We start from the raw sequence: 72,089 nt of genomic DNA on the forward strand, positions 1-72,089 counted from the left end.
ACTGGAAGTCACCCTCTAGCATAAAACACATAGTATATGTGTGTGTATCTCTGTGTGTGTGTGTGTGTATGTGTGTGTGTGTCTGTGATGTACATAGGCAGGTAGCTAGGTACACACACACATTAAGAAATACATAATGGAAGTAAGGAAAGGGAACTCATCCAGAGAGAATCAACAGGGGTGGTGGGTTCTAGAAGCCTACAGGGTACCAGAACCAGATGGGGGCCAGAACTGGGATGGAGGTACCACTGTTGCCCAGTGGGCCCTCTAGGCTGAATCTCCTGCAGGAGAGATGTGACCAAGGCCAGAGAGGGGCCGGGAATGTACCCTCAACAAACAGACCCCACAGCACAGGCGCTGAGGAGGAGACGACCTGAGCGAGAATGAGATAGCTATTTTATGGGACTTCCCGGGTGGCTCAGTGGTAAAGAATCTGCCTGCTAATGCAGGAGATGCAAGAGATATGAGTTCGATCCCTGGCTCGGGAAGATCCCCGGAGAAGGAAATGGCAACCCACTCCAGCATTCTTGCCTGGAAAATCCCATGGACAGAGGAGCCTGGTGGGCTACAATCCATGGGAGTCACTGTTTTATAAATTAAAACCATTTTGGATGTTTCAACCAAATAAGCTTCACTTATCTGTTAATGTTGACAGAATTTTTTTTCACTAAAATAGTATAAATGTCTTCAACATGTAAGGTTTCAAAGAGAAGCAAGCTAAACTGTTATAAACAGACACATCAGGTGAGGCCAGCTCAGGTGATGTGGACAATCACATGTCAATCAAGAATTAGGAGCAAATCTGTACGGATGTTTATTCATCTCTCCCCCAACTCAGAGCATCACCTCACTGTGCGAATACGTTATGGACTGGATGTTATTTATATCTTTCACCATCAACATTTTCAATAAATTTCCTCCTTTTTACAAAGAGTTCTAGATTTTATGAGGCAAAAGCAAATGTCATGAAAATATCTGACATGTTTGTCTTTCCTCATGTACAAAGTAGTTTAAAGCAAACATGTGTGTGGATTCAGAAGAGTAAAGTATGGAAGTGAAACTCAAGTGACCTGGTTGTGCTGCTCGCCAGACAGCCCGGGAGTTCAAGGTCAGGGCCTCTTCGGACGGGTGACTGTCTCTGTTGTCCACCAGTCACCCATCCGCGGCCACCTGCTGGTCAGGTGGGACTCTGGACCCCAGGGGCACCACCAGCCTGCTGCCTGCAGCTCCGAAGGTCAGAAAGTGTCCTCAGGAGGGACACCTATGACCAAGGTTTTTCCCGATATATTTGTCTGGATCCTCTGAATTCTGAGAGCAACTCTTGGCATCAGTGGTTAGAAGGGCTCAAGATGGTACAGACTGTTGAGTCTATAATAGAAACGGAGCTGTGCGCGCTGCCTTCTTCAGCTGAATCACAGTTTATCATACTTAGATCTTCTTAAGTGGTTTCAGTATTGACCGATTGATTTCAAACTCATTTTATGGAAATCTTGCTGTTTAATTAGATGGCTTTTCAGTGCCTGGCAGACCTGCTTTTCATTAATAACAAGTGCTGTCCTGGTCATCGGAGAGGCTGTTATAAGTTTTAAAAGCCTACTTCATATATAGTCGATCAAAAGCCGGAGACAGCCCATCCCAGGCTGCTGGATCTGCACGCGTGGCCGCCTCATCAATTAGGAGCAAATGGCCAAGAAAAGATGCGTTCTTAGCATCTGAGTAAATAATGGAGACGGATAAACGAAATTTACTAAATCAAGATGAAATACATTTCTGAGCCTGTGTCAGCCTCGCTCTCAATCGGAGAACAGGAATAAAATTGATCAACTGGCCACGGCGCGGGAGCAGAGGTCTCCATTGGAGGCGACTTATTCTTTAGTTAATGGCACGTTTTCAAACCACAGGACAAGGGCAACATTATCTCCACAGCATCACCCGAGTTACTTTTTGGTTCTTGACTGGTTCCTCTCCTCTCTCTCTTTCTTCTGACAATATGCTGAACGTCAGGGTGGAGTCAAATTCAAGGATTTCTTAAATATCCCCTGAGACATCTCAAACATAATCTTTGATTGACACAAAATAAAAAGATCTTGTCCTCATGTGATGCTTGGGTTCTGCACGTGTATCTCCTGAGGAGAGGTGACCACTCCCCGTACCCACTGGTACCTTGGCAAGGCAGCTGTGATCCCAAACACCTCGTAGCTCCAAAGCGTCACGTGCACTTCCCATTTCAGTAACGACAAAACACATTCTCCGTATCTCCTTAAACTGAGGTTTTGTGATGGCAAGGAAAAGAGTAAACCAAGGTGATCCTCTAAGCACCATGAGGCAGCCTGGGTGCAGGCTCGTGGGCTCCTGGTGTGGATTTCTGCAAGCGTTCATGGCCGGGCACCAGGCAAGGGCTCCACGGTGGTAATTTCCTCTGTGCCTGGTTCTGGGCACCACCAGCCCCACTCTGCAGATAAGGAAACCGTTTTCCTTGTGCTTTAGAAGCTGAGAACAAAGGTGCAGGAGACAGCTTCATGGCAGCAGCAACAAGAACATTCCCACAAACCAGAGCTTGGATGAGAGCTCTGGGCTGAAACTTCTGCTTTGGGAGAACCCAGAACGTAACGTGCAGAGTAGCTGTAAATAGAGTTTGTGTCCCCCAGTCACACACGTGAACTGGATGATCGTTGCTGATAAACTGACCACCCTGATGCCAAGGGGTAGCTGGGGATGAGCAAGAGGTCAAGGAGCCGTCCCAACAGGTGGCAGAAAGCCAAGAGTGACCAGAGGACATGGAGGGTGGTGAGGACCATCCTTTCCTCCCCTGCCCCCGGCCCTGATTCTCTCATGAAGGACGACCTCACACCAGAGCCATCCTGTGCTCACAGCTGGCGCCTCGGCCGCGCTGGCTGGGGCCTTGCAAACAGATTCTACTCAGGGCCTCAGGCACTCCAGGTGCCTCCTCAGGCACTCAGGACACCAGACGAGTGCCCGTCACCCCCCAGAGCCACACCCGGCAGAGCAGGAGACCAGGGCTCAGTCCTGCCCCGCCCCAGGAACCAGCAGGTACTGCAGCCTTGGACTCTGTTTGCACTCTCTGAGATTCACAAGGCTTTTGCCCGGGTTTCCATTCACTTTTTCTTCAGCTGGATTCCTCACATGAACCACAGAACGCAGAAAAGATTTGAGTAGCTGCTTCTCAAGTCCCGTAAGGAGCCGTTTTCCCTGTGCAGAACTCAGCTGCCATCGGGTGCAGGGAAGCCAAAATTCCTGTGGTGGCCCCTGAGAGTTCTGCTGAGGGCTGGAAACACGATGCCCGGCCAACCGGGCTGCTGACCAGAACCAGAGTCAGGGTCCGAGTTCCCGGAATGAGCTAGGGAGGCTGTGAGGGAGGATGTGGCCAGCTGTCAGCACATCTGTCTCTTTCCTAGGTCATCAGGAGCTTCACTGTCTCACTCCCCTCGCTTCACAGTGGACCCACTTCTCAGAGGAGAGCGCGGAGACTGGGGTCCTCCCGCTCGGTGTCTCCCGGCAGCAGGTGGTGCAGCTGGGACAGGGCCGTGGTGCCGCCTTGGCCGTTGGCTGTGCGCGAGGTTCGTGTAGGTGCCGCATCACCCTGTCAATTCTACCATCACAGCTCTTTCCAGGATGGTCCTCGCTTTCTAAGTTGGAGAGGAAGGGGGAGGGGAAGTGAGGTCCCCAAGGGTCCTGATGAAGAGGCCGCCACAGGAGCGCTGGCAAGTCCCGGCCCCGCATGTGTGTGGGGCGCTGCTCTGGAAGGAAGCGCGAACAGCAGGGGAGGGTGGAGGTTAAACACAACATCACGACGCCAGTGCAGAAATGACCTTCACAGTCCTGTTCCTCCATTGCTGGGCAGTGAGACCTTGCATAACCTACCGAGCGTCTGAAAGTCTTAGTTTCCCCGTCACAAGGATTGAAACAGCATCTCACTCATCAATCAAACGACGCTGCAGTTCAACCACCCCGATGCACTTTCCCTTCCTTCCCAATCTCTGTATCTCTCCCGCTAGCCATGGAGACACGGGATCCAACCCGCACTGGAGGGTCCTGTGGATGGATCTGCCTTTGCTGGGTTGATGGCATAACCTCATCGCTAAATAAGACCTTCTCAGCTGCTCTGAGGGTCTAACCCAAACTCTCAGCTGTTGACGACGTGTGAGATCACACAAGTGTGAGATGAGTTCACCCCTGACGTTAGGTGCAGAGTGAGAGCCTCGGCACACATCTTGGGATCCAAACACTTGTGCTGAAAACACCCGGCGTTCTAGGAGACAATGTACAAAACACAGTGCCTAAGACAGAGAATTTTCTTTACATGTTTCTGAAACAAAGACTACAGCTTTCCATATATGGTGATGCCTCTATTTAGAAAGGGCTTCCCTGGTGACTCAGTCGGCAAAGAGTCTGTCTGCAATGCAAGACACTTAGGTTTGATCCTGAGTGGGGAAGATCTCCTGGAGAAGGAAATGATAACCCACTCCAGTATTCTTGCCTGGAGAATCCCATGGACAGAGGAGCCTGGCGGGCTACAGTCCAGAGGGTCACAAGAGTCGGACACAACTTAGCGACTAAGCCTACTTAGAAAACAATTTAACCTTTAACAGCTCCACTCTGGGTATTGTTTTCATGCACCAAATATCAGAGAAGTAAGCCTAGGTGCCATTTTGTAATATTACATTCGGCTTCCAACAGGAAAAAGGCAAAAAGAAAGCGATTTCAACTTATCTGAACTTCATTAATCCAGACTTCAGATGGTCTTCTCAGAAGGTGACGATGTAGAAAGTGAGTGGAGAAACGTGCCCGGCTCTTCTGAGGTGGCCGAGGGATGCTCCCTGAGTTAACCTCAATTTGTCCAAGGGAGCTGGGAAAACCGGGAGATGCCAAGAGCCTGCTCTGCACCTTGAGCTGCTGCTGGCCACGCCTATGACACCTGGACTGCAGTGAGGGACAAAGCCCCCGTCGCCAGGTTGCCCTGCCATTTATTAAGCGTTTTAACCAGAAAGGAACATTAAAGGGGACTTCAGATTAGGAATGCAATTGAAAAACCTCTAAGAAAGGAAATATCTTATTAATTCATTAAGTCAAACTGCTTGTATCTACATGCGTATGACTGGAATTATGGTTCATTAACTTCATTTCTTTATATGAGTTAATTAGCTCAGAGGAGGCCAGAAATTAATTACCAGCTTATATAGTTTGTGCAGAATGGCATTCTGTTTATTTAGTTTCTCCTATTAACTTTTAATCTCTTCAAACAATAAAAGAGGTAATTAGTATTTTATAAACAAAAATGAATGCAACAAAGGCAAATAATTTCCCCAATACTGAAGCTCCTGAGAGGGCCCTGATAGTTGGGTGGTTGAAGTTAGAGACCTTCTCACTGTTAAGTACATGCAGAAGGAGAAGAGGCTTGTGGGGAGCCCTGGGGTGGGTACCCATCCCATCAGGAGAGAAGGGACCCTCAGAGCTGCATCCTGGAGCCCAAAGGGAACCTTGAGAGGGCTCCCGCTGGTTGAAAGAATCGCCCATGTTCTCAACTACGGTCGCTGTGTAAGCTCTCCACAGACATTCAGACACACTTACAGTGGACAAAAGGCACACAGATGAACTCTGCTAACATGTAGGATGCTCTTAACCCTGTATTTACTACATTGTCACTGATATTTAAAGTCACAGGCTGGCTTGTCTTATTACCTAGAATATATCTAGTTGCCTGAAATGTATTATAGAGTGCACAATATCCCTAAAATGCCAAAATGACCCCAAATTAAAGTTGTGAATTATACTGAAATTGATCTTTCCCATGATCTTTCCCAATGAGTAAGCATCATTGGCATTTCATAAGAACACGCATTTCATAAGAATCATAATTCCAGTCATATGCATGTAGATACAAAAACCAACCACAATGGAATTTTTGCTGAAATGTGTCCTCTGAATTTACAACTATTCTGTCATTTCAAAATTTCCAAGGGGATTTTCATGGTATGTATGTTGAGCCACTTTCTAGCAAGATATTTAACCAATGACAGGAGTTATTGAATCAGTGTATTTTGTTAGCATGCTGCTAAGTCACTTTAGTCGTGTCCGACTCTGTGCGACCCCATAGATGGGTTAGCATGACATTAATATTAATCAAATGGTCATTAAAAAAAATTGGATCCTTAAGAGCCTCAAACCAAGGGCTCCAATGCACTGTCACTGAACCTCCCCCTGGCAGGTGCTGCCTCCCTGGGAAGCTTCAAACTTGTATTAGTGGAAAATATCCTACAAGTTCTTGGAACACACATTATTTCCTCCGAAATAATAACCTGAACTGAAAAGGTCTACTGTGTTCGATTTCCCCTCCACTGAAAATGTGAACATTTTCTCCATCTCCGTAGATCAGCTTTGCTGGGTTGTACATATGTCTCCTCAATCCTGCCAGATAATGGAAGGAGGAAAAAAAATCAGTGTACCAAATCTTTTCAGTCTATAAATAATGTCAAAAAGAAAACTCTGACTCTATCCTTTTTCTTTTCCCTGGGAGGAACAAAAAATAAAATTGGGACTTAATAAAGGAAATTTGTAACTGAGATGTAAGGGTTTTCCCCTTTTATTGGTTGAAGAATCCCATAAGGAAAAGGTTTTCAAAGACAGTCAATGTATGCGCTGTATTCCAGAGCCAGTTGCATCAATACCTCTGGAGTGAAACACTGTATTTTTCACTGGATATGCAGGGAGCATTGCATTCTTCATTAGAAGGGTTTGAATCATCAGAATTGATTTTAACCTGTGACAAAATAGCCTTCTTCTGCCTAGCTCTGCCCTGCACCTTCCCCACTTTGTCTGCGATGCGACACCCTGCCATCTTCCCCTGATTAGCAGACAGGGTGGTACTTTATTGCCAGCATTAGCTTCCTAGCACAGATCCCAGGGCCTTGAGGAGGCAGAGGCGCTCCTGTCCGCTCACCGTCACCAGAATTCCCAACGGCCCGAGTGAGAGGAAGGACTTCTGAATGGGCCAGCCCCAAAGCCTTGGGGAGGCGGACCCAGAGGGCACATTGTGTAGCTTCCATAGCGCGATGCTTTCCTGCATTAAAACAACATGAGAACTTCACGAGTGTGTGTGTGTGTGTGTGTGTGTGAGAGAGAGAGAGAGAGAGAGGGTGTCTGGTTGTGTTTGTATAAGATCCAGTCCTTGTCCAGAGAAACAGCCAGCACCTCCCCATGTGGAATAAGAGAAGGTCCTGCCACACTTTGTCCGCAAGGTGCCTCCACCAACCATGGCCCCAGCGCAGACGAGCGTTAAAGGTGAAGTGGGATGCTCACAGGTGCCTTAGGGACGCCTGCTCACACTGTGTCATCGCTTTGCAGGTTAGGGCTCCACCTCTGCTGTTTTCATGCAAGATAGGGGAGCCCCTCTGGCCTGAAGCCTCCTTTTTCCCACTGTTGACAACTTTGGGACATAAAGCAACATCTTTCTTTGTTGAAAGTCCCACGTGTGTCCCCAGTTGTCCATGTCCTTCTCCTCTGCTCTTCTTTTGTGATTCATTTATTCCTCTGAAAAAATAACCATGTTTTCTCACTATTCCTGAAATTTATTCATCCTAAGGTGGCTCAGACAATAAAGAATCTGCCTGCAATGCAGAAGACCCAGGTTTGATCCCTGGCTCAGGAGGATCCCCTGGGGAAGGGAATGGCAACCCACTCCAGTGTTCTTGCCTGGAGAATCCGATGGACAGAGGAGCCTGGTGGGCTACAGTCTGTGGGATTGCAAAGAATCAGACACGACTGGCCACTAACACACACACAAGGTCAATGTGCCTACTAACTCATTTATCTGAGGGACCACATTTCTCCTTTTCTTGGTGGACGTTCGAGACAGACAGACATCTGACAGACATCTGACAGACATCACAGAATCAGAGATCAAAGAAAAATGAAAACGGAATTTCTCATAGAACCATCTTATGTTTGTGCAGATTTATTCCTCAGGAGAGGAGAATACTTAGTGAATAGTCATTCACTTATGGGTTACTCCACGTCATGCCATTTTCAAAGGTGAAAACAGTTTTAACTTAAAATCCTCAGTCCAGGGGAGGTGATGAAAAATAAGGCCATGTGAAAATAGGTGTATTTTAATTGGAATCCACCCGAGGCTCTGTAATTTGGGGATGAAGTCGTAAATAGATAATTTTACGTGATGATTTATGCTCTAGGATTTTTCCAAGTTCACAAATGCCCCTAGAGCATAGACTGTCTCCCAAGAAGAAAAGAGTTAAGGCCATGGGGTCAAGGGTAGACCTGTCACTAATTGTGACTCAAGTAAATGAAGGAGCAACTGACAGTGAGCAGGAGCAAAGAAAAAGCATCATATGGAGCACAGTTCACCTAGTTGTTTCCAAGGTCGCAGACCCCAATGTAGTGTTCTAAATGAGAGCGAACAAGACGGTGTACTTCATCACACAGACATGCTGGTCCGCAGTGGGTGTGAATGAGATGGTGTACTTCATTACACGGACATGCTGGTCCATGGTGGGTGTGAACGAGATGGTGTACTTCATCACACAGACACACTGGTCCATGGTGGGCGTGAATGAGACTGTGTACTTCATAACACACACACACTGGTCCATGGTGGGCATGAATGAGACTGTGTACTTCATTACATGGACATGCTGGTCCATGGTGGGTGTGAACGAGATGGTGTACTTCATCACACAGACACACTGATCCAAGGTGGGTGTGAATGAGACGGTGTACTTCATCACACAGACATGCTGGTCCATGGTGGGTATGAATGAGACTGTGTACCTCATTACACAGACACGCTGGTCCATGGTGGGTGTGAACAAGATGGTGTACTTCATTACATGGACATGCTGGTCCATGGTGGGTGTGAACGAGATGGCGTACTTCATTACACGGACATGCTTGTCTATGGTGGGTGTGAATGAGATGGTGTACTTCATCACACAGACGTGCTGGTCCATGGTGGGCATGAATGAGACTGTGTACTTCATTACACAGACACACTGGTCCATGGTGGGTGTGAACGAGATGGTGTACTTGGTCATAATGGGCACTTGGTCAGTGCAGTTCTGCCTTAATCTTCATGTGAGATAGACTGGCCCCTTTCTGACCTCTGATTTTCCCTTTCTGCCAGTGGTCACACAGCTTGTCCTGTTGTGTACCTTGGAATCATGAGTTTCCTTCACTGTCTTATGAAATTATTCCTTTCCAGGACAATAGCATTCTACCCTGTGTTCTACTTTGAGTTCTGTGCTTTTCTATTCTCTCTGCCTGCAGTCTGCAGAATGTTGGCTTTCAAAGGCATCTGTGTCTGAACCCTTGGAGCCTATAAACAGGTTACATTAAAGGCTGAGGGGATTAAGGCTGCAGATGGAATTAAGCCTCTAACCAGATGACCTTCAAATTGGGACGTAGGCTTGGATTATCTGAGTGGCCCAACATAATGACAAAGGTCCTCCCTAATGTGGGGAGGAGAAGGGGTCACAGTCAGAGAGATGCTGGGAAGAAGAATGGGACTCTCATGCTAGCTTTGCAGACAGAGGAGGGGGCCAAAAGCCAAGGAGTGCAGGCGCCTCTAGAAGCTGGAGTAAGAAATGGACCCCTCCTCCCCTGCCCGGAATCTCTAGAAGGAGTCCAGGCTTTCAGACACTTTGATGGCAACTCAGCCAGACCCTCGGGGGCCCCTGAGCTGCAGAACTAGAAGGTATTCGATGCTTGTTACTGGAAAACACCAAGTTTGTGGTGCTGACAGAACATTTAGGCTATGAACTCACCACCTCTGTATCAGCTGCTTCTAGGTTATGTTAGTGCTTTTCAATCCCCTTGAATCCATCCTGTGTATATATAAATTAATGTTTTAAATTATGGTGTTCATATGCAGTGCTCAAGGGCCTTGAGTGACTTTCCACGGGCTCTTCAGTACAATGAAAATGTCTTCATTATGTAAGGGAACTCCTAATTTAATACGAACCACGTGGCTGCACTGAAAAGTCTGTTCTTGTCCGTAGACGTACTTCACCCTCTGCATCACCCTCATTGGTAAATCTCCCCCAATAACTCACGGTCAAGTCCTGTAGAATCCCCTTCCTATTCCAGAAGCATCTCTAACTTCTCTCACCCAAACAGGGGGCTAGTCATGCTTCCATGTGCATATACACACTTATAAGAAAAGCTATTCTCTGCCTGATGCTGCGAGCCTGGCAGTGGCTACTTGCCGAAAATATAAAACAATCAGCTACACAATTATGGCAGCAGTTTGGAGAATATAGAAAGAAGAAACCTGGTTCTAGGGTCTAAGCCCAAATTGCATTGCTATTAAGAACCCTTTAGTCGCGTCAAACAATGTAACTTCAAGTGACTGCATTTTGTGTCCTTTGGGGACCACAATTCTGAAAAGATAACTATAATCACGTGCATCTGATTTATTTTGCTCTGTTTGCCTTCACCCCACTATGTGTACATCACGGTACATGCACGCATTTGTACAGCACAGCAACGATACGTGTTTCATATATCCAGCTAATGACCAGAGCAGTCGGGCACCTTGGTGGGGCAGGACCGCCCCTTCCCACAGGGAGCTGGTCCTCTCAGGTCCCCGTCAGGCGCTCGGCCGTTCCTCCTCCATCCTCAGGAGGTGTCGCCTCGCACACCAAGGCAATGGACACCAGTAGGTCCCTACCCATGGATGTGGGAAATGATCCTTCTCTTTATCCTCACTCTTGACCAAGGTTATTCTCTTTATCATGCGCAGATTTTATTGAGTGGTGCCAAGTGAGATGAATAGGAGCAAATAATGACAGTGCCGCAGTGATGAAGTGTGGGGCCGGGGTCGCCCAGGCTTCACACGGAACAAATTGAGTCGCATCTACGGCTCATCCATTATTTAGGGGTGATTGGCCAGGCTTGGCTTCTATAGATCCGATCATCATTCAGATGTCCATATTTAATATGTAACATAAATTTCTCATTTGGATGTCGATGGCTTGTCACCACACAACAACAATGCATAAAAGGAGAGGTAATGTATGGATTCTCAGAAATATTTGACATAAATAAATATGTAAAAGGGAGATAATAAAATCTGTGTCTGTCTGCCTGCCAGTGAGCCTTCATGTCAGACTGGACAGCTCCATCTAATACCACGATTTTATGCAGCTGGATCCTATGAATATTGGCCTGCACGCTGGAGATTAAGGCACAGCAGATGTTTCTCTGCAGGCTAACAAATATATCACCCCTGATAACGGATGACAAATGTTGTTCCATATTGTGTCAGACAAAACCGGGGCTCTTGTAAAACAAGTGTTACAGCTGGAATGGGGTCTTTTAACACAGTTACCTAAGGAGAAGCAGCACAGACGCCACCCGCCCTGAGCTTCCGGCACACCCAGCGGCGGTGGTGGCCTCCCCGCCGGCCAGGCCGGGGCGGAGGTGCAGTTCAGAGGTGCTGGTAATTGAGAGCAGGCTCGGCTCCCAGGCATTCCCCACCCCCAGCCCCCCACGACCAGAGCTCACAAGCCTGAGTTTTCAGCGAGCTCCCCTTGAGTAAGTCACCAGCGCAGTTCTTTCCATGAGGGCCCAACAGCACATATGGAGGCCGCACGGGGTGAGGTGGGGAGGGTCGTGGAGGCAAGGGACGCAGAGATGCTCACACGCGCTCATCGCTTATTCACTCCGCCGGTCCCGTGGCAGCGGCTCGATTTATGAGATGCGGAGAGTTAAATGTCACCCGGAGAAGACAGACAAGTCAACGCCGCCTGTTTATGAAATATAACACCGGGGTAATTAGCAAACTTCGTGGTCCCACCCAGCGTCTCCTTTCAGTCACTTGGCCTTCGGATGCTGCCCTGGTGTCCTCCACCCCCATCTCGGCTGAGTTGGGGAAATAGTGACTCCTCCCTCTTTACTCATTTGTTTATTAATTCTGTGTCTTTTCTGTCTATCCTTCTGGCAAAAAATAATGAATTCTGTTCTATAGCCTTCACAACAGGCAGACTTCCAGGCAAGTCAGCAAGGTTGGAGTTTGTCTTGACGTTTCTTCATTGCTTTCTCCGGACCCTCCACCCACCGAGCACGGAGAGCGGTCCTCTTCTCTTTCACCTACCAAGATGCTGAGGAGGACCCCGGGCCCCGCGGCCACGTCCAGTTGCTTCCTGATCCCTCCATGAACCCCCTCCCCCCGCCCCACTCCTCACGGAGCCCCTGCTTTGCAAGCTCCCTGTTTTCCCCGAGCAATTCCACACAACGAGATGGTAACAGTTGTTTGTCTGATAAAGCACGTACTATTTAGAACACAGATGTTTGATTATTATTTATTTCTCTCTGAAGCCCACTAATTCAGTCCCAAATGATCTCTTTTTCCCTTTTGCTTAAATTTAATTTGGAATGTATGTTGTTGGTAAGTGACAGACAGTTTAATTATTAATAGGATCCTGGAATGTGATGCACCGGCGTTTTAAATTCTTCGGGGGCCCAGCCACCACCACCTCCTTCCCGCCGTGTGCTGCTGGGACTTGGGGATGAGCACAAAGGTAATTACCAGGCGGAGACAAGTCTGAGCATTTCCTCGTCTGCATCCCGCCTGCGACTGTATCAGGAGCCTCTTGCTGCGCGTGAACCAGGGAGGCCTTCAGCATGTTCCTCTCTCGGGGCAAGGGCGTTTATCAGTATGTGTGTATATCTTCCGGCTTCCACAGGCAGGTGCCTGGGTATAGCGCCTGGAGTCACAGACGAGTTTAAGGAAAATCGCCACCTGCCTGTGGTCCCTCCTAGAACATTAGCAAGGAAACTGCAGGATAGCAGATTCTTAGAAGGAATAAAGAGTAAAGAAGAGAGGGCAAAAAAAAAAAAAAAAACCCCAAATGGTTGAGAGGGCCCCTTAGAACAAGGCAGTCAGCTGGTTTCCCGGGCTTGTTAGCGCCGCTGGAGCCGGTGTGGTGAAGCGACTCTGGTTTGATCCCTGTATGGGCCAGTTAGTCTCACAGTCTGCCTCTGGAATGGCAGCCAGCAGCCTCGCAAATGTTCACCACTGGTCAGGGGAGGCCGGGCCCCGGCAGTGGTTAAGAGGCAGCCTAGCTCATCCCCCAACAGAGTGGGGGAAGCAGAGCCCGAATCTGCTGCGAGCGGCAGGGTCTGGCCACTGGCAGGAAGGGCAGGCCCTGCCGGGTGGGCGAGCAGAGGCTTTCAGTCTCTGGATCATCACAGAACTATGGCTTTTCAAAAAAAATTTTCTTGAGATATAGTCGATGTACAATATTGCATTAGCTTGAAGTGTACAGCATAGTGCCTCGGATATGCATGTATGGATTACTGTATCTCTTCTTTTTTAGATTGTTTGCATTATAGGTTATGGCAGGATGTTGAGCAGTGTCCCCTGTGCCATACACCAAACAGGTTGGTCACCTGTTTTCTATATAGTCATGTGTGTTTGTTCGTTCCCGTCTCCTCATTTATCCCTCCACCCCAGTAACTGCCGTTCTGACCCCTCACATGATCTTTGTGCACATTTTCAGAGTTACAGACGCTCCATCTTCTTTTTGGAGACAGGAGCTCCCAAGACCACCTGACTGCTCCTCTCTGGGTCCCAAGCACACCCACCTCTGTGCCTGGGCTGCTTTGGGTTCCTGACAAAGACCGTGGCACTAACGAGCACCCGGATGATTGAAGAAAAACCCGGAGAAGTTGTTCGTGTCTCCACAATGAACCTGAGCCTCACCGTTGCCTGTTTCCCTTGAAGCCGAGGCTATCTTGCTCACCAGGACTCCAGCCTCAAGCAGAGACAGGCACAGAGTAGGTGCTCAACAAACACAGGCCGTTGGAGATTTGAATATAAGTTATGTGAAGATTTTGGGTGTCTTGAGGACAGTGGGGTCCCTGGTGGTGAAAGAGGCATGAAGGGAAAAGCAGGGGATGGAGACTTGGAAGCTAAGTCTTGTTTAGACTGGACGGCAAGGAACACGCTCAGGAAGATGGACTCAGGACCACAGAGCACCATTAAGCCAGGAGCCTGAGTGATTCTCTGAAGGCTTGGGCTCCAGAGGACACAAAAGCAGCAGAGGAGAGACTCCAAGGGGGGCCCTGAGCACATGCCTGCCCTGGGCATGAGGAGAAGGCAGGGTTGCCTCCGACAAGAGTGACCCGCTCTCTGTCCAGCAGTCAGCGCTGGGGGCCCCGCCCAGAGGTCAGTGTCAGCACTGGGAGAGCACGTTTGTTTGTGGACCCTCCATGTCCTCCCATTCTGCCCTGGTGAGTGTGGTCACCTATGTGACCTGCTCAATTAAACACTTTGCACAGATGTTTTACAACTTAACATGCCACAAACATTGCAGCCACTCTTTGCAAATGAGGACTCAAACTTTAGTAATATTTAAACTCTATAGATCTTGGTATGACATCTTTATACCACTGGGCCTTTCTACTTTTATATTTCCTAAATATCACAGTAAGAAATCCGAGAGTGAGTTTTTCTAAGGATTCCAACTGAAAAGTGGCGTGGCATGTAGAAAGTGAGGGAGAAATGGCAGAACCCTACAAAGATGTCAATCATGGGGTCGCAAAGAGTTGGACACGACTGAGCGACTTTCACTACAAAGATGTCATGTTTGAATAGCTGCACTCTTTCTGCTTGCAGGAAAAAGTTGTTCATGACTCAAGTTCATGTCCAGTTTTAAAAGTCTTGCTCTGACTTCCAGCCTTCAAAGGTCAGGTATGCTGTTCCTTTTCCGAGTCTTTTCCTCCCATGGGAATGCCTTATATGCTTATTGAAGTAAGTGCTGTGAACGATGGAATAGTACTAACATAATAATTAAAGAGCCCGCTAAGCAGGGGGCGGGGGGAGAGGGCAGTGCAGGCTTCCCATCTGCACCCTTCCAGCTTGAAGAGGGCACCTGGAGTTCCTGAGCTGGGGGTTTCCAACCTCGGAGAAACTTCCGTGTCTACCAGGAGGGAGACGCCTCCATAGGAACTTGAGTCTAATGTCTCCGTGCTGTGACTAAGGTCAGGCGAGCTCTGCCTGTTCTAATGTGCTCATTGTTTTTGCCACTGGTAGTTTGATTCAATATATTTTTCCTAATGCTGCTAATTTTTTGTTTACTTCTACTGGTTAAAAAAAAAATCCATGAACAAAGAAAAAGCAATACCCTTTAATGAGCACCTTCTTATTAAGTAATGTTTGATTCTGGAAAAAACACTATGAAGAAGACACAAACTGGAATCTGGAGCCAGAGTGCCTTGAGTTTAAACACAAAATATTGTGAGTTTGACTTTAATATAAGCACGTGAGAATATTTACTTTTATTTTTTTCTTTTGCTAACTACCATGTCTAAATAGAGTTTAAAAATACCAAATTATTTTTAAGCCCTGTGTAGATGTTCGCACAGCTGGGAAATGATAAGCCGTTCCTTACTAAGAAGTCTGGGTCCACACTCTTTTGAACTCCAGAGTCTCTGTCAGCAGAGACGGGAGGTGAAGTCACTTGGATGGAGGTGTCTTTACAGGTACCCTGGAGCTGCGGAAGTGCTGGGGACATGTGTGGTTCCTGCCACTTGCTAAGACATTTTCCCAGAAGCCAGTCTCTCCCCGAAGGGAAACCCGAAGATGAAGGGTCCCTGTGGGAGCAGAGAGCACCGAGCAGGGACCACCCAGCAGCGCGGCTCAGAGCCCACCTGTTCTCAGGTGGGTGCCCTCGTGACGGACGGAGCAAGCGTGGACAGAGCAGAGTCTCCCTCGAAGAGTCACTGCAAATAATTAGAGCATGATAGCAGATTATAGAAATTCAAGGAACGAGCACATGATAAGTAGATAAAATGTGTAATATCGTGTTTTTGAAAGCTCCACATCTTTTATTCTTGTTCAACTACATTAATTTTAAAAACTGTCATAATCTCATAGATACTTTAACTCACATGTAGTCACGGTTGAAACATTACTCAATGACTGACTTGAAATGCTATGTTATGGTATATTCTGGTTTCCTTCTTTTTTCCTGAAATTGAGGAGCTACAGTTTGGTGATCTCTACAAAGGGACTTGCCCGGGACTTGCATTCCCTTCAGTAAATGTCTGGAATATTTTGGGGGAGCTGTCTAGTCACAAGCTTCTGTGAGAATCGGTCCCCAGAATGACAGACTGCTAACATCTAAAGCCATTTCCCCATGAGAGACCCCAAGGGAGCAGGGGGGACTCACAAAGCACATTCAGAGACCCTGGAACTGTGAGCCCTCCTGGTACGGAGCATCAGCGCAGGCAGTTACACTCGGGTAGTGGTTCTCGTGGAAGTTGTGTTCATCTCACAGAAATAAACAAAACGTCACTGCGGCCAAGCTAAGGTGTCTTCAATCCCCGGCTCCTCACCTCCTCTCGATGTACCTGTAAACAGAAACACCCACAGAGATCCACATGTTTGGTAAATGATCACTGATTCCTCGTTTGTCACATCCATTCACTAAGGATTCATTCACCTAACGATTGAAAAGGCAATTTTATTTTTCACAGACTACTATGACCATAACTACCATAACAGCATATCTGTGCAATCAAAGCTATTTTCTGTGAAATTAAAGCACTGATTTTACTACCCAAGTTTTTCCCACTGAAATAATCTAAGAATTACAGCCTAACACCTATGTTAACATCAATTGTCTTGTATACAGTAGGCATGCTGAGAGTGAGTTCTTTGTCACTTCCTTACCATTTTGAGTGCCGTTGTAAGCTTTGTGTTTTCTTATGATCTTTTTTGTTTCATTGGACAAACTTGCAAATCAAAGAAATCGAACTTCAGTACTGTGGGTAAAAGCAGAAAGTAATGATTCTACCCTAAAACATGATTATGCCAAACCAAAGACTATGCCATATTTTAAGAGCATCCTTTCTCACATAATGCATCAGATTGAGCAGATTATAAATAATTCACTATAAACATATACACGGCTCACAGATACCACACTAGCCTTTGCTGAAGGGGTTGGTGTTTTTCAGAAAATCATAAGAAACAAATTGTATTTGCGAGGTAACTTCTAATTCTGCTGCTCACAGCTGACAGGATCATACTTTCCCCACCTGGACCTCAACATTTCTGCTGGAGGAAAAGACACATTTTATGTGTATCCTGTGTATGAAAACAAAATGTGAGCACATAATTTCAGCTCTGCAATGCCCAGAATTAAGGTATACCTTTCCGCTAATATAAAAAACGTCCCAAATAATCTTTGGTCAGTTTTGATAACATTGAGATGGGGAAGGGACAAGGTCATTCTCTCTAAACATCTTCTTACTCTCCAGTAGAAAACACTGAAGTGACAGATTAAACCATTAGCTTATATTAGTTTTCCAAATTTGATTTCCAGTTTCCAGTCCACCGGTAATGGGAAATCTTAAGCCATGTAGAGGGAATGAACTCATAAATGATTATCTGATCCTACTTTACTGATTTTGCTGTTTTCATTAAACAGTAGAACTATTAGCTTCTTCTCATGATGAAGGGCCTGGTTTCAGAAAGAAAAGCATGCTGTTTCAGCTGTGTTCCTGTGACGATGGGGAAGGCAAGTCCCCGCTCTAGACTGGGTGGCCAGGACGTGGCCCTCCGAGCCCGAGAAGCACCACCTTTGTACATCAGGCTGTGTTGTGTTGTCTCCTTTAGATGAACATGTTTAAAGGCAAAATAGAGGAGCTGTTGATCTGGAATTAGAACTCAGATTCTAGCAGCATATTGCGGTGGGAGCTCAGGCCAGACCCCAGCCTTCCGGACCTTCCGGCTCCCACCTGAGTGAGGCAAGTGTAGTCTGCGCTCGTGCTCCCTGATCAGAGGGCAACCCCAGATGCAAGGCCTTTGCCAAATGTCCTTCTAGGGTCCAGCCTTTGGCCGCTTTCCAGCTGGCATCACAAGACTTGAAAAGAAAGCTGTTTCTACCCTCAGGTCTGTCTGATGCCTTAAGGCAGGGTTCTCTTTGCTGGTTGTTTAGTCCTTTACGTCTGCAAAAACATGATATTCCTTCCATTCTGCCATGACGGCACGCTGATGAAGAGGAAAACCACAGGGAGAACAGCGTGAGGAGGAAGACATGATGGTTTTAGTTAAGCAGAGGACGAGAAGGGAGCAGAGGGTACTGATGACAGCAATAATTAGAGCTGCAAAGAGTTTGTCAATTACCTCATGTAGGTTACATGACATTTTGGAAGATTTTTGTTCAGATGGTCCCACACCCTTTGAACTTCATTCCTGCTTTATTTGCTTGGAATGCCAAGTGTAGGTAAACTTGGGGAAACCAGTGTTATTTTCTCTGCCAGCCCAGGGTGGTTATTCTCAACGTTTGCCGACATAACAAGTGAGCATGATATTGTAGGTTCTCGCAATTCAACCGACTCTGCGAGGATGTCACACAAAATGACCGTGTCCCAGAGTTCTTTTGGAAATCTCTTGTCTTTCATAAAATTAAATCTCAAACTCACAGTTCCTTGATCTTAGAAAATAATGTATGCTCTCCAAAAATCAGAGCTTTGTCTTGTCTCTATCTATTGAAGGCATCCAGGGCTACTTTTGCTTTCTTATCCAAACTCTTTTTATTTTTGTCTCTCCATCTTCTCTGCTTCCCTTCACTTCTGACAGACTCCCAAATGCAGTTGACTCTTGAACCGCACTGTTTTGAAGCACACAGGCCCACTTAGATGCAGACCCTTCCAGTAAATACTGAGAAGACATGATGGTCGATTGTGTCTGAGGACAAGAACCTCTAATGTGGAGGAGCCAGGGGTCTGGGAGGAGCAGTGTTTATGGAGGTCAGATTGTGAGATTAACTGTGGACTTTCCACTGCACAGGGAGCCACACCCTTTGCCCCCACCATGTTCAAGGGTCAACTGAACTTACTAACTTGGAGCCTCTCCCTTCCAAAGTGGCTCCTTCTGCAGCCAGACTCTGTCATAGGTCCTGTCCATCCCGTCCAACAGGGGTCTGGAGAGAAAGATCAGGGGATCACTGAAGACCTCACATAAGGGCCTCCTAACCATGCAGGAGCTGGGGTTCCTCTCTTCCTTTAAGTGCTGTCTCCTGTCTTCTCTGGAGGCAGATAAAGAAAACGAGGACATCAGACAAGCTCAGACTCCATCTCAGGATCACGAAGAGGCGAAGTCAGCAGTGTGAATGGGCACAGGGGTGGGAGTGTGGACAGGAATCACAGTGTGGATGCCCAGGAAGTGAAACCAGGGAAGCAGGATGCACCACTGACTCCCCAAGATCCCTCATGGTTCCCAGGATCTGGTCAGTAGGCACGAGACACACATTCATAGCTGCTGTTGCAGGTCAGGAAACATTCCCTGACAAGGCAAACACCCCCAAGGCCCTTAGCCATGTGACTACCACTGTGGACAGAAGGGGGTCAGACCCACCATCAGGGTGAATCAGCAGGTCCTCACCCCTCCTCAGCTCAAGTGCACACTCAGGCCTAGAGGTGTGAGCAGAGCTGTCCTGAAGTCGAGCCTAGGGGCGCCTGCCTTTCCCCTTGGGCCCGAAGATGCTCATGATGCTCCTGGGCGCTTTGTAAATATGAAACCAGGAGCCACTTTCACCCCTTGTTGAGGATGGTGACCATGGTGCCTCTATTACCTGGACTGGAGAAAAAACAAGACATGTGGCAGATCTCCATCATGTCAGCATGGATTAAATAGTTACATTTTTAAGGTGTCTCATGGGCTTTCCTGATGGTTCAGCAGGTAAAGAATCCGTCTGCAATGCAGAAGATGAGGGTTTGAACCCTGGGCTGGGAAGATCCCCTGGAAAAGGAAATGGCAACCCACTCCAGTATTCTTGCTTGGAGAATCCAATGGACAAAGAAGCCTGGCGGGCTACAGTCCTTGGGGTCACAAAGAGTTGGACACAACTGAGCAACTAAGCACAATACAGCAAGTTATCTCACAGTGGTGGATAAGAATATTAATATGACTACTGTGGGACTGCTGATAACTGACAGTTACTGAAATTAATAGTCTAGAGCACACATTTAAGGAGATAGATGGTTTTAGAACTTTCTTCTCAAGAACATGCATCTAAGTTTCTAAACTATATTTATAATACAAAGCTCATCCAAAAGCAGTGAGCTAAACACTTTGCTGTTTTCTGCCATCTTTTATGTCATCTTCATTTTTAAAATGGTAAGTGTAAGGGGAATATTACTTTAAATTAAAATATATTCAGGAAAGATTAAGCTTCTAAAATCACGAGGCTGGTTTATGCTCTAGGCATCTGGATCTTTTCTTTAAATCACAGGTTTGCCATTGTGAATAGCAAATGGCAAGATGCTGGCTGGGGGTGGGGGCAGGGCAATGTGGGGCAAACACACAAAATCTCAGCTGTTAGCCCCTCCCCCTCATGCCCTGTGGCCATGAGGGTCACATGAATAAAGAGTAGTTTTTAAAAATCCCTTTCTCTTCCTGCTTCCCTGGTGGCTCAGATGGTAAAGAATCTGCCTGAAATACCGGAGACTGGGGTTTGATCCCTGGGTCAGGAAGATGCCCTGGAGAAGAGAATGGCAACCCACTCCAGTACTCTTGCCTGGAGAATCCCATGGACAGAGGAGCCTGGCAGAGTCCGTGGGGTCACAAAGGGTAGAACACGAAGGCACGACTTTCACTTCTCTCTTCCTATGGGGTGAGAGTCCCTGAGGGTGATGCCTCCACCAGCTTGTCACTGGATCAACAGCCTTCAGTTTCTCAAAGTGTTTCAATTTTATGACATTCTGTGTGTTTATTAAGTCCTACATAGAATTCTTCACTGTGTAGGCTCATTCATATTAAAATGTTCATAATGATGACAATAAGATACACAAAAATATTAAGTCTCAGTGGAGAAGAAGGGGAGAAGTTAAAGACAGGCCTTTTTCTTAAAAAAAAAATTCAAATATTACACAGCAAATGTATTTTTTTATCAATGTGAAAGACAACAGAACTGTGCATTCCAAAGTACTCATTATTTGAATTTAAAATTCTCTGTTGGTATTTTAATTTTAGGCATTAAACAAGTGACTTACTTTTTTCTGTGTTTACTGTGTTTACACAGGTCAAAAAATAAACATTGCCTCTGTTCATAAACACAGAAAGAACTTCCATCCCTTCCATCTTCACAATGGGTGCCAGGCTTCATCTTTAAATTGGTAATACTGTTGATTGACAAGCTGTAGACAATATGCGTTGATCTGTTTGTTGTTCATATTTTAAACCAGCTGCTCGTGTGTCCCACGTTAGCAATGTTACTGAGGAGTGTTCTCGGGAACTGTTCATAAACACACAGGGCAGCACCGCTCATGAGCAAATCTGTAGCAAATGTTATATCTAACTCGCATGGCTGGACATAGATCGGACTGTTTATTCTCAGGCAAATTCCTAATGCAAATTGCATTATAATCTCCCCCAAGGATTTTGTCTTAATAGTTCTTCACTCCTCTGCCACCCACTGTCAGTGACCCAGATCTCTTCATCTAAACTGAGCTGTCCTCTGCAGAGGAGGGGATACTACTGGTAGTGAGTTTATGCTGAGCTGTCTACACAGCCCACTTCATCTCACTCGAGAGCATGGAGGTGCCTTTACATAGGACTAGGGGTGAAGCCCGACTCAAATTTTCCAAGCCTGAAACTAACAGGTGTCAGGACCATGACCCACGACGTTATTAGGTCACATAATGAGACATGGTTTAGCGCACCTGGCCCCTGGGTCACGTGACCATCAAGAGACAGACACATGGAAAATAAGGATTGTTTGGAACAAGAGGAGATAGGGAGGACATTGAACTAAATTCTCTGCAAAACCCTAGACACTGCACAGGAAGGTGACCAGCTCAGGACAAAACAGAGGGTGAATTCTACTTAGGGGACAGGAAACTCCTACTTTGACAGTTTTGCTGAATTTTATTGATGCCATGTCAGTGACATATCGACCTTAGAAAACAATCAGATCAGCTAATAATTTATCATGCCTTATTCTTTAAGTAGATATTCTAATGGTGCATAAATGTTAAAGAAATATGGTTGACTTCTCCACGAAGTTGTCCCAAATACTCTAGAGCTAAGTCGCTTCAGTTGTGTCCAACTCTTTGCGACCCCATGGACTGTAGCCCACCAGGCTCCTCTCTCCATGGGCTTCTCCAGAGAAGAATACTTGAGTGGATTGCCATTTCCTTCTCCAGGGGGTCTTCCTGACCCAGGGATTGATCTCACATCTCTTACATCTCCTGTATTGGCAGGTGGGTTATTTACCACTAGCGCCACCTGGAAAGCCTAGTCCTCTAGGGTGAGGAGCATTCTTCCTGAACGAGGGAGCTTTTCTTGCTTTCTATGAATACATAAACCAGGGGCTCACCTAGATCAGGTCAAAATAATAGAACACGTTGGCTGCAATGCCTTGTGTAGCTGGAAAGAAGTCAAGGCCACAGTTGACCCTTTACCCTCTGAACAGAAGCAGATTTCACCTGGGCTCAGGGTGGAGAGAACTGGAGGTGCCTGGGGTGCCCCCTCTCTCCCCTGAGGTTCATGATGCAGGGAAGACCCAGGGTGGGTGTGAGGGGCAAATCTCCCTCGAACAACCATGATGATCAATGTCTTCCCCTTTCTCCTACCTCTTCCTTTTTCGGTCAGAGCATCTTGGCACAACCAGCACAAACAAACTTTGTTAACAGCTTTAAACTTGGAAGCCTCCCTTTTTAAATATTTGCCGCTACATAATTGAAACAGCTGTTTTAATGAGGTACCTACTGTCATCATTTTACCCCGGCTGAGCTGGGTGACAACAAAGCAGTAATAACGAATTCAATAATAATTAACTCGGGTCATCTGCTCATCTGTCACGGCCCATCAGCTTTAGGGAGAAAAATCCCAGTGAACTTGTCTCTTTTGTGAGTGTTCCAAAACTCTGCAATAAAATGCTTAGAGAGGACTCTAGGTAGCCCTTCAAAAGTTCTAAGCAAACTGGTAAGTAGGTTAATTAAATTTTATGCATGTTTAAATGCTAATGATTACATTCCTGACATTACACTGTAATCTGATATGGAATGATGTCATGCAAGCAGTGGTTTTAGTGCCGAATGCAGCCCCTTCCCCACGTGGAGCGGAGGCTCTGGATCATTTATCGAAGGGCAAGAAGTTGACAGCTTCAGAAAGCCAGGTTTCACTCAGGTCCCTCAACTTCTCTGCTGCATGCTAATCAGTGGTGTCACAGCAAACAACTGCTCTAAACCCAGCAGCAAACCTGGAGGGTCATCAAGACGTCTGTGTGTTTCTATGCCCTGCTTCTCAGTTCCTGCTCCTGACTCTGCAGGGTGGAGGGGCACCCTGCTTGCTGGTCAGGATTCTGAAAATGAAAGTCAGGTCACAGCTCCTGCTTCCTGCAAAGCACACACCTTCTGCTATGCCCCCACCCCCATTTCTTCTGTTACAGAATTTCACAAGACTGTCACATTTTTGAGCATAAGCTTTTGCTTATCTGTAAGATGTAAGGGATGGATCCATCTGGTAGGCGAATGGTCCAGCTTAGCTAGCAACGCAGGGCAGCCCTTCCCAAAGCGTCTGGGCACAGGGACCGCCCGGGGCATGGGGCCCGCCCGGGATTTGTGACGATGAGAATGATCCTGTGGGTCTGGGCTCCCGCTGAGAGTCTGCACTCTGCGTCTGCTTCCACTGAGGCTGGTCTGCTGGGAGGAGGGCCACACTTTGAGTATAACTTTGGTCAGTTCCGGACAAAAGGAAGCAGAAACACAAGAGAATCATCCCCAAGTTGGGGCCACCTTTCTCATCTCAATTCATTTGTCATTAATTATCTGCATACTTCTGGACAAAGATATTCAAGATTCCTACTGCCTGGGCAGTGTCTTTGGTTCTACACATGTTATTCAGCCTGACAAGCAACGATCTGACCAACCAGAGACTGAGGTCTTTTGAGTCCCGCCACGAAGCTAAATTTTACAGCTTCTGTTTCTTCCTCTAAATGACACTCAGCTGATGGAGCACTTTGATCTTTGGAATTATATAAAGTGGAGACTACAATATATTTACAATATTATATGTTCAGTCAGTGTAGCAGCACCACTACTGCAGTGATTAATAATTACAATAATAAAGGAGCACTGATGGTCATATCTTTTAGGAGCTCAATTTTGATCCACATTTGAGAGAACTGAAACTAATAGCATGAACACAACACCTTCTGATGTAAACAGTGACATTTCGACTTTAGTTAAGTGGTAAATTCTTGTTAATATCGCCACATGATGCTGAATTGTGAAGGAAAGTTCACAACACAGAAAGTTCACAGCCCACGCAAACTATTGTATATAGGATGGATAAACAACAAGGTCTGACTATACAGCACAGGGGACTGTATTGAATATCCTGAGATAAACCATAATGGAAAAGAATAGAAAAAGTGTATATATATATATGTGTAACAGAATCAGTTCGCTGTACAGCAGAAATGAGCACATCAATGTAAATCAATTATACTTCAATCAAAAATGAAGAAATAATTAATATCAAGTTAAAACCAAACAGCCCATATGCTGCTAAAAATTGCTGAAAATATGCAATTTTTCTGAAATTAAGAATTATTGTAATGTAGGTGTTTTTCTCTTTTTTTTTTCCTGAAGAACAGTCAGCTCAAGCCTTCTGTGCGTGGGATTTGAACAATGATATTTAAGACAAACAGCGCCAGCAGGGAAAACGTATGGCAAAATCCCGAGTCACTAGTAAATAACTCCCCCTGTCCTCATAGCTCTTCTTCCCGATACACCAGGAAGACCTTTGAAATGCCCCACGGGTTTCAGGAAGACCAAACTGAGCATGCAGCAGACAGGCTCGGCTCTCACCTTGGCTGGGAGTTTTGCCTTCCAACACTGCCTGCTGATTTCATCAGCTTTTTGAAAAGGTTCAGAAGAGTGAGTAGTTTTGCATTTCAGCATTAGCTCAGGAAAAAGTGTCAAGTGACAAGCATTGTTCTCCTTGCTCTGCACATAAACAGAGGGAAACATCCTCAGCTTTAGTGACGCCAAAATAGAGTCTGAGGTTCCTAGCTATTTGCACTCAGGCAGATTATAGAAAAGACAGTGTTGCTGCAGAGAAGCTATGGGAATAAAAGCGGACTTTTAAGAACCCAGAGCAAATCTCTAAATGTAAGAGCTAAACCATAAAACTCCCTGAAGAAAATGAGAAAGCTCCAGGGCATTGGGTTTGGCAACGGTTTCTTGCAAGTGACACCAAGAGCACAGGCAACAGAAGAAAAACAGATATTGGACTTCATAGAAATTCTAACCCTTTGTGCACACTCCAAGAGAGGAAAAGGTAACCGCAGAAGAGGAGGGGGCATTTGCAAACCATATCTATTAATAACAAAGGGGGATTATCTGGAATATATAAAGTACTCCTACAACTCAACAACAATCATTTAAAAATTGGCAAAAGATATGAATAATTATTTTTCAAAGATACATAAATGGCTAGTCATCACATGAAAAGATGCTCAATATTACTAATGATCAGAGGATTGCAAAACAAAACCACAAAGTACCCTTCACACCAATTATGAGGATGGCCACTACCAAAAAACAAAAAACAAGTATTGGAGAGGGTGCGGAGGTGCTGGAACCCCTGCACTGCTGCTGGGAATGTAAAACAGTGCAGCTTCTAAGGAAGACAGTAGGGCAGTGCCTCAAAAAATGAAATGTGATGCTAGCATATGACCCAGAAATCCCACTTCTAAGTTCACACTTCAGAGAACTGAAGGAGGGACTTCAGCAGATATTTGCACACCTCTGTTCACAACAGGAATACCCATAGTACCTACAAAGTGGAAATGACCTTAACGCCTACCAGCTGATGAATGGACAAATCAAATGTGTGCATCCATACAATGGAATATACACATGTACACCCATGGCGGATTCATGTCAATGTATAGCAAAACCAATACAATATTGTAAAGTTAAAAAATAGATAAATAAACTAATTAAAAAAAAAGAAATGAAATGCTGCTACACGCTACTGTGTGGATAAAACTTTATACACATTTATCCAAACAAATGGTGTTTCTTGATCTTCTGCAGTGGGTCAGACAGTCTGTGATGGACTCATAAAATGGAGACAAACACAGCTCTTGCCCTCAGAAAGTTCCTTGTTGGTTGGAAAGCCAGTCACATCAGCAAAGAAATACAGGACAGTGCTCCAAAGATCCCTGGATCACAAAGAAAAGACCTCCACTGTTGAACCAGGGAGTATAAATTCACGCATGCATTCATTCAGCGAACACTGAGGAGCTCACCCTGTCCCAGGCACTGTCCTGGGTCCAAACGAAGAGCTGTCTTTTATGGAGCTTCTGGACAGCAGAGGAGATATTAATGGATATTAATAAACATTAATAGACATTTAAATATGTGATCACGATACCCACAGTGCCTTATAAAATAGGCATGGGGATTGCGTGCTTAAATATCTATTTAAACATATGTACTAAACAATATCTTTTATTAAAATATTAGGAAAAAAATAATGGCTACTTAATACCAGTAGCCTGGGTGGGCAAAGTCTTTCATGTAATATCTGGGCTTCCCAGGTGCTCAGTGGTAAAGAACCCACCTGCCGATGCAGGAGATGCGGGTTCGATTCCTGGGTCAGGAAGATCCCCTGAAGAAGGAAATGGCAACCTGCTCCAGTATTCTTGCCTCAGAAATCCCATCGATGGAGGAGCCTGGTGAGACACAGTCCATAGGGTCGCAAAGAGCAGGACACGACTTAGAGACTGAAACAACAACTGTGTCATATCTATTAGCCATACGGTGTGATGTGTGTCAGCCTGTCACACAGCAGGTGACGGCCATTTCTTCCACCGAGTGTCCGTGTCATGGCAGGTGATGGCTTTGCAGGGAGTGAAGAGGGAAGCAGGCAAGTGCTCACCTTCACTCAGATGCCTGTGGAGTGAAGGGGGTGGGAAGAGGGTTGAATCTAATAATAGGAAAAAATCGGGCTTACATTTCGTAGGCTTTGGGTTTGATTTCTCTAGGAGTTCATTTTACTTTATTTTATGGCGATCCTGGTCAATGATGGGAGAAAACTGTCCTCCAGAGAGTCTGAGGAGCTCTTCACTCACCTCCTTTCCACAGGGTGTTAATGGCTTCAGGAAAAGTGAAATTTCCACCCGCACCATGCTGCGGCCCCAAACGCAGTGGACACAGCCCACCTCCAGCCCCTCTTCCTATTCCTGTGCTCAGGAAGTCTTCCTCTTCGCTTACTCTGTCTTCTTACCGAGATGAGATTTCAGCTTCTGCATCAGAGCGCCCTGCAGCCCAGAAGAGGGCCACAAGCTCATTGGTATCATTTTTAAGGTTCCACATATAAAGGATGTCACATGATATTTGTCTTTCTCTGTTGGACTTACTTCACTTTGTATGATTGTCTCCAGGTTCATCCATGTTGCTGCAAATGTCATTATTTCATTCTTTGTTATGACTGAGTCGTATTGCATTGTACATATGAGCTTATTTACAAAATAGACTTCAAAAACAAACTGATGGTTACCAAAGGGGGAAGGTGGGGTGGGGGACGGGGTAAATTAGGAGTTTGGGGTTAACATATACATCCTACTTATATAAAAAATTAGATAACCTACAAGAAACTACTATATAGCATAGGGGACTCTATTCATTATTTTCTTATAACATATGATGGAAAATAATCTGAAAAAAATGGATATATGTATATGTATAACTAATCACTTTGTCATACACTTGAAACTAACACAACGTTGGAAATCAACTATACTCTGATATAAAATGAGAATTAAATTAAAAAGTGAAAAGAGAAATAGAAGAGATAAAGAGACCACATGTCATGCTCTCCCATGGCTGGTGGGGGCTGTGTGCTCCCCGTTGGAATCTGGGTGCCCCCCAGGCTTAATGGCACTAGCACACAGGGCCTTCTTCCTACTTCCTGGCCAGTGGGCTCTCAGAACAGCCATCAGGCTGAGAAGCCCCGAGGGAGTGGCCATGCCAGCGCTGCCTCGACAGCCCCACCTGAGCCCCACCTGAGAGCGGCACCACTGCCCAGCCCGTGAGGGGGCCCCCTCGGACCGCACAGCCTCTGTGAAACTGAAACTAGAGACAGAACTTCGAGTCCCCAGCGATCAAACCAGCTCCGCAGACTGTGGCCCCCAAAGCTTCAGGGCAGCTCCCAGCACCGTGGTGGACTCATCTTCCCGAGGGTCCTCCCCGCTGCTCCACTCACAGTGCACACGCCATCTCTGAACTTCCCGTGTGTGCTGTAGGTCAGATCCACTCGGAACTTAAATTTCACATGTTATCTTTTCCTTCTCAAGTCTTGTATGGGCCCCTCCACATTAAAAAGAACTTCAGGGGAGAAAGCATGCCTTTTCTTTTTTGTCTCCTGTTTCTTAGCATGCTGATCTTTAAGTCACAATCACAGACGTTTTAGGGATGAATTGTGAACCTTTGTAAATGCGAGAAAAGTCCTCCCAAACATAGAAAGTCCCAACTCAAAGCAACAGATGATGTCTATGAAGCTCAAAGGCATTTGGAGATGCTAAATTAGGGGCCCTTGACGGAACTTCCTCACGTGAGGCAAAAATATGGCCAACTTAAGGAGCACAAGGTGTTGTTGTCATTGTTCAGTCGCTCACTCCTGTCCGACTCTTTGTGACCCCATGGACTGCAGCACGCCAGGCTTCCCTGTCCTTCACTATCTCCCAGAGTTTGCTCAAACTCATGTCCATGGAATCGGTGATGCCATCCAACCATCTCAACCCTTTGGCTGCCTTCTGTGCCCTGAAACCCTTCTGTACGCACACTGAGACCTACCTGTATTGCTTTCTTCCCTGGGGCACTCACTGAGGATTGCAATAGACTAAGTAGCCTGCCTGCAAGTCATTCACATAATAGCTGGAGGGTGGAAATGCAGGTCATTGAGTGCCCTTTGTCTGGAGACTCTGGGGAAATGAGATGTCTGGGTCCTAAGGGGAGACTTTGGCCTCCAAGACCTTTTTTGGAGTTCGTCTAGCTGGCCTGTAAATACCTCTCCCAACTTAGTCACCTGGGGTAACTTTGAAAATGCCACGACCTTTGTATCAAGTACTGGTGAGAAATTACTGAGCTAGATTGCATACAGCAGAGGCAGCAGTGACATAGTGCACTAGTTACTGGAGATGCAGAAGCTGAAGTGTCAGTTCAGCAAAGGAATTTGCGATGATACAAATAAAGAATTTCTACATGCAAACAAGGTGAGTAGTACAAGCAGCATTTTCTCAATTGTCATTAGCAGAGAGTCTAAATATTTTTAAAAGTAATGTCGTTTTCGCGTTTTTAAGTTCAAACAGTAACCCAAAATGAGGTGAGGTGTCGTTATCTATTAGAAACCCTGCTGGAAGGAATAGGCAAAGGTTTAATTAGCATATGAATTGTTTGCATGGAAGTGTAATCACCAAATGACTAAAAATAGTTTTGTGCTCTTAAATAGGTGAAATCTCTGCTTCAACAGTACCCTGGTAATCTGCTCAGAAAAGTCCTCTTCCTAGACTGCACAAAGCTGCCATTTCTGAAAGACCCAGGGCTCCAGGAAGCCGAGGCTCAGCGCTGCCTGGGTGTGTTTTGCGCTTTCTCGCTGTTTCTCAGCTCCTGCCGCATCGCAGAGTCCCCAGAGCACTCTGATGAAACACAGGCACAGGGGCCTCGCTCCCGACGATTTTAATTCAATTGCTCTGCCGTGAGGCCCAGAACTCTTGTTCTTAAAGCTCCAAAGGTGAGTCTAGTGTGTGTCTGAGAATGACACCTAATGGACTCTCAAGGGTCGAATATCCTTTATAATCAAGACTTCCGGCTGCTAACCGCAGGTTGGTTGGTTGGTTTTTCTCAGATCAGGTAGGAAATGTGATGAGCACTCCCTGTTCATTGGAGAATTTGAAGATCTCCCCCCTCGATATAGGATCTGTTTTTAAGAATTCAACCACTTTTGCATAAGAAGTTGAACCAGAGAAATCAACATTTTGGAAAGTGTGGCTAATGAATCTCTATTTCCGGCAGTGGGTGAGATTTGTATTCAGAAACAGGTAGCGTACTACGACATAAGCAGAGTCCTGATGGCCCTGCCTGGCGGGTGGGACGTTAGGGCGGGAGGCATTTACCTGGGCTGTGCTCACGGGACGCCCCCAAAGCAGCTCCCGCAGCAGAGACTCTGGGGTGCACTGCAGAGCCTCCGCCCCGCGCAGCTGCGGTAAAGGGGCGGACAGTCTGCCGCAGCCCCGCGGCGTCTCCGGCGGCAGCGCTCCGGAGCAGTCAGAGAGGGACCCAAGTTTATCCACCGTTCTGATCTCCGGAGCCGTAAATCAGAGGGCCAGACTCATGATCTGGGAACTAGTCCAAATTCATTTTTAGAAAAGGTGAGACTTTCTCAGCATAAGCAGCCGCGCCAGGAGGAAGATTTTTTATCACTGTGGCAGAACTGTCAGGGCCCAGGCGGCAGCCAGGCGAAGACATCCAGCGGCTCCCCGAGCAGAAGGGCCTCGCGTCGTCGAGGCACTGAGCGCGGGTCAGCGGTCTCTCTGCTCACGCTCGGCTCACAAACCGCTCCGGAAGCGTCGTCCCCCGGCCTTCCGGTCCCCTCACCGCGGACGGCCCCAGCCTGTGTGGTGTGCTCCTTCCTCCCTTAAGGACGCCCTCCGCCCGCTTAGGGTCTTCCCGCCACGGACCCTGTAACCCCTGCCCTGTCCAGGGCCGTGGGCTGAATTGTCTTCCCTCAAAATTCCTATGCTGAAGCGCTAACCTGCGGTGTGTCTCTTCTGGAGACGGAGCCATTAATGAGGTCATCAAGGCACAGCGAGGTCGTAGGGTGGGACCCTGATCCTAGGAAACTGGTGAGGAAACACATATATGTCCTTTCCAGGCTCTTTTCCGTTATAGGTTATTTATTACAAGACTCTTATCTTCTCAGACTTTTTTAGGACTCATGTTTTCAGACTTTCATCTATTATATGTTATTATAGCATATTGAATATAGTTCCCTGTGTCTTCCTTGTTGTTTATCTGTTTTATGTATAGTAGTGTGTATATGTTAATCCCAATTCCTAATTTATCTCCCCCAACCCAACTATCCCCTTTGGTAACCATAAGCTTCTTTTCTGTCTTTTTATCTGTACCTTTAAAAAAAAAATCCACATATAAGTGATACCAAATGATATTTGTCTTTCTCTGTCTGACTAACTTCACTTAGTATGATAATCTCTAGGTCCATCCATTCTGCTGCCAATGGTATTATTTCATTCTTTTTTATGACTGAGTAATATTCTATCATGTGTGTGTATGTATGCATATATATCACAACTTCTTTATCCATTAATCTGTTGATGGACATCTAGGTTGCTTCCATGTCTTGGCCATTGTAAGTAGTGCTGGTATGAACACTGGGGGTCCCTGTGTCTTATTCTTTCTCGATGACGACGCATTACCTCCTCTTTTCCAAAATGAATCCCTCAACTCATTACCTAGATTCCATCTCTCCAGCCTTTTCTAAGACCTTGATCCATTACCTTAGACAGATGCATTTATCTCTTTCATAATTTTAAAAATTTTCAAACCGAATACTTCCTTTTCATTCTTTGTGCAAGAATATATAGTACTTCCACTTTCAGCTCTGACATTTAATGGTCATGGAGATGTCACTGCTGCCCTATAATAAGAAAAAGGTGAAAAACCACAGATAATCAATAAGTTTTATAAACACACCAGAGGACAGAGGTCATGGGGGAACTGCACCCCAGATCTTGAGGGAGGTGACCAGAGCCCCAGTGGAGACCTGCCCACCTGGAGCAGAAGCCCTGTGGGTGTAAACCTCAGGGGACTTTAATATAATGTTGGTGTGCTGCTGGAGGCGGTGTGTGGACCAGCAGGAGGGCAGGAGGCTCCTGGGGCCACAGACTTGGGTGGACCCCACGCTTTTGTGGACTTTGCCCCCAGGAACCCATCTGAAGAAGATGCCCCAGAGCCAGCAGGAGGGGTGCCTGAGGAGTCATGATGAAACAGGCCAGCGAGCGCTCCGCTGGCTTCCTCGGACGCTGATCCCACCTGGGGAAGGCCAGCACCCCAGCTCTGGACCCCGTCCCACTTAACTGGGCTGGGGTAAGATGAGGGGACACTTAACGAGGGTCAGAGCATAACAGAGTGGTCTTCCTCCGTCACACCCCACCTCACACTGAAAGGGGTCCAATGTGATAACAGTGGATTCCAGCTCACAGGCCGGCAGGGCGCAGACTCTCTGAGGAGGAGTGCTTAGGGAAGCCCAGAGTCGGTCACACAGACAGACAAGGAACCAGAGGAGTCTGGAACCTCAGCAAAGAAAAGCTGGAGAACTTACAGTAACCTCAGCTGAACAGTCTGGAGTAAGGAAAGCCATCAGGGGTTAACGCAGGCTGTTACAGAATGACAATGGGATGGACCCTCTGAAAGACACGTCTGTCCTACGTGCGTAGGCGCCTAACGACAGAGCATCAAAACACAGGAGGCAAAGCCCCGCGGAACCGCAAGAACAACTAGAGAAACCACTGTTACAGGTGGACTCTTCAGCACCCCTTGTTCAGTAATTGATATTTCAAGCTGGCAGAAAATCAGTAAGCATACAGTTTTCTTGAGCAGCACTAGCAATCAATTTGATCTAATTGGAATTTATGGAATACTCCATCCAACAACATGAGAATACACATTTTTTTCAGGTTAACATGGAACATTCACCAAGTTAGACCAACTTCTGGGCCATAAAACACATTTTAAAAAGAATAGAAATGAGACAAAGTATGTGCAAAGTATGTTCAGAAACTAGAACTCAATACCAGATAGATAGCTGGAAATGTGAAAATATTTGGGAAAAAGAAAAACATATCTATTATAACATGTATCAGTGAAGAAAGTCTCAAGAGAAAAATTTAAAAATATAATTAAATTAATATAAAAATAAACCTCAACATTTATGAGATGCAGCAAAAGCAGTGCTTAAAGGAAAATGTATAGCAATTAATGCATATATGAGAAAATAAGAAAGACCTTAAATCATGATCTAAGCTTTAGGAAACTAGAGAAAGAATAATTTAAACCCAAAAGTAAAAATAAGAAAACAAATACAAACAAAGGAGAAATAAAATATATTGAAAACTGGTCAACATATATAAAAATCAATTTAAAATAAACTTCTTAAGAAGAACAATAAATCTGATAGCAACTATGTAGGCCCACCAAAGGTGAGAAGAGATGGACATTTAGTGAGAACTCAAGTGAACAATGTTTGAAACTCAGAATAAAGATAAATATAGCAAGGAGATCAAACCAGTCAATCCTAAAAGAAATCAACCCTGAGTATTTGTTGGAAGGACTGATGTTGAACCTGAAGCTGAAGCTCCTATACTTTGGCTACCTGATGTGAAGAACTGACTCATTGGAAAAGACCCCGATGCTGGGAAAGATTGAAGGCAGGAGGAGAAGGGGACGACAGAGGATGAGATGGTTGGATGGCATCATTGACTCAGTGGACCTGAGTTTGAGCAAACTCCAGGAGATAGTGGAGGACAGGATAGGCTGATGTGCTGCAGTTCATAGGGTCACAAAGAGTTGGACAGGATTGAGCAACTGAACAGCAACAATACATAAACTAATAGCGTTCCCTTATAACAGCAATGAACAGTAGGACTTTCAAATAAAAATATCATTTAAAAGAGCATCGAAAATGAAATTCTTAGATATTAATCTAGCAAAATATGTATTTATATGTGGACACATTCAAAATTGATGAAAGAAACTAAAGATATGATTAAACAGATATTTTGTTTTAGATTGAAAGACTCAATATTGATAAGATGCCAATTGCTTCCAATTTGATCTATAGATTTAATAAAATTCCTATTAAAATCCTAGCAACCTGCTTTGTAGATACCAACAGAATTATTCTAGATTTTTATGGAAAGATATTTCAATTTCCTGGAGCAGGCACACAATAGAAGCCGCCATGGGAGCCATTGATGAATTGCTGGAGGCTCCGAGTGGACAAGTCTGAGAGTTACAGATTCCAGGAGGTGCCAGGCACGGGGGCGGGGGTGGTCCCATGATTTTGTGAAGTTTGCCTCCAGGTTTAGATTTCCAGTTTATATCAGAGAAAAGCCGGCAGGCTTCCTGTAGAGGGGCCAGGGTCTGAGGGGCCGTGGTCAGCCCTACGGCCTCTGCAGGTCTGAAATAAGAGAACCGTAAGGAAAGAGTGGACTGTTTTAAAAAGTATACTGACTAGAGCTACCAGACTTAGTGGTAAGTGCAGGATACCCAGTAGAATGTGAATTTCAGGTAAATGAACTATTTTTTAATATAAGAATGTCCTATGAAGTATGTGTATTAAAATGTATTCACTGTTTAGCTGAAATTCAGATTTAAAAGGGCATTCTGTGTTTTATGTGGCAATTATATACCCGACTCGGAGAAAATTATCTTAGCTTTATGTAAAAACAACAAAAATATTCCTGAAAATTCACCACTTATGTCCACATGCAAACCTGCACACAGGTATTTATGGCAGCTTTATTCCTAATTACCAAAAGGTGGAAGCTGCCAAGATGCCTTTCAGGAGGTAATAGATAAAGGAAAATATGATCATGCAGAGAATGGAAGATTATTTAGAGCTAAAAAGAAATGAACTCTCAAGTCATGAAAAGCCAGGGAGGAAGCTTAAATGTATATTACCAAGTAAAGAAACAAGACTTGAAATGCGGATTGCAGCCATATGATGTTCTGTTCTGGAAAAGGCAGAGGAGGGTGACCATAAAATGATCCGGGGCTGCCAGGGGTTGGGAGAGGAAGGGATAAGTGGAAAGCAGAGGCGTTTTAGGGCAGTGAAACTATTTTTCATGATATTATAACTGGATACATATCATCATAAATGCGTCCATTTCTAGTTTGTTGTACATTGAATGTACAACACCAAGAGGGAAACCTAAGGGATGTTGATTATGAACGATGTATCAATATTGATTTATCAGTGACAGAACCTCCACAAGATGTGACTCATGGGGACACCATGTATGTATCTGCGGCAAAGGAAGAGGGTGCAGGCTGGCTCTCTGTACTTTCTATTCCCATAAACCTAAAACTGCTTTACAAGATAAAGTCTATTAATTTAAAAAATTACTGAAGGTAATATCAAAGGGTCTGACAAATAAATAAGAAAATAACCAAAACAACAGATGTATTGGAAAGAAGTTTTAATTTACGTGAAAAATTGTGTAATATTTGGAATTAAAAACTCCATGAACGAATTAATCAGCATATTAGTTCAAGTTGGAGAACCAGTAGCTGTCAGAGTCATCTAAGAAGTCTGCCTCGGAAATCTCCTGTGACTTAACTTGACTCTCATTAATGAGGACTCAGATGCCATCTGTGAGACTTGGAAGAAACTGAACAATGTGATGGTTTTGTCTAGAAGGAACGGCAGCGATTTCCGTCCTGAAGAGAAGATGGCTCCAAAGTGGAAGGCTGTATCTCCCTGTAAGGTGGTGGCCAGTTTTGTATCTAACATGACTCTCTGACACGGGTCTGACTTTATACTCAGCTGAAGGACCACAGCATCAATTCTTGTATCTTCCTTTGAATGAGCTCCACATCGTGGTGGTTCCCTCATGAAAGACTGACTACATCTTTGACAAATGCTCACTGTATATCCATGAAAAATGCTTTTCACTTTTTGCAAAATGCATTTTGCCACAGGAAAGAGGTAGCATCACAAAGCAGTGAGTAGACTGGACTGTTTAATAACCAGTGCTGGAAAATTGGCTCTCCATGGGGGAGGGGAAATGAAATTTCACCCCAGCCCACCCCATCCACAAACCACAATCAATTCTAGTGTATTGAGAATACCAGTATGAATCAGACTTTAAAGCTCTCATAAGAAAATTCAGTATAATAACTTTACAACCTTGAAGTAGTGGAAAATTTATTAAAGTAGTCCCAGGAAACATAAACCTCAAAAGAAAAGAAAGCTAAAACAAAACAAGAGATTGAACTATATTAAGAAATCCTGTGTCAAAAAATATGCAACAAAGCAGGGAAAAGACAAGGCATAAATTGGGAGTACAGATTTGCAACACATTTAATTAACAAAGGATTAATCATCAAAATATGTTTATAAAAAACTTCTCCAAATCAGTAATAAAAAGGCAAACAACCTAATAGGTTCACAGCAGAGAAAAAAAAATATGGCAAATAAACACAGGAACAGATGCTTAACCTCATTAGTAATCTGAGAAATGCAAATTAAAACAATAATGAGATGCCATTTGCACCCACCAGATTGGCAAAAGTTAAAAAGTCTGACAGTGCTACTTGTTGGTGAGGTGGGATCTGGAGGTCCCTGGCTCCACGGGAGAGAACCGTGCTGGCACCATCACCCTGGAGACAGTTTTGACATCATCCAGCCGATTCCATGACCCTGAAGCTCCATTTATTTCTGCCCATTCATCCTAGACAGATACCTGCCCAGGAGTCCAGTCGGTGAGAGCAGGAAGGTGCAGTATTGCCGCCTGACTGGTAACAAGTCAGGAGACACGTGGATACTGACCATAGGAACAGAGATACGGAGACTGGGGCATTTCCACACAGAACACAACCCGGTGGTGACGATGGGTCTCCACTGCCTGGTCCAACCTGCACCCCCAGTTGCTGACAATCGTAGCTGAATTGAGACGCGTGATCATCTTACAACGAAAGAAACACTGGGCAAGGTCACCTTCCTCAGACACTGTTGGGGCAGCTTTGCCAAGTGCATCTTGGCCGTCATTTAGAATCAAGTTAAACTAAATGTCTCCAAGAAAAATATTATTCCTTCCCACTTTTCTTCTTCTATCGATTTGTTTTTAAATTTGATGTTTTATAGTCATTATCCAGTTCCTGGAAGGGGTTAATTATTCCTGGCTAGCTAGCACGTTTCTTGAGCATCTTAACACATGCAGTGAGAGGTAAAGGAACTCAGATGTCAGCTGAAGAAAACCCACCTGTATGGGGTGTGGTCACTACACTGCTTGTGCATATGTTGAGGGGCCTTTATAGCTGTTTTCCCTATGTTCTAATTGCTATCCAGAAACTGTTTTGATTTGATGAAGTTGCAACAGGAATAAAATACACCTCATCCTTGCCCATAAAATTTGAAAGAATAAGAAAATGTCATGGTAAATTTCTATTTCACAAATGATGAGCTGCTTAAGATGTAGTAAAACGAATCATACAGAAACTTTCCAGGCAAGTTTGTACCTTATCTTTGTTCCAGTTGGACGCTTGTTTTAATATCTGTGTTATTTGTATTTTATACTTTCAAGAATCACATTCACCCTATATTTTGTTTCTTCTGTCTTGCCATGGTTGACACAGGTAATGCTGCCTGTAGGTAAAGGTGTGCTTGACCATTTTAAGGACATGTTGGGAAAGGATCCTGGACACAAAAACCTTTACGAAATCATGTGGGGGCAGTGTTACCGCTGTGAAAAAATGACTGTTATGCATAGAAAAGATAATGTTCTTTTTTACACTATATTCAAAATCCCACTTTGACTCAAAAAGAAATTTGTTGAAAGGGCTCAATTCAGGGAAAATATATTGTTCAGTAAAAGAGAAAGAAAATGGTGACTATGAAAACCTTGTAAAACCTTTAGATGAGAATGTGGACAAGAGACGGAAATGCTTGTGTACATTAAATTTTCCCTTTGCTCTCCTCCATCCCCACCCCCAGCCCCAATTTAACTTGGCTTCTACTGGCTGATTTCTCTCAGTTAGGGAGACAAGACGACTTTACTGAAATAATGAAACACATGGATGGAAAATAACCCCAAAGATGGTAAAGCTGAAAATGCAAGATTGATAAAGTAATTTTAATTTGGCTCTACATATGTTAAGGTAGTTAGGGTGACTTTTGTGAAGGAGTCCAACTGTGTAAAGACAGATGTGCAGAAACTGATTAAAGACACACACACACCCCCCTCCCACGGCTGGTGCGTGTTCCTTTCACACCGAGGCGGTGCCGTTCCGAGCTCGGAGCACGCTGCGTTGCTTTAGCGAAAACCAGAGCACTACGGATTTGCTCATTGCCCACTGGGGATGCCCAGCGCCGGCCAGCAGCTCTTGGACTGCCGTGCCTCTGATATGAAAAATTACGGATCTGCTGCCAGATGTTTTTACAGTCCTCTCCTTGGCTCAATGAGCACCAGGGGCACAGCGGTCAGGGATGGAAGGAGGTAAAGGTGTGAGGTGGGAGGGGGCGAGGAGAGATCACCCCAGAGCCCAGGAAAATCATTTAGCCCTTCACTTCTCAAGTCCAACTCTCCTCTCTGTGGAGCTCCAGAACCTGTTTTTCCTCCTCAATCTGCCCTTACTGTTACTAATGTTCAAAACCATCACAGATACAATGAAGGCTCCTGCTGCGGCATTGATCTCCACCGCAGTCTGGGGCCTGAGACGCCCAGACTGCACGCGCGCCAACCACAGGGCCCTGGGCTCCCGCTGCTCTGCCCGAGAGCCGTCTTCACCCTGGTGCAGCCCCAGGCCAGCTGGTGTCCAGGGAAACCGGCTGATGATCAATATGGCGGCAAGAGCAGTAGGGGGTGTGGGTAGGGGGTCCTGAAGCCTCAGGACCAAACAGGGGGGCACGCAAGACAGCTGCTCCAAGCTGGGGCTCTGCAGGCCCGTTGAGGGGAGATGGGGGATTCTCTCCACTCGTCAAGACCCAGGAGTTTGCGAGCAGCACTGCCTCCAGGTTACAGAGCAGAGGAGGCTGCGAGGTTCTTAAAGAAATGGAACATGTGTCACACTTTTGTTCTCCTTCTCGTACAAGGTCAGAGGTTGGAGGTTTTGAAGCAACTATGGTCATAGGGCCTCTGAGTGCTCCACAGAAGCCATGTGCTGTATCCGGATGTTGGGGGGAAATTTTTAAGGCACATTGGCGTTCCTGGCTTCTCATGGAAGGTGAGGTTTTAACTGAAGCTGTGCTAGGACTGTTGTCAAAGTTGGGTATCCATATCCACTCAAACCTCTTATTCATTTTAGTTTGAGATCGTTTCTTTCTCCCGAAGACAAGAGATTCTCTGAGCATCTTGAGGCTCGATTGAACAGAGCTGTGATGCTCCCTCAGGTAATCTCAGTTGTTTGACGATTTCAGGAACCAAGAGAGGTGAAAGGATTTGCCCATGATCACAGAGCAGAGCCCCAGACTAGGAGGCCGGGTCTCGTGGTGTGGTGGAAATGCTCTCCCTCGTCTTCCTTCCATCTGTAAACTGTGGAGAGGCTCTGAGAAAATCCACCGCGTGAACTAATCAGCATGTGCTGGGCACAGTTGTGCTCAGGCACAGTTGTGATCGGGCACAGTCATGTTTGTGTACAGTTGTGATTGGGCACAATTGTGATTGGGCACAGTTGTGTTCATACATAGTTGTGTTCACACACAATCATGTATGGGCACAGTCGTGTTTGGGCACAGTCATGTATGGGCACAGTTGTGTATGGGCATACTCGTGTACAGCCACAGTCATGTACGGGCACAGTTGTGTAAGGGCACAGTCGTGTAAGGGCACAGTCGTGTTCGGGCACAATCGTGTACGGGCACAGTCATGTTTGCACACAGTCGTGTAAGGGCACAGTCGAGTTCAGGCACGGTCGTGTACGGGCACAGTTGTGTTCACGCACAGTCGTGTTTGCACACAGTCGTTTATGGGCACAGTCGTGTTCATGCACAGGCGTGTATGGGCACGGTCGAGTTTGGGCACGGTCGTGTATGGGCACAGTCATGTACAGGCATAGCCGTCTTTGCGCAGTTGTGTACGGGCACAGTCGTGTACGGGCACAGTCATGTTTGGGCACAGTTATGTGTGGGAACAGTTGCGTATGGGACAGCAGAATCCAACGACATGAAGGAAAGTCCTGCCTACTTCCACATGTCATGAGGTGTGTCTTCGAGAAACAAATTGCCCTCTCATGACTTTCACCAGCCCGAGTGTTTCTGGCAATCTGTATTTCTGACAAGCATGAATGTACTCTGAGAGGGAATTTTGAGGGTTAGAAAATGTCTTCACGCAGTTAGTCAGGAGGTATCAGCCTGTGTGTGAGTTTACTGCCCCGGGCCCCTCTGCTCAGGGCAGCCCTTGCCTGGGGCTCGGCTTCTGCATCCTTCCCTCCACACGCCTCCTCCAGCAGCCGAGCGGCCTCCCGTGGGACTGCTAACAGCACACCCTCTCCATCACTCCCTGCCTCAAACACTTGCGTGGGCTCACTGCCCCCCACACTCTGACTTTCCAGACACACATGTGCACCCACCTTGTATAAGCACCTTTCCTAGAGTAGAAATGCTGGGACATAGTGAGGGTATTTAACTTGGAAAAAGTCAGCAGACGGTTCTTGCAATGGCTGTGATGACCACATTCCCACCCAAAGTTCCCACTAGTTCCTGCTGCTCCATTTAGCCTTAATTGTCTGGGGCTGCCAGAACGAAGGACCATAGCCTGGAAGTTTAAACAACCAAAATGTACTATCTCACAGTTCACTGTCAAAGCTGACTGCAGCCATGAAATTAAAAGATGCTTGCACCTTGGAAGAAAAGCTGTGGCAAACCTAGACAGCATATTTAAAAGGAGAGACATCACTTTACCGACAGAGGTCCGTATAGTCAAAGCTATGGTTTTTCCAGTAGTCATGTATGGATGTGAGAGTTGGATCATAAAGAAGGCTGAGCACCGAAGAATTGATGATTTTGAACTGTGGTACTGGAGAAGACTCTTGAGAGTCCCTTGGACTGCAAGGAGATCAAACCAGTCAGTCCTAAAGGAAATCAGTCCTGAATATTCACTGAAAGGACTGATGCTGAAGTGGAAGCTCCAGTACTTTGGCCCCCTGATGCGAAGAATTGACTCATTGCAAAAGACCCTGATGCTGGGGAAGATTAAAGGCAGGAGGAGAAGGGGACGACAGAGGATGAGATGTCTGGATGGCATCATTGACTCAGGACATGAGTTTGAGCAAACTCTGGGAGATAGTGAAGGACAGGGAAGCCTGGCATGCTGCAGTCCATGGGGTTGCAAAGAGTCAGACACGACTGAGTGACTGAACAACAGCAGCAACAGGTAGATACACAGATGACAGATAGATAGAGACAGAGACAGAGCTGTAGATATACCCCCGTCCGTAAAGATGTGAATGTCTAGTGATTCCAATTGAAACCCAATAAATGGTAGGACATTAAGCAGACAAGTGAAAACTCACCTGTTATGATTGAGATAGGGGAATGACAAGCGTGTTGGATAGACTTAGAAATGGCACCAACTCGAATCTTGGAATTAAAAAAAAAAAACTTCCCACACAAAAGGGCTTCTAAAGTGAGATTTGGAGGTTGTGGACCTGTATAGCTTGCAGGTGTTGTAATCAGGAAGGCAGGGCTGAGGGAATAGTCCATCATGGTTGCAGGTTATAAGAGTGTGCATCACCTGCGGAGAATTTGGAACTAGTAATAAAGCTGTCTTTTACTTTGTCTGCTTTTTATTATCACCACGTGCCTGCAATTCTGTACAATTTACTTCTTGCAAAAAACTGCTGTAAAATACAAAACTATAAAACTTCTAGAGACAACATAGGATAAAACCCAGGTAACCTTGAGTATTGTGATGACTTTACACACAGTTCATTGTAGCAAATTCACCATTCTGCTGGGGAATGTTGTAATCAAGAGGAAGGGGTATATAGGAAATTTCTGTACCTTCCTCTCGGATTTGCTCTAACCTTAAACTGCTCTGAAAGGCTTTAAAATGCTTATGGGTACAATTTTAAAAAATTGATACAGAATTGTGTTTTAGTAATAATAATAAAGTATGTAACATATAATAGAATTTGTATATATCTTCAAATGAGCACATTTATATTATTTGTTTTTTTTTAAAATCAGCACTGTGACCAAGAAGAAGTTAATTTGGAGAGCTCCTAGTTGTGCAGTGAGCCTTTAACACTTCCCAGGTCATGCCTGTGTTCATCTCAACAGTAAATTGAAAATCTGTTCTGTTCACCTGGGTCGCCATTCTCTGTCTTTCAACTGGAGTGTCAAAGGTAGATACAGTTACTGCAGCACAGTCTGACCCAGGTTTGCTGCGTCGTTGATAGTTGTTTTCTGTAGCGCCATCTCCCTTTGGGTTTGTTTCATTTTTCCCAGCTTCATTGACATAACTGAGTGTTTGTAGTAGTCTATTTTAATTCTTATTTTTTGTTTTTAACTGTATTTTTATGTTGCTTTTATAACTATTTCTCTAGAGATTACAATATGCATCTTTCTCATTGTTATTCTGGATTTACAATTATACTACTTTATATAAAATATAAAGTTTTGTTTTAAAGAGTCATGTAACTTTTAAAGAAAATGAGAGAATTGAAGAAAAGTGGGCTTTTATTTACCTCTTGTTCCTCCTAAAGATCTGGTGTGATTTCCCTTTGGCCTGAAGAACTGATGTTGGTGTTTCTAAGGCAGGTCTGCTTGTCACAAACTTAATTTTTTTTTCTTCTGAAAATAACTCACTTTTGAAGGATATTTTTGCTAAAAATTGAATTCTGGTTTGAGAGTTTTTTTAAGTCATAAGTTAAATTTGTTGAGCTATTGCCTTCTTGCCTCTGCTTTTTCTTTTTTCCCCCAATGGTAAAAAGTTTACTTTTGTATTATCTTTTACACTGTTTTTCAGAAGTTCAGATATTATATGCCTCAAAGCAGGTTTTGTTTTGTTTCCGGTTTTTGCATTAGGTTTCATTGATTTTCTGGATCAGTGGGTTGATTTTCTTCTTCAATGTTAAAAAATTATCACCATTATATCTTCAAAGACTGGTTCTGCCCTCTTCACTCTCTTCTCCTTCCGGGTCTCCAATTACTTCTTCAGTGAAGGAAGATCGCCGCTCAAACTGCAGACTCTCAATCCTGTTATTATTATCATTGTTTTTCCATAATTATCTTGATTATGATGTTTCTTTGTGTTTTTGGTCTGGATAATTTGTATTGTTCTGTCTTCAAATTTTTAAAAATAGTTTTAAATTGCTGCTAAACTTCATCTTTTCACGTTATTCAGTTTTTCCACTATCTCACAGTAATTTAAAATCCATGTTTTAACGACACAGTTTAGTAACATGTACATTCACTTCTCATGTCTTTTAATTTTTTAGTACGTTTCAGACATTGTGTGTAAGATAACAGTTGCAGGTCAGGAAGCAACAGTTAGAACTGGACATGGAACAACAGACTGGTTCCAAATAGGGAGGAGTACGTCAAGGCTGTATATTGTCACCCTGCTTATTTAACTCATATGCAGAGTACATCATGAGAAACGCTGGGCTGGAAGAAACACAAGCTGGAATCAAGATTGCCGAGAGAAATATCAATGACCTCAGATATGCAGACGACACCATCCTTAAGGCAGAAAGCAAAGAAGAACTAAAGAGCCTCTTGATGAAAGTGAAAGAGGAGAGTGAAAAAGTTGGCTTAAAATTCAGCATTCAGAAAACTAAGATCATGGGCATCTGGTCCCATCACTTCATGGGAAATAGATGGGAAAACAGTGGCTGACTTTATTTTTCTGGGCTGCAAAATCACTGCAGATGGTGATTGCAGCCATGAAATTGAAAGATGCTTACTCCTTGGAAAGAAAGTTATGACCAACCTAGACAGGATATTAAAAAGCAGAGACATCACTTTGTCAACAAAGGTCCATCTAGTCAAGGCTATGGTTTTTCCAGTGGTCATGTATGGATGTGAGAGCTGGACTATAAAGAAAGCTGAGTGCTGAAGAATTGATGCTTTTGAACTGTGGTGTTGGAGAAGACTCTTGAGAGTCCCTTGGACTGCAAGGAGATCCAACCAGTCCATCCTAAAGGAGATCAGTCCTGGGTGTTCATTGGAAGGACTGATGTTAAACTCCAATACTTTGGCCACCTGATGCAAAGAGCTGACTCATTTGAAAAGACCCTGATGCTGGGAAAGACTGAGGGCAGGAGGAGAAGGGGACGACAGAGGATGAGATGGTTGGATGGCATCACCAGCTCAATGGCCATGGGTTTGGGTGGACTCAGGGAGTTGGTGATGGAGAGGGAGGCCTGGCGTTCATGGGGTCGCAAAGAGTTGGACAGGACTGAGTGACTAAACTGAGCTGAACTGAGACTAAAATAAATAATACTTGCATCACCGACTCAATGGACATGAATTTGAACAAACTCTGGGAGATAGTGAAGGACAGGGGAGCCTGGTATGCTGCAGTCCATGGGGTTGCAAAGAGTTGGACATGATTGAGTGACTGAACAATGACAAATCAGCAACTGAACAACCCAGAAAACGGCATGTTCTTTTTCAGTCAGGCTCAAAGTGTGGGCACCTTGTCCACCTAAACTGCTGTTAAATTTGATAAATTTCTTTGTTGGAGCTTTAGTTAGATTTTGATCAACATTGCTTTCAGAAGGCTTTGGAAGAAGGTATTCCGCTGGCCTTGAAATCTGAGCACTGTGAAGCTCTAATGATTTCTTCATTGTCTTAGTCAAATCTCCATCTTTCTGGATCACATGAGGTCTTTTTCTGCTGTATAGGTTAACCCTTAGGTTTTTGAATTGCTGGGAAGTCTTTTTGCACCTTTGGCAATCTCTCTCTGTCATGTTCTCCTAGTTTTTGAAAAACAGTTAATTCAGGATTATCAAGATTTTAAACTTTCATGCCAGACTACATACAGTCAATAAAGTCTTTTAAAATTTCCTCCAGCTTCTCCTTACTCTCCAAGTACACTGGCGTTTTCTTTCTCATCTTGCTCCACCAGAAGCGAAAGAACATTTTGTTATTTTCTTACTTAGAAAGGAAAAATTAACTTCCAGATTTACGTTTATGTAGCTTTCTATGCATCTTTAGCTCTCTGATAGGTGAGAAAACTATGGTTTTCTAGCTTTATCCAAATTAAATAACTAACTCATGGTTAGAGTAGAAGCAGTAGTCTATTGTTTCTCTCTAGATCCTAACTGAAAACAGAAGTCCAGGTGCTTTCTCTTATTGGAACAAGGTCCAGTGTGTAAGTACATGACCATGAAATTTACCATCCAAGCAGGAACATTTCTTAGAGTAAAAGGGAATGATAAAAGCAACTAAAATTATGTAACTAGAGTGTTTACTTATTGACTGAAAATTTAGTTTAATTATATTGATTAATCCATAAAATAGTTATATTCAAAACTATTAGAAAATTAAATTATTTCTTTTATTGAAACATAGACATAACATATTTTTATAATGTAAAGCAAACCTTTAGCAATTCTTACTAAGATTGACTTTATATATGAACACCTATATTAATTATTTATACATAATAAATTTATTAATTTATTAATACATTGGGTATTAATGCTTTAAATTAACATAAGCAGTATAATTGCACATTCTTGGGACATGTCCATGATATGATCGGTTTCTAAGGCATATCTGTCTCTGTACCAAAGTCTTCACATTGTTCTGAAGATTTTTTTTTAAATCTCATATTGTTTTGAATTTTTATATAATTTCTCTTCAAAAGTTGAATTTATGATTAATAAGATTAAAATTACTGACATTATCAATGGACTCTTCCATAAACCATACTTTTTTTTTTTTTAGAAAATTCTCTTTTTAATACAGAGATACTTGGTAAGCCAAAAAATTCTAAATGGAAGATATTCTTAATTCTGTCTTTTAAATTGAGATGTATACCTGTTGAAGCCTCTAGGTTTTCTCAATTACTACCTTTCCCTCTTTATTTAGGGGCAAAAAACAAGCAAACAAAAAACCTCATAAATAGAACAACACATAGTAAAAAACTCTGATATTAAGGTAGTCTGTTAATGATTCTGAGTAAATTTTTCCAAATTGAGATGATGTAAAATCATACATACTCTCAATTTTGTGCTCCTGCATTCAGGATATTAATGACTATAGGAGAAGGTCCATCAGAAATAAGTTACTATAAATTAAGCTATGCTAAATATCATTAATAAATTCTAAAATTAAATCTTGCCAACTCCCTGAATGGGTGACATTGACCTTGCTCAGTTCCTGTCTTACTTTTTGGACATATTTCTGTCTTCTTCTTTGCAAGTTTTTTTTTTAAGGAGTGATTTGTGTTGCAGTTCACCAAAGCTTCAAAAACTGAAGTTTTCTGACAAAGCTTTGATTTGTTGTTAAGGGTTTGATTTAAAGGGTTTTGTTAAATATCTCTAAATAATGTACAAAAGAAATAAAATGTGGAGGCAGAACTTCTTTTCGCCTTTTCATGGGGTTGTCAAGGCAAGAATACTGAAGTGGTTTGCCATTCCCTTCTGCAATACTTTGGTCACCTGATGCGAAGAAATGACTTATTGGAAAAGACCCTGATGCTGGGAAAGATTGAAGGAAGGAGGAGAAGGGGATGACAGAGGATGAGATGATTGGATGGCATCACCAACTCGATGAACATGAGTTTGAGCAAGCTCTGGGAGTTGGTGATGGTCAGGGAAGACTGGCATATTGCAGTCCATGGGGCTGCAAAGAGTTGGACACAATTGAGCAACTGAACTGAACTATTTAGAACATATTTGATTTTATCACAGGACACTTAGGTTGATACCTAAAAGAACTCTTTAATGCTCAGTTGTTATGTGTGTTTGATGATAGACGTTTCTACTGTCATGCCAAAATAACCTTTATAGCCAACAGTAGTTTGTTAACTAAATTTCATAGTTCAGTATTCTGTGTACTATAGAATATTAAGTTTTTTTCAAGCACAGCTCTTATTTCCATTGGTGGAATACCACACCTTGCCTGAATGAAATTATAAATTATGCCTTCATGAAAACCAATTTTAGACACACTGGTGCTAAAAGGCTTTGTAATTAAGTAAGAATATTATTTTTACCATAATGCTATTTCCCCCAAATTTGCATTTTTAGTATCACCACCAAAGCAAATAATTTTATATAGTGTTATTTTATCTAACTTTATAACATTCATAATAAGCTCACAGATTTCACTTTTAATAGAGTGAACTTAAATTTGGATTCTGAAAAGTGAATAGAAATATTGATATATCATTAAAAATAATAACTTTTCTATTTAAACCATCTAATTTAGAACTCTCATTTTATCTGAATAAAAAGTTCTAATTCTTAGAATGCTATTTAAAGATTCCTGAATTCCCTGGTGGTCCAGTGGCTAGGACTTGGCACTCCATGCTGCTCAGGTAAGCGGACTGAACACAGCATTGCCAGGGGTTGTGTGGTGCAGTCAAAAAAAGAAGAGAAGAAAATCAGTTCTTTTCATTCTTTTATGATTTATGCATGCTTTCTTTAATACAAAAATTATGGAATCACAGTGAATCGTAGAAGATTATTAAGAGAAAAAGGAAATATAATCCAGGCTGAAACTTTCTTGACTAAATCAATTTTGAGTAAAGCAGAATCAATCTGGTTATTGAGCATATCTACTCAGGAAAGTAGGAGTTATTTTCAAGCCTAAACAAACATCCTCAAACCAAACCAAATAATCAAATTATCTCATTTTTATTGATCCCTTTATTATTTAGTTGCATTAATTTTTTATCATTAGTGTAGTTGAACTCATTTAACGTTTTTCATTGGAATTAAACAAAATGATTACTTCACTGTTCTCCAGTTTGTCCAGATTCATTCATTTCATCTTTAAAAGGACACATATTTGTGGGTTATTATATATCCTCCCATTCTTCCTTATAAATAAGGAGTGAATAGTTCACCCACATTCTTATTTTAGTTAGATTTGAGATCTTCCTGGATTGCTTGGAATGAAATCTTAAATTCAAGGCATCACGGATCATTTTACAACTCTAGTCTTCATAAGTATCATCTTTAATAATACACTCAAATCTGACATCTGATGCCACTTAGAAAATGTAGGTGTCTTGCAAATAGATAACTTGTGACGTTGATAGACATATTTTACCTGGAAGTTTTGATTAGCTGTCAATTATTTCCTCAAAGGTAATATATTATCTGCCTCTTCATCGTTTTTGAAAATGTAATAGGCTTATAAGCATACTACCATATTGGGAGGAAATTGTTTTATTCGAAAACAAGACAAGAAAATCGTTTACTTGCCAATAGTTATATTATTTGAAGAACAGTTCTCGATCCTTTACTAACTGTGAATCTTTGTTTTATCACTTTCCTTGTTAGTTGTTAGGGGATCATGAGCATATTACTAGCACTGGGAACCCTGTTCCAGCACGTTCTTGCTTCTTTCAGGACTTCTGCAAACAAAACGTATCAGGCATTCGTAAGAGTCCACATGGAGAGATATTTTGTGGATTCAAAACTGATCTTTTTAACTTTGGGTTTGTCTCTTCTTTTTTTCCTCTGTTTTCCAAATTAATCAGACTTTCTGTAGTATTTCATGCTACATTTAAAATAAAACTGAAACAATTACATAATGTAAATTCAATCATTGTGATTGTTTGGCCTGCGGTACAGAAGGACGCATAGAGACATGATAGATGTTTGACTTAGGCAACAGGGTTTATCTGCCCAAACAATCTGTGTTCGTGATTTCTGCTGTGATGAGCATTAACTTGCAACGAGTGTGTCATGGGGGAGGGAGAGTCCTCTCCTGTGGATTACACCAAAGGGAGGAGAATGCGGGAAGTGAGAAAAGCTACAATCACTCGTGGAAATCATTTTTTTTTCTTATCTCATATTCAAATAAAAAAGTGCATCATACTGCTAGGATGTCAATTCCTCCTTACAACAAAATGACTTTCTGCTCAAGAGAAGAAATCACACCCACTGGGCTGTCAGGAGATGCTTGGTCTGTCAGTCAATACTCGGAGCATCTTTCAAAGGAAATGACCCTTTTCTAGTCTCTTAAATGAGGAAAATGTGTAGAATAGACATTGGCTATCAGCTGGCTCAGGTCCTCATTCAACAAATGCAGTGGGCTCTCCAGGGAGGCGTAGTCACTCCCTTGCGATCACACAGTTCATGGGGCAAAGAGACAGCTAAAACCTGCCTTGCCAAAGCTGGTTCCATCTCCACTATGTAGCCTCCCACCTGATCCTCCCCCTGAGAAAACCACACCATCACCGGTCACCTGGTCACAGTTTTATTAAAAGTCAACAATAATAGTGAATGATTTGGATTGCAAGCATACCCACCAACTGGAAATCAGGAGCTAAGCTCGCCTTGCAGAGAGCTGACCTAAGTCGTTCTGACACGCTCTGAGGGGATCTCGAGATAATATCACCACTGGGGAATGAAGGGAATCTGAGCTTGGCTTGTGCACTTTCACAAATGCATCTGCTTTACCACAAACATCCTTTGAAAAGAGAATCTCGGGCTTCGTTTTATTAGAAGAACTCTTTGAATTGACAGACACAGACAAACACCGAGATCTTTCAGCGTAGTTTCCCTTAAGACCATGACTGACCCAGGGAGTGTGTACCTTCTTCACCGTCTTGTTTATGAATATCGGGGTCGGGTTTACTGAGTGAATCATCCAGTTCGCCCACGAAAGCCGAGAACCAAACTCAAGTGTCAGACTGAAAGCCTTTCTTCCCGACACACCGTGCAGGGGTCTAGAGGAGGAGCAGGTTACTGCACAGGGAGGGGAAGGAAGAAGCAGTGAGTTATAAATACCAGGACGGTCTTAGGCTCCGGGCCCTGCTTTTAGAGGCTCTGCTTCCCCCCGTGAAGTCAGGTGCCTTCCCTCCTGTCCGGCTCCTGCTGCACAAACCTGCCTCTCCCACCTCTGTGGTCTGATCAGCACAGTCTGTCCTGCTTCCCAGAGATTTCCCCCCAAACTAGAAGTCATCTTCACCCACTATGTGACAAAGGTTTTTGTTTATGTTAATTATTACACACACAGAAAGTTTTCTAAAAATATGTGGCATTTGAAAAATGGTATGCAGACAACTCAGTTTTAATTTCCACTGAAAGGTGTTTTCATGTTGTTTCATAAGTGTGGTCTCGAAGTCCAGGGACACACTGGGCCTGTCCCTCACATACCCACCCTGATCCATGGGAGACCCCTCTGCACTCAGCCCACGGTCAGCTTGCTCGGTCGTGTCGCTAGTTAGGGCATGCTGAGTGGGAAGAAAATAACCCTCCGTGGAGAATATTCCCAAGTCTAAAATGATCCATGCTGAAAACTGTATCTGGGATGAAAAATAAATATATGAACCCAAGCTAAACTTGAATTCTAGACATATGAGATGGTGCTTGAAGGTAGACTCATTTTGCTTCATTTAGGAAATTCGAGCCATTCAGGACACTGAGATAATTTGGAGTTCACTTTTCTGTTTGAGCCATTTAACCATTCATGAGTAATTCCTGCATGGTTACTGGAGGCTGGTGATTACTGACTTAATTTACACCATTGGCCTCCAATGAAAGATATTTTTACCTCCCTTGGAAATGCTTCAGTTATAAGTCTGTGCATCTCTGAAAATTAATATAATCTGTAGCCATATTCTCTCTCTGTGTGTGCATGCTCAGTCGTGTCTGACCCTGCGACCTCATGGACTATAACCTGCCAGACTCCTCTGCCCATGGAATTCTCCAGGCAAGAAATACTGGACTGGCTTGCCATTTCCTTCTCCAATATTCCCTTTATGATACAGCAAATTAATTTTTCCAAATAATGCATGCATTTTGTTTTCTGGGAGAGTCTGTTGATGATCAATTACCTAGTGATGTAACTGGTTCACCAATTTTTGCTAAATCCGCCAGAAATGAAAAGATTCAGGTAAACTTTGGTTTGGCTCCATTATGTAAGTTCATTTCGCCTAAATGTTACTTTCCTGTATTTACACCCAGCTAGCAAAGATCTTAGGGTGTGGACTTTTCAGATTATTTTTTTGTAAGGCAGTGCTTTCCCTTTTCACTATAAAGTGTACCAAGAAAAAGAATAGAGATAAGACTGAAACAATCTATATGCCAAGCATGTAAAGTGAGGTCAAGAACTTGAATGCCAAGGCAATTCAGGCTAAAATGGCTAGAAGTCTTTTTTTTTCTGACAAGATATGTAAGCTCTGAGGCATAGAGATCGTTCTGGAAAATTTACCAATTTCTCCACCCAAACAAAATGTTTCCCCCTTTTGTTCTGGAGTGAACGTCTCCAAATGGTACCTAGCCTGAAGTTACTCTCCCAGGTGACTTATCTAAGAACCTCGACACCCCCAGGACAGGAAGAGGGGGTCGCTTTGCTCCCATTTTGTCGAGGAGCTCAGGGGGGCCCAGATGAACGGCCAGCCAGCTAAACCTCGTCAAGTTCCTCTGCTTGGCGTGCGGCAGTGTCTACATCACTCTGGACCCATCTCACTTGCATCCCTGAAGATGCAGAACAGCAAGGAGCTGTGTCCCTTTAAGCAAGCTGCACAGAAACTGTCCCCAGCCGCGTGGCTGCCACGGCAGACAGTGCTCGCTGCTGAGCCCTCGTTCCTGAAGAGCCCCCCTCAAGTCTGAGAGACGGGGAGCGGCGAAGCCTGGCTGTGCGTCCTCGCACCAACTGAAGGCATAATCACGAAGCTGGCGGATGGGATGCGGAAATATGCAGCCCTCGGAAATGGATTAAATGCACATACATTTTGTAATGAGTGACTGTAATGAAAGTCAAATGAATTATAATAAAATATGGAGTTTTAAAAAAGAAAACGGCTCACTGCATAATGTTGCTGGGGAAACATGGAACAGTTTTTCACTGCGTGCTATTGTCAAAGTAAATAACTACCCAAGACAAACTTACAAAGTGCTTTTAACTTTAATGTGATGCAGAGAGTCAGTCATTTAATTTGTTAATTAGTATTATGCCAGAAACTATCTATTCAATATGAAGCAAATATGTTTACAATCTTATCTGCCATCTGTTTAATAGATGGGAGAATACTTAGAGCTGGATTCTCAAAGAGGGTTGGTGAAAATTTGTTCCACAATTAGCGCAGCAGATTTTTTAATTCTGGAAGAATTTTGCGTGTGCGGGGAGCACCTCCACCAAGGAGACAGTACATCACGGCGCTGCTGCTGGAGATGGGCGGCTGCCTCTAATGGGCTTCGGCAGATGCTGTACAAATTTAACGAGAGGGGAAAATTTTTTAAAAGATACCTATGAAGGCTCTGATGTATCTACATAAATACAACAGCAGCTCGCAGAAGGTAGAACTGGCTTGGCCAAAAAGAATGTTAAGCCCAGATTTAGAGATGAGTAACGTCAGGCTCGGTCTGCGGATGACACATACTGCTTCTGTGGCCATTTTTCCAAGATTTCACCCAAGCAAACTTCCTCGAGCAGCACCCTTGGCACGAAGAGGCATTCTCAAGGCGCCTTTAAACGGCTGCTTAAGAATGCACTTTGAAGCATTATTTGAAAGAGATTTGGAACCAGAATTGGTGATAATCAGTGTCAGTGGGAATGTGGCTGCTTTCGCTCCGGGCGGAGAGCAGCCAGGCTCAGCCCCGGCCCCGCAGCCCTCAGCGAGCCCTGGACCGAGTCTGCTCACGTCTCCCCGCCAGGCCGCTTACTGACCTCGGCTCACGTTAATGCTCTTCGATGATTTCCTCCAACTCACATTGCACTATTCTTCCTCTTTCATTAAAGATCTGGGTTTTATGACTCCTATTTTTTTTTTCAAAGCATCAATTATCAGCCAAGTACACCTTCAAGAATTTGGCTAAATACGTCATTGAGCATTTGTACATGAACACAGCTCAGAATCATAGTTTGCTGACATGCCAGTACACCCTGCTTTTGCCAATACTGTGGATTATGGGCAAATCAAAACAAAAACCTGTATTATGACATGTGCTCCTAATTAACTCGCATCCTTACTGTTGTTTACCAGCACTGCTAAAATTGGTTCTCTGTTTTCAGCTCCTCTCTTAGTTTCAGAGAAAAGACAGTATCTGTTTCAAAAGCTCATCTTCCTGTGTTTTGGGGCTGTTCCTCTGGAATTCTCTGAAGATGTGCGATCCTTGTGAAAAGGATAACAAATATTATCTAGGAAGAAATCCTGATGGCGGTTGTGCACCCTAATTAATTTTTCTTTTCCATGGCAGTGTATTCCAGCCCCTTCCTTCAGACCGCCTCCCCCATGAAGAGGGTTCATGCTGTTGATAGGAGCACTCTGCAAGGAGCGAAACCTAATGAGGATTTGTGTCACGAGAAGCTGTTCCAACATTTACATCACTTTCCCTTCTCAACGCTTTTTTGGATTATTATGTGGAACTGACCTCGGGAGCTCTGGCCTTTGTGGGAGCCCACGCTCTGGGGCTCTGGTGTGTCTGTAGGTCAGCCATAGCCTGGCTGGTCCTGGTCAGCCATGGCCTGGCTGTTTGCTGTCCTTTCCTGCCAAGTCCTAATTTGCTCATAGGATGACCCTGGGCTGCAGAAGGTGTCACTGGGTCTGTAATCCTATTTTGACAAACTATAGTAGTCTCCCTAAATGTGTTTCTGCACCTCCTGAACCCCTGCATAATGATTTAATCCTGGAGACGTTTGAAGCATCAGCAGTGTAGATGCTGTTTGTGTAGACACATCACATACATGTGTGTTGCATCGGGCAGCTCTGCCGGCCAGGGACCCTATCTTTCAAGCCAGGATGAAGACTTTTGTATAAACACCTCCCCCATCCCGTCCCCCATGTCTTCCCTCCAAAAAGGCGTTTTTGGCTAACAAGGTTTGGCTGATCAGGTACCTGACTCCTCAGACCCTCTGCACACAATGCAGAAAGTCCGGCGGGGACATTACAGGCTCAAACCCGTTGTCACCTCCTCAAACTCAATTCAGCTGCTCCTCACAGTGTCTCAATAGTATCCTAGTAACCTCTTCTGTGAAGCTTCATCTGGTCTGTATTTGCAAACACGATTTAAAAAAAAAAAAAGGGCCTCGTATTCGGGGGGAAAAGTCTGTGTTAAATCTCTCCGCAGAACTGCCAGGAGAGGTACGGGCGCCTCTGCGGGCAAGTGTATTTGCCAACATGCCATATGGGAGTCATGGCTGGGACTTTTTTTTTTCTGGAATAATTAAATGTTGATGGCAGAGTTCAAATGGATCATTAAAATTCAAAAGTGTAAGAAACAGATTTTTTCTTATGTTGTTGAACGCTCCAGAGGGCCAAATAGCTAGCAGAAGTGAGGCGGGCTGCCGTCCTGTGATCAGCACGCGTCGGGATGGGGCTAATTTGATCATAATATAGTCATCTCTGAAGATTACAGCTATTCAATTAAATATTCTAATTAACCTGAAGTATTAGGCAAATGATACTAATTACAAATATTCTCCTGAGATTCACAGCAATGAAAACCCCACTTGCAACCGATACTTCTGGCCAATGTTTCGTAACACAATGTCCTATATCATAGGCTTTCAGAATATTAAAATGCAGTTAATTTGCCTAAACCTCATTTGTTTAATGGCATTAGCATTTTGTTTGAAATTGTAATAAACGTACATCCCGCTTTCAAGTAAAATTTAAAATGAGTGTACTCTTGGGGTAACTTAAGATTCCTGTTTACAGACCTCGCGTTTTATTCAGGGAGTGGAACAGTTTGAGTTTAACTTTCAGCCATTAAACATATTGAAATTGTTTAAAAATGCTAATAATTTGTCTTTTCAAATAAGAAAAAAAAAGGATATTTTGCAGTAAGACTTCCTGGCGTCGCCCATGTGACCAGGCTCCTGCTGCAAGGTCCCCGGTGGGTGAACCTCCCTTATTTCCAGGAGGAGAGCTGCTGGTGGTCTCGGGGAGGGGTCTGCAGGGTGGGCCCTGCCCTCTCCGTCTCCAGACCGCCCCCGCTCCTCCTTACATGACGCTTGCCCCCTGAGGTTGGAGGGTTTCTGCGTAGCCAGGCTTGGAATTGTAGCGCGCTGTCATCAGCGTGGGCTCTCACTCCCACTGTCAGCCCTTGTCGGAGGCCCTTCTTCACCCCCAACCCCCAGCGACACACCTCAGACCCCGCCTCGTCCAGAGCAGCAAGGCTCTCTGCGCCTTCAGGGACCTACAGCAGTCCTGGCTGCCCCAACGCGTGATGCCCACCCGTGAGGGGAGCTCCGCCAACATCTCTCGAAGCTTGAACCTTGTTGGTGGACCTGAGGCGTGTGTGCTGGTCTCCAGGCGGCGTCCCAGGGGCAGCGTGGGATTTGAGTATCTTTGTAGTCCTTCTGTACAGGAGGTAGAAGCAGAGCTGAGCCCTGGTGTCAGACTGATTTATGGCCTGTTCGTGTGTGCACTGTCGAGGCAGGAGGGACGGATCACATCATAAAGAGGGGACACAGTGGACATTGTTGCCCTGACTGTGCCTGGTGACCGGTTCACACGAACGGGGTGCTGGGGGTGGGAGAATAATCCTCCACTCCGGTGCTGAATCGCCCCCGTAGTAAGCTCAGGATTTACAGTAAAAGCAGAACAAAGCGGAGAAGAGGCCGACAGCCCTGAGTCCGCAGAGATGCCCGCGCTCTCGCTGGGGCCCAGCCTGCTGGGCTGATGTGGACCTTGGACCAGCTCCAGCGTTTACTCCGGGAAAAGAGAGCAAGATGATACCATCTCTATTTATGCTGGGACTTAATACAATCCAACATCCCCAGATACATCCTCTGGGGGAGGGGATATGCTAGAGTGATTTACCTTTATAAACACTGATGTCATGAAATCACCATGAAGCGCATTGATCTCTCAGAGTCAGAGGAAGTAAGGGAGGGGACTTTCCTTTCTATAAAGTGAGCAGAAGAGAAGAGCAAACACACGGGGTGCAGACGGTGCCCAGAGCTGGGCACACTTAGGGCAAACGCAGAGAGGATCCACTTCTCAAGGGGGGGTTTTCGGTGTTTGTGGTCACAGGGCACCTCGGTGGATCCTGGGTCAGCTTTCTCCATCCTAGAGTTTCATCCGGAGGAAGGGACCCAGGCTTCAGGGCAGCTGGACTTCACACACATAAGACGTTCACATTTCTAGGGGCTGACGTGTGCCCAGGGCTGCACTGTCTGTCCTCATGCAGGTCACAGCTGCTTGCACAGATCTTTATGCGACAGCTCCAGAGGACCATGCGCGCACGGGGCAGATGAGTTTGAGCACAAGATGATGCTGTCAAGGACGTACAGCAAGTGGTAGGAGCTGGTCTGGAGGGTTCCTGAAGGCACGCAGGCTTGGTGGTGACGGGGCTTGGGCAGCATTCCAGTAGTAATAGCTTTCTGTCCCAGCCACTAAGGAGCACGGCGCAGAGCAACACACAGTGTTTCAGTGAAACCTGCAATCTGCTTATCTTCCTAAAAGGAAAATTCTCTGCCCGTCACTGAAGCGGCAGCCCTAGCGTGAGCCGAGGAAGAGCTGCAAGTTTCTGTGGTTTTGAGTCCGGGTCTCTGCCGGCCTCTTCACAGCATGACGTCCAGGCCTGATGCCCAAGGCTCCTTACAGTGGCCACGGAGGGAGCAGTGGACAGCTCTCGGCCTGGAGGCCAAGATTAATGAAAAAAGAAAGAGATGCGCTCGAGGTAGAGGAATGACAGAAACAGACTGGACAGAGAAAGATAGGCAGTGAAAATCGACGAGAAATCTATAGGAAGTGAAATCTATGAAAGACAGAAAGCGGCACTCTCCTTCGAAAAGAGGCAAAACCTGAGAGGATCATCTGTGGAGGCGAGCACTCCCATTCTGGAAGGTTCTCATCTGGTGCCCCTCCCGAGCATGGGTCGCTAGTGTGAGTTCTGCATGAGGAAGGCCTGCTGGAACACAATTCCTGTTTCCACTGAACAATTTCTGTTCTGAGAGCTTTCATTCTCTCCTTTAAATAACTGGTGTGAACAATGCTACTCAGAGAGATCTAACAATGGTGAATTTTTGTTGGATCATATTTGTATATCTTTAAAAGAAAAAAGCTGTGTGTTGAGGTGTGGATAATGAGTCTCTATTCTTCCTGGTGAAAGAACAAGAGTTTACACTGGTAAACTCTGTACACCCTACACTGATGTGTATCTGTTCACTGATGTGGCTGCAGCCATTAAGGATGGACTAGAACTTGACTTTGGACGGGACATGATCTCATCCTGATGCAAGACTGTAGCAGAAGCGCCCCAGCCCCGGGGACCGAGGGGCTCTGAGACTCGGCCAAGGCCTCTCTGGAGCTGTTCCCCGAAGGTATCACCTTCTTGGAGGGGGCTCACTCCACCCCCAGCTCTCTGGACTCCAGGACCAGTGGGGCGGACGGCCCGGCTGTGCTTTTGTTGGGGACACTGGCCGGGCCTCCCAGGTCTGCATAGTGCCGAGTGGAGTGGGGGTCACTGCCGCTACACCTGAGAACTCGGAGAGCTAAGCTCTTGGGGGATGCTCTGCACCCCTGACGGCCAACTTCAGCCTCTGCCTACGGTTTTAGCAAAGCTGGCCATTCACGGGCAGTTAGCATGCTTCTGCATCTTCTTGTGTATGTGCATGTGTGTGTACATGTGTGTGTGCACGTGCGCTCGGGCACCTCCACACCTCTGATGGTGCAGGCGAGTGTAACTCACCCAGTCTCCCGACACACCTGCGTGGGGTTTCCTCGGACACCTGGCTGTGCCGAGGACCAGGAGTACGCGTGTATCTGCAGGTCATCAGGACACACTGAGGCACGACTGGCCACACAACTATCGCCAAGCATGGCAGCAACTCCACCCGGACCTTGGGGCTGGGAAAAGCAGGCAAGGGGGGAAGCTGTGAAGTAAACTATTTTGTGACATGTTTTTATGACATAATGATATTGATCTGAAAGACACTCACCCAGAACCACAACCTTTTCTACCCCAAGAAAAAGCCCTGAGCCGGTATAATCTTTTCAATCACTTGATATTCATAGTCTTACTCAAAGGTCTCTGAATATGTCATGTGTGTAATACTGATGCAGAATGTGGCCCGTGGTCGCTGCCAGCAATATGTTTCAATAAGGTAATTTTCCTGCTGCCTAGGAACATCAGCGGGGTGCAATCCGGAACTGAAACAGGGGATGACATCTTATTCACGCATGCATCTGGAGGACAAAACCATACTTTATTAAAGGAAAATGGGATTTCAGGATTGTTTTGACAAGCACTAAGAACACACCCCTTGGCTTACATACAGTATGACTGCAGACCTGGGGGTCTCTGCAGCCCTGGTGATACCACCTGCGTGGCCAGCAGGGCTCAGGAGGTGGGGGATGGTTCTGGAAGCCAGGGTAGCTGCAAAGCCAGGGAAGGAGACCTATGCACACAGCACATATTTTCATGTCCCTTTTTTTTAATTTTTTTGCTTGTTCTTGACATTCAGAATTGGTATCAGTTGTTGCTCTGTGGAAGGTACAGGTGACTGCTGACTCCTTTTAAAGTCGACCAAAGACAGTTGTTCCTTCCTTTGTATTTAGGGTCATCCCAATTCTCCCTGCGTAAGGGGAAAAAAGGAGCACATTCTTTGACCTTCTTAAATCAATTTAAGCGTTGAGATTTAAAATAAATACTGAAAATAATGTCAGATTTTAAAATACCAGCTGTGCTCAAACACTTGCCTCCCTCTAAATCACCTGCATTTATAGCTTTCTGTGTCTTTATGGCCCCTCTCAAAGCCTGCCAGGGATTTCAGGCCTCTGTCCCTGATTGTGATGACTGTTTTCCTAGATTTCTGCATCAAAATGGTCAAAACATTCACCATTTCACTCACTATGAGCAGCAGGAATTCCTGAAGTTAATCACCTTAACAAATGTGTCTGAAAAGAAGGCAATCTTGGAACTGAGCAGAAATAGGGGAGTCCACTGGAAGGGGCTGCATACCCACCTTCAGGCACACCCTTCTCTGGAGTTCTCAAGCCTGACATCGCCTAGACTGACAACACCCAGGTTTCCTCCCTTTAGAGAGAAAGCACCGATAATCCCTAGAGCACAAGTAAAAAAGAATATTAAAAATAAGATCGGCCAAATTAAGCATCAGAGAACATATTAACTAGCAAGGGAAAAGGATTATTAAAGAAAGCATCTTATTACAACCTTGGATTGCCCCCAAATGAAATGGTGCTTAAATGATCAGACTTGGATACTGCCTTATTCTCAGAAACCATCCTGTGATGTAGTCAATTTTGTGGGCCTGGAGAAGATGTATTAAAGAACAACTTTTCTATTTGTAAACTCAAATAAATCCCCAAGCCAAATGCCTTTGGTGGTGGTCTGTGTGAATTAAGCAGTTTGGGGGTAGTCATTTGCAGAAAAATTACAAAAGATCAGTTGTCAGTACAGTAATCAGTTGAAACCTCCCCAGCCCCTGGTGTTCTGAAACCTTGGTACTTCAAAGTACCAGGCAGTCTGCTGCTCTAGGTTATCTTAGAGCAGATGCATGTTTTCACATGATCTGTCGGCCAGCAGCAAATAACTAGACCACAGTAAGCCCCTACGTAGTGGAAAGCACAGCTGAAAGTAGGTAGTGTTTTAAATGCGAGTTATCAGCTGCCTTGGGGAAGCCTCTCAGGCCCTTTGATGGTAATTCAATTCCGCACCCACCACCGAGGGGCCTTTTGAAAGAAAGAGCAGGAACTCGGCACCGACTAGAACAGGCCCTGGGTGTTGAGATGGACTCTCCTCTGTGCCCCATTTGTTCATGCTTGTGACGGTTTACTCAGCAAACAATAAAAGCACATTGACTTCCACAGCCTTTATTCGAGGTCCCTGCAGTCTGCAAAGGAACACAAAAGAAAAGGAAGAAGAGCAAGAGGCAGTTTATGAGCTGAGGAGAGCCGCCCCAACAAGCAGGTCTCTCCAGCAGCCTGGCGAGTCCAGACAGGCCTGGTTCTGGTCTTGTTCTCACGACAGAGCGGAGAGCCCCGTAGGAAGACGGATCCTCTGTTGGAGATGCGGAAGTGAAGAATCTGCTTCCGGTGAACTGAACTTGACTTTAGTCATGCTGCTCTGCAGCTCTTGGCATTTCCTTCATTACAAAATGTATTCAACATATCAAGATATAGAATATGTAAACGAACGTATTCCCCATGGAATACAGAGGAGTAATATGAAAGATTAGCTTTGTCGTAGCTGTGCAACTGCACTGACGTTTTTGTGTGTAGGCTTTTTCTTATATAGAATTAAGCATATGTACTGACATGTCCCTTAGACGGGAAACCGTTTTTAGAAGAATGTTGAGACTGTGACCATCCCCTCACTAGTTTCAGCCCTGGTTTTCTGGTTCCTCCGAGATAATCTCTTATTCCTTACCAGCACTTAGCCTCCCTGGTGAGCTTACCCTGGTTCCTGCAGAGCACTTTTTCTGAGAGTCAGAACTTGAAGAGAAGGGCTTCAAAAAGATGTAAAGAGTTTTCCAAATGACCCAAGAGGATGGAGGAGGGGCTGGGAGGATGGACAGACCGGCCTTTCTGGGCTGCGGTGTCTCCTGGTGCTGGAAACACCTGCGCTCCAAGACAGAGGACGGCACTCGCAACCCAGAGCTTGTGTGTTCGGAGCCTCACTGCCTAGTTTGTTTGTTTGAGATGCAGAAACCAAGCTTCTGAGGGTGAGTTTGGGGCCATCTGAAGACCCAGTGCCTATCTAGTCAGTGCAGAGTTGATGCTCGACCGTCTCGTAAGCAGGAGAATTAAAGGATCCAGAAAAGCCCAAACGAATACATTCAAAGCCAGGTGGTCACACCAGCACACGTCCCCTAATACCAGCAGCAGCATCGGACACCCTTTTGTTTTGAGGGCACACAGGCTTCCAACAGGACGTGCGTGTTTAGACCTTGGCTAGGCTATTCCTAGACCGTATCTCAGCTGCACTGATTTAGCAGCTTCTGAGCTAATGCCTTCAGCAGAAACGCCAGGATCACTGTCTGCTTTCTCTGGCTGTAGAAACTACCCAGGGAAACCCGGCTGTGCTCATTGGGTGGGATGGGGGGAGGTCTTATTTTCTGAAGGACAATTTAATTCCTTGGTTGCAAGTCAGGAATAAATTCAAACCTAAAGAAAATTAATAGCCTAAAGAAAATAAGCACGCAAAGAGTATTTCTAAGCAAGGTTTTCTATTCTGGCTTTCATTTTGAAGCTTCAGGAAGCAGCGTCTAAAAAATGCTTTCTAGTGTCGCATTATTTTATCCCAACGCTTTCACCCCTCATCAGTTCTTAATCCAGAGGCTCATGTAGGGGAGTGTTCTGGCTCAGTTCACTAAGCTACTGACCAAGACTCCAGGGAAGCGGGTCTGCTGAGATGTTGCTGTTATTCCTGTGTGTCTCACTGGACAATTACTTATCGAATGAGTTCATGAGCACAGGAGGGACCATCCTGGGCAGAGCCCCATGGTGGGCCATCCTGCCAAGCTCTGGCAAGGGAGGAAGGAAGCTGCCTGACTAGGCTTGGGTGTTCTGAGGGGCTGTTTGTATCTTGAAGACCCTTGATAGAAATTCTAATCTCTTCCTGTCTCAGATCACTCCGCTGTAATCGAGTCGGGGGTGGTGGTTCTCTGAGCTCCAGGGATGCTCCAGTGAAGCTGTGGGAGTCGCCTGCATTTCCTCAGCTGTGTTTGTCTCTGCATTTTCTTCGTCCCCTGTAAACGGAACTGGGGAAGGTTTTCCTAATGTGTGGGACCCACTGGTGACACTCCAGACGGTGCCATTGTGTTTGGATATAAATTGTTCAGCAGGTCTGTGAATTTCTGAGTGTGTTTAGTAACTCGGACTTCTGTCTCTCTCTCTGCAAAATGGCACTTTTCCTAACCAGCGTCTTCCAAATGTTTCTGAAAAAGGCAGAGAGCACAGGGAGTGTTCTACAAGGACCTCAGTGGTTCTAGGGTCCTGACCCAGAAGATCTGTTTCTGCTCCACTGACCCAGCCCGGCAGAGGGTCCAGGCTCCCTGAGCTTGCCCCTTCTCTTCTAAAGCATGACAGGGTGTCCGGAGTAATTGCAGAGACTCAGATGGAAAGCTCTATGACCTGTGAGGTTTCCAGACTTCAGTTTCTAGAGTTTACTGGGCCGTTCCACCAGGCAGCTCTCCAGGAGGTTACAGGACAACCTTGCCTGTTTTGTTCACTTTCCAGAAGTAAATGGACTCATCCTCCCCACTCCTCAGGCTCTGTCTTTGGAATTGCCCAGAAAAGCTTCCTTCTCTGCACCCCTCCATCCTGTTGGGCACTATGTTCTGTGAGTTGTCCCTTCCTCTGCCTCCCAGACGTTCATGCCCGTGTCCTAACTTCTCCAGGTCAGTGCCCTCCACTCCCCAGGTCAGACCTGAGAAAACTGAGGTCAAATATATCGCGGGATGCAATGCACCCAAGGTCTCCGAGGAGAGACGCTCAAGCCAGGCCATGGCCCCAGGCCGGCAGGTGGAAGAGCACCTGTTTTTCTCCATCCTCTCCAAGCACCCAGCTGCTCAAAACCCTTCAAAGATTTTCCATTCATAAACAAAAAAATCCCAAACTGCTGAATCTGCTGCTCAAAGTCCTCTTCACGTGACTTGTCTCAGCATCATTCTAGCTACCCTCTCCATTCACCTCCCCATGAGACACGGGCACACACACACACACACACACGTGAGCTGGACATATACACATGCACACCTGCCCAGGTGCACACACACACACATACACACACCTTAGTCCTCCCTGGGATCAGGCTGCATAGCCCAGGTTCTCCCAGGACACCTCAGGCAGGATTTCCTTCTGTTATGGCTGAATAATATTCCACTGCAATACCGACCAAGGGGTCATTGAAAGGCCCTCGGAGACCAAAGAGAGACCACTTGTGGGGTCTGTTTTATGACATACATTGATGAGCTCATTCACACTGCACACTAGATTACTGTTATGTCTGGAATAATTTACATTTTATATATTTTAAGTTTTTAAAGAAGAAAGCTCTTACAAAAACCAAAATACTAGAAATGGTTAATTTCAACTGAGAATACACATGCTTGAACTGCGTTTTGAATGGACTAAATTGAGAATGGAAATTCGCGGCGAGAGCATTACCTTCCACCGGACCTGGAGTTGTCAGAACATCAGCCACGTCCCAGAGGGCAACGCCCCTCAGCCCTTCCCACCGCCTGCTTGAGGTCGGATATCCAAGAAGGTCAAAGGAGAAAGGGCAGAACTTCATGTGGGCAGATGCTCCGAGAAGGACGCTCTCCACTGGATTCTGCTGATTCCTGCTGGTTTTGTACTGAGAATGACACCATGGCTCCCACCGTGAAGTCAATCTATGCAAATTTCAGCCAGACTCGGCCTATAAAACAGATTTGCTAATTGATAATGAGCCGTACTGTTTTCAAAGCAGTGTTAAGTACATGAACCCTTTTGATGTGATTTACGTACTCCTGGAATTAAATTGTGACTTAATGCACAATAATCAAGACTGCTCATAAACACCAGTTTTGTAAGGTAAACACTTTTTTCCCATGTATTTATTTTTAAAATATAAACATATCTGTTTGTATTTCCTTGGAAGTGAAAATGTTAGTTGTGCAGTCATGTCTGACTCTGTGACCCCGTGTAGCCAGCCAGGCTCCTCTGTCCACGGGGTTCTCCTGGCAAGAATACTGGAGTGAGTTGCCGCGCCCTTCTCCACGGGATCTTCCCGACCCAGGAATCGAACCTGGGTCTCCCACACTACAGGCAGATTCTTTGCTGACTGAGCCACCAGGGAAGCCCTGTGTTTCCTTAAGTGGATGACAGGAGACACAGGACAAACCAGATAGTGTGCGTCAACAATACCAGGGTATTTGTCTGGCCTTATTTGCTGAGAGTTCCACATACATTCCCATGAGCCCTGATGGGCTTTTTTCTTTTTTAAATCTCACTTTAAAAATGAGGGCGCTGTCTGGGAGCGAGTAGGACTATCTGTCTCACACAAAAGCCCACACTCTTCCCATTATTGTAAAGTGTCTTTTAAGTTGTTTATTTAGCCAATAGCCTCTCTACTCATTAGGAATTCTTAGCATATCAAGATGTTTTTTATTCAATTTGGCAGTGATATATAATGCTTATGTTTACTCTCCTGTTCTGAAGGCAAATTGCATCTTCTTTAAACAGAGTTTTGATGTGCAAATGCTCGTGATGGATATGGTTAAAAAAAAATAAACTAGGAAGACCTCGTGTACTAGGCTTAGCGTACTGATGTGCTGGTCATTTACCAGCAGAGGCTGGTTGGTTGTTATGTCCTGCCCGCACAAACGCAGATGCAGCCAGAGATACCACAGAGCCACAGTCACCAGGAGGCGAGGCCCGGCTACGTGGGAAGGATTCCTCTATGAATTTTCCTGGACAGCACACAGAGAGACAGCCTTCCTCCACCACCAGGGGTGAGGGCAGCTGGTGGGTGTTCACAGACGGCTTTGGTCGGCTAGGGAAGTTCTTCCAGCATGAGTTAGTGTTGCATTCTGTCAATTAATATTTCTGGTTTTCTTTATTTTTTAAGTTTTTATTTCCTATTGGAAAGTGAAAGTCGCTCAGTTGGGTCTGACTGCAACCGCATGGTCTACACAGTCCATGGGATTCTCCGGGCCAGAATGCTGGAGTGGCTTCCAGCATTCCCTTCCCAACCCAGGGATCGAACTCAGGTCTCCTTCATTGCAGGTGGATTCTTTACCAGCTGAGCCACAGGGGAGGAGCATAGCGGATTAACAATGTTTGGATCATGTCAGGTGGACAGCACAGGGACTCAGCCATACACATACATGTCCCGTTCTCCCCCAAACTCCCCTCCCATCCAGGCTGCATGAGCAAGTCCCACGTGCTGTACAGTAGGTCCTTGCTTGTTGATATTGTTGAACTTAAGTTTCTGAGATTTTATTTAAAAATTTTACAACTGTAGCAATATGTAGAAGAAAAAAATAGAAGATTTACAGCTGTATTCATGATGAATACTGATCTGTAGTTTCCTCATCATATTTTTGTCTGGTTTTGGTTTCTGGGTAATGCTGACTTTAGCTAATGAGTACAAATATGTTCCTTCCTCTTCAATTTTCTGAAAGAATTTGTCTAAAATTGATATTATTTATTTCTTAAATGTTTGGTAGAATTCATTAGTGAATTCCTCTGAGCCTGGAATTTTTCTATGGAGAAGATTATGAACTATAATTTAATTTTAAATAGATATAGAACTATTCAGATTGTGCACTCTATTTTTTTTTCCTTGCATGAAGTGTATGTCTTGCAAGAAGTTTGTCTATTTATCTCAGTTATCAAACTGATTGGTCAGGTTATTCATAATATTTCCTCTATTTGGTAACTAGAAACTGTAGCTGTGTCACCCCTATCAGTTATGGTTCTGATTATCTGGGCCTTTCTCTTTTTTCCCAATTAATCTGTGTGTAGATTTAGCAATTTTAATGATCTTCTCAAAGAAACAGGCTTTAGTTCCTTTGACTTTTTGTTTTTCTGGTTCTAACATTATTTTTCATATTGTTCTTGATTAATTATATTATTTTGTTGATTTCATATTTTGTTTTCATCTCAGATCAAAATATTTTCTATTTTTTTCTTTTGATTTATTCTTTGACCTGTGTGTTATTTAGAAGTGTTATTTAATTTCCAAACATTTCAGCATTTTCCAGATATCATTATATCACTGATATATAAATTAACTATATGTGGTCAAAGAAAATATTTTGTATCATTTAAATTTAATTGAATTAATTTTAAAATTAATTTGAATTGTTAAGATTTGTTTGATAGGCCAGAAAATGATATGCACAAAAGAACAATATGCATTTTCCTACTTTGGGGGGCATGTTCCATAAATGTCCATTAAATCTCATTGGCTGATGATGCTGTTTGTTTTGTTGATGGATTAGTTTCTGCTTAGTTGAGAGAGGAGTGTTGAAGCCCCAGCTACAATTGTGAATTTACCTATTTCTCATTGGAATTCTATCAGTTTTTGGTTCAAGTATTTTAAAGCTCTATTTTATTTGTATAAACCATTAGGATTTTTATGTATGTCTTCTTGGAGAATTGACCCCAACACCATTATATAAGATCCTTTTTTAGCCCTTGTAATATTCTTGTTCTGAAATGTACTTTGCCTGGTATTAGTACAGCTATTCCAGATTTTTTTTTATTAGTGTTGTGTGGTGTATAATTGCCAATCCTTTTATTTTTAACCTATCTTTGCCTTTATATTAGATTTCTTATAGATAGCATAAAACGGGGTTTTGCTTTATATCCAATGTGATGTGTTCTCTATTAATTGATACATTTAGACCGCTTTAATTTACCATAGTTATTGATACAGCCGGATCAAATCTACCATCTTGCTGGTGTTTCTATTTGGTTCATCTGATCTTTGTTTCCTTTTTCCCTTTGATTCTGTTTTTATTTGGGTTAATTCAATATTTGCTATCATTCCATTTTATCTTCATTATGAGTTTATCCCTGTGTATAGCTCACCTTACACTGTTGTGATTATTTGCTCTAGTGTTTACATTAAACATCGCTCGTTAATTAGAATCTACCTTCAGTAACATGTTACTGCCTGGCACGTAATGTGTGGATGTGGCCACGCCACCCAGCTGACTCTTGCCATCAATCATTTATGCTTTTTAAAATTACTTCACTTTTGCCTGTGGTACAAATGCATGCTCTTTATTGCTACTGCGTTTGCCTCCCCAGTAGCTTAAAGCTTTTATCAGTGGAGCAGGGGGCTGACAGGGCCCTGGCCGCCCTGTGTGCCTTTCCCAAAGGGAATGAAGGTCTCCTCTCCCGGACATGTGTCCTCAGGGGTGCCCCGTCATCTCCCGGGCCCATTGTGAGCACGTGGAGGAGAGTCTGTGGACAGACGTGAGGGCCTTTCTGTCCGGGCCCCATGCCCTGTATTCTCCCACCAGCCAACACTCAGAAACGTTCCTGAATCCTTCTCGCCCACGTCGCTCCATCAGCCCAGGCCTGTAGCCGAGTGCGTCTGCCTTTCCTTCTCTGGATATCCAGTTGACTGACTGCGTTATGACATTAGCTCTTCCAGATTCCAAGTAAAAGTTGCAAGTTCACATATCTTCCAGCTGTGCTCTTGCAGGAATGGGAGTGATACGCTCTGCATATCGTATTGTCCCCCAAGATCATCACCTCCTTTCAGGCCACAGTAAAGTTTCCAAGTAAAAAAGGGACATTCTGGCACCTTTGGGCCAAGAACTTCTCTTCCTAGGAGAAAGGCCACCCTCCCTGTACCAGAGGACTGAACGTTTGGCTTCACTATATAGTCCTGGAAATGCCACGATGTTCTTAGCAGGGTCTTAACTCCCCAGGATGGCAGGAACCCAGGAACAGAATGCTGTAGGGGCAGCAGGTAGTTGGGGCCCTGGCAGGGGTCGTACTGGAGAAGGACCTACAGCCTCGATGCCTGTGAGCCTGCGGTGGATGGGGAAGGGGCTGGCGACCAGGGGCGGTACATGCAGGCAGACTCCACCGACTTCCATGGGAGACTGCAGATGTGGAATTTACTAATAAATAAATGCCCCTTGCCCCTTCAACAGTTCTGTCTACTTTCGCCAGTGCTGCGAAGTGCCTAGAATAACAGTCCAGTGGGGGGTCTTGAAGACACTCCCGGGCCTCCCCACCTTTCTGCTGACACCTCTCCGGCTTTCTGATTCCCTGGGGAATTCTTAACAGGAGTTTTCAAAGAAAAGCACTTATTTTCTCTTATCCAAATCATATGAGCAATAGCATTGAGAAGTAGAGAAGCCAAGAGAACAGAGGAGGACTGAGAAATGTCTGGGGAACAGGGTCTGTTTTTGTGGGTCCAAGAGTCTCTGGTCACTCGTCTATTTTCTCCTAAGGACCGGGGTATCCAGGTGAGGTCTGTGTGTGGACCTGAGTCAGAACTACCACCAGATGGATCGCTGAAGCTAACATCTCATGACAGAGCTCTCAGGTGCTTCCATCTCCACCGGATATTAAGAATGAGAGGCACCCTTGGAATTAAGATCCCATCTCTGCTTTGTTCTTCATCTCTGCTGGAGGGCTTTTCCCCACACACTTGTGTTTTATTGGCAACTTATTGCACCCAGTGGAAGATGCTCTGGCCTCAGCAACAGTGCTGTGATGTACAAACAAAATGCATTTAATTTGACTCAGTGTATTACAAGCATTATAATCCCCCTTTGACTTGACCATGATCGACTAATCTCATCTGTTCAGAGGGATAAGCCTGTCTCAGCCGTGATGACAGGCTTAGAGAATGGCAGAAATTAGGGCATTCTTAGAGATTATAAACTGTAACAGCAGATAAGGGCTCTGAATAGGGAAAGGTCTACAGGTGGTTCCTTGTGGAAATGCTCTGGAGGGGGTGGGGGGAGCACGAGGCACGTGGCGTCATGTGCGGCCCAGACACCACATGGGTGGCCCCCCGAGACCAGGGCGGGCAGGGATGAGGCCAGGATGCTTCCCAGGCTCGCAGCCCGTTCCGGGGAAGGACTAGGAATAAGAGTCCCACGAGGGACCACCCATCCAATGCCACCCAAATTGTTTAGGAAACTCTTTATGTAACAGTTGTAGGGAAAGAAATTCTGCCTCCTTCTAACAGAAACAGGATGGGGGCTTTGTCAGAGCGGCAAGGCTGGTCTGAGGGGAGACAGACAGGAAGAGCATGGCTGGGATCAGGCAGGGAGATGGAGCCAGTTGTCGCTATTGTTGTTCAGTCGCTCAGTTGTGTCCAAGTCTTTGCAACTCCATGGACTGTAGCCCACCAGGCTCCTCTGTCCATAACATTGCCCAGGCAAGGATACTGGAGTGGCATATTCCCTTCTCCAGGGGATCTTCCCAGCTCAAGGATTGAACCCGAGTCTTCTGCATTGCAGGTGGATTCCTTATCACTGAGCTATCAGGGAAGCCCATGATGAAGTCAGACCATTAGCTAGAACACCCAGTGGAAGATCACCCAGGGACGGCGTGCTCTGCAATGAGTCCAGGTCCAGGGTGAGCCTCGGATGCACCTTCACTCACATGCTGGTGAGTTTATGGTCTGACTTGCCTGGAAACAGGGAACCTTCAGTGCTAGTTTATCTTAAGTTTAATGAAATTCGAGTCAAATGATGTGGGGTTGCTTCTTTGGCTTCTACCTGGTGCAAATAAACCTTCTACCAACCTGCCCGAGGCTTGCATGCATCCTGGGGACTTGAGATCCTCACACACTCACTTCTGAAGGGCAGGGAAGGCCTGGAGTCCAAAGGCTCACGGACTCCTGGTCTGGGTGGTTAGGCGGGGAGGGGCCTTGCAGGGTGTGGGGCCAGGGCTGCCCCGTCACACCGCCCAAGCCCAGGAAGACAAGAAGGAGGCAGAGACCAGCGCTTGTTTTCTGAAAGTTACCAGCCAAGGCATCAACGATTTTTAAAAGTAAGAACAGAGCAGAGGTCATCAGGTCCTAAACTGGGAAGTTGCAGGCAGACAAGAATTCAGGGAAATTTCCCCAGGAAGGACACAGAAAGAGCATGAACTTGTTGTACCTATCCTTGGTACAAAAATGTAGTGTGTAGCGCCATTATTATATTCCATTTCCATTTAAACTGTTAATCAGTTAAAAGAAAAAGGGAAGTAAGAAAAGGGACCGAGGCAGGAGGTAGGTGGGGGGCTTTGCATCTTTACTGTTAGAATCAGAGATTTTCTTGAATGACAGTGCCTGTCCAGTCACTTCCCTTCTTCTGACCAAGACTCATCTCCTCCTTAAACATCTGAGTTTCTTCTGCCTGCTGCCCTCTGCTCCTGCTGTCTCTGGGCTGGGCCCTTCAAGCTCAGACACACTGTCTCCTCATCCTAGGTGACTCCTGCAGTTCTTGTCTGCCCCAGGCTCCTAGCTGACCTCCAGGGAATCCCTGCAAGTAAAACACAGATGGACACAGTAAAGGGCCACCCTTAACCCGTCAAAGAGCAGCAAAGAGCGTGCACTGAAGCGGCGGATGCGCCATCGACACAAAGGCTGCACAGCATTTCCCATCGTGTGTTCAGTTGTCTGTAACCTTCATATTTCCCCCACAGCAGTGTTATGGACTGTGGCTTATTCCTCCTCTGCCATTCCTTTCTAATCTCATAAAGGAATGTTTATGAATACATTTATAAGAGCTAATACAAACCTGAACAATTTGGAGGATGTCATCCTGTGACACATAATGTAAACAAAGTTAAAATGTTAGAAAAATTTTAAACTGGATGAAGGAATAATTTACAGGATTATGTCACATCTATATTCTTTATTAAATATTTAATCCAGAAGACATTATATTTCCTCAAATATACCTCAGTATGACTTGTAAGATCTAACATTATTTTATGCACCATTAATAAGGGAAGATAACCATTATAATTAATGTGTGCCACTATGACTTATTACTTTAAGGTACTATTTTATTTTTACTTATTGAAGGAGCTGTTTTGGTCTTATTTAAACCGAGATATTTTTATTGCTGTAGCCTACCCACCTAAAATGAAAACCAAGTGGAAAAAAAAGCAGTTGAGTAGGTGGATGCCCATGGCAGATGTCAAACAACGCCCAACCACCCACTTACTCAGCATCAACTAGGTACTAAGCATTGCTAAAATCGGGAGCCTTGGAAAACATAAAAAATGGAGCTGAGTGTCTGTCCTGGAGTAGAGTAGATGGGCATTGTTTGGGGGAGAGTTATGTAAATACTCTTCCCTGGTAAATATACTTTCCTGGTAGCTCAGTTGATAAAGAATCTGCCTGCATGCAGGAGACCCCAGTTCGATTCCTGGGTCTGGAAGATCCGCTGGAGAAGGGATAGGGTACCCACTCCAGCATTCTGGCCTGGAGAATTCCATGGACTACAGTCCATGGGGTCCCAAAGAGTCGGACTTGACTGAGCGGCTTTCACTATGTAAATTTAGAGGCTCCTCCTGCAAGGTGCAGGGAAACCATTCCCAGGGATCATCCCTCCCATCCGCTACTGGGAGCTGATCTGACACAGGAAACCAGGACGCAGTTCAACCACAGGACTCTTAAAACAAAACCAGCCTATCCAAAGCCATATATCAACATTATCACCTTCTTACATTTTCTTCTTTTTTTTTTTTTCTAATGAAGCCCGAGAGGGTCTTTCTGAAATACCCTTTCAAAGCAAAGGCTACTCACTTTGCATCATTTGGGCTTGTGTTGTACATTATTGAGCAACCCTGAATATTCACTGAAAGGACTGATGCTGAAGCTGAAGCTTGGCCACCTGATGTGGAGAACGGAGTCATTGGAAAAGACCCTGATGCTGGGAAAGACTGATGGCAAGAGGAGAAGGGAGCAGCAGAGGATGAGACAGCTGGATAGCATCATCAACTCAGTGGACATGAATTTGAGCAAACTCTGAGGGATAGTGGAGGACAGGGAAGCCTGGTGTGCTGCTGTCCAGAGGGTCGCAAAGAGTCAGAAAAAACAAAAACAACACAGGGAGAAATACCCTAATCAGGTTCTACAGTCTGAGTGACAAGGACAATCCAAGCATAAATAGCACTTTTGTTTCATTCCCACTAAAACGTTCATGATTCCAGGGAATACTTTAAAAGTAAGGCAGCTGTTGGGGCTTTTGCAGAGATGTCAGATCGAGGTGTATGGGTTCAGATGCTGTGTCTGCCTGGAGGAGGGCTCCTCATCACAGAACTGGTCTGAAAAGACACATCAGGTCCCTCTTCCTGCTGAAAAAAGATGTTTGCTTTCTATCTGCAATTTTTATTCTACCCCTTGAAGACTTTTGTGGGGGACATAAAACAACTAAGGATGTCTATGGGGAATCATCACCTCTTCATGGCAGGCAAGAAATCCCAAACATGTTAGTCTGTTTTGCTCCATTCTCCCCAAGAAAAGGTTATATTTCCTTTTTCAGTGCCCATAATCTTTTTAGAACCTTCTCTTTATTGGGCCCATAAACATCCCAGGGTAGCAGCACATCATCACAGGCTGAGAAACCCCATCAGAAAAGCCACCTCGTAAATGACGCCAAGAAGCTGGTGTCCCGGACACTTGAATTAACTAATTTTATGACGGTATTTACAGCACCTGGAATATTTGGACCAATTGTTGTCCAACAAACCATTTGATAGATGAACTTGGCCTCCTGCTCA

At 44.8% G+C, this 72,089-nt stretch overlaps 2 long non-coding RNA genes across 2 annotated transcripts; one reads left to right on the forward strand and one right to left on the reverse strand.

Moving 5' to 3' along the window:
* Window positions 1–26,029: 26,029 nt before the first annotated feature.
* On the reverse strand, window positions 26,030–30,619 carry LOC145534325 (uncharacterized). Its single transcript, XR_014074467.1, has 2 exons — window positions 28,855–30,619; window positions 26,030–26,219 (listed from the first exon to the last, which is right to left on the reverse strand). It is a non-coding gene; the product is annotated as an uncharacterized LOC145534325 (long non-coding RNA).
* On the forward strand, window positions 30,570–54,667 carry LOC145534326 (uncharacterized). Its single transcript, XR_014074468.1, has 2 exons — window positions 30,570–30,902; window positions 53,131–54,667. It is a non-coding gene; the product is annotated as an uncharacterized LOC145534326 (long non-coding RNA).
* The last annotated feature ends 17,422 nt before the right edge of the window (window positions 54,668–72,089 follow it).

The sequence above is a fragment of the Giraffa tippelskirchi genome, chromosome 14, assembly GCF_054371585.1.
Source record: "Giraffa tippelskirchi isolate mGirTip1 chromosome 14, T2T-mGirTip1v1.2.pri, whole genome shotgun sequence".
NCBI classification, from domain to species: domain Eukaryota; kingdom Metazoa; phylum Chordata; class Mammalia; order Artiodactyla; family Giraffidae; genus Giraffa; species Giraffa tippelskirchi.